We start from the raw sequence: 66,975 nt of genomic DNA on the forward strand, positions 1-66,975 counted from the left end.
GTGGGCACCTAAAATGACTGCATTTCCTTCCCTCAATGCCTGTACACAACACTTTTTCTTAAGAAATTACAACCTACCACTTTCTTTTCCTTAACTATCAAGTCATTTGCTACTTTCGTACTTGAGACAAATGCACATGCCCCTCCCAGTTAGCTGGAATTTATGTAAATCTCTTCTTCTGAAATCACATTCTTCTTTCATTGTATGACAGTAATAATCTTTCTGAATCACAGCCCAAACTAACAACTTCAATTTGCCCATCCTGTTCAAGCTCTTCTTTCTCTTCCTAAACTTCTTCCAAATCTTGCATCTTTCCTAATGTCTCATTTCTGTACTTTCTCTGCTATGCAATGAGTCACAATACCACCCCAAGCCAACTTGCCACTTCAGCAGAAAAGCTAAGAAACAGATTACAGATCTCCAAAAAATTAACATCTACAGAGCTCCCCAGCAAATTAATTTTTTTCTACAGAAAAATCACTGAACCTTGAAGTGATCCCCCGCACTGCAAACATCACTGCGCTGTTCCACACCACACCGCACTTTACCCAAGCATGTATTACGTGGAAAATAATTGAGCTGAATCATCTCTGAGAGACAGACAGTTTTAAGATGTTAGGAATAAATTCTTTCCCCAGAGGTGGTGAGGCGCTGGCACAGCTGCCCAGAGAAGCTGTGGTGCCCCATCCCTGGAGGCACTCAAGGCAAAGTTGGATAGGGCCCTGGGCAGCTGAGCTGGTGGGGGGGCAGCACTGCCCATGGCAGGGGTTAGAGCTTAATAATCCTTAAGGCCCCTTCCAACCCAAACCATTCTATCATTATTAAAAAAAGATAGTAAAATGACCACACTGTCCCTTTATATTTGTTAGGTGACAAATGAAAGGTACAATGGTAAGCACCATACCCATTAATTCTGCCACTTTAGCCCTGAATCCACAATGCATTTAAAAATACACACACAAGCAGTAATAGCGTACCTTTATTTCAACACGTGCACTGCACTGGTGCAGTAGATACAAAGCCAGAAGTCTGTTCTTTGCACAAATTATCATCAAGTTTTTAAGTATCTAAGTCACATTTCTAGGTGGAAGCAGCATTTTGTGCAAAGAATAATTCAGAAAGCCCTAATACTAACTGTATGTTGGGAAATGTTTGCATACATAATGCAGCAATGATAGCTATTCCTAACTGGCCTTAAACATGGAAAACCAAACAGCTGTTGCAGTTTGCTTTAGAAAATTCTAACAAAAAGCAGTTTATTTTCCTTCTCTTAAAGAACAACACAAACAAACAAAAAAAAAAAACCCAACCCTATACTACAGCAACAAATAAATAAGAACTGACAGTGTATATATACTTGCTCAGAATCAATTCAGCAACTTAAAAATAAAAGGTAATATTCAGTGTTCGCCGAATTGCTTCACACTACATCTATCACTTTAAAAATCCTACATTAGAAAGTTAAAAAAAAAAAATCCCCCAAATTTCTTTGCTGTTATCAGTTGAAAGCACTGCTGACTCTTACCTATGAACACCTAATTCAAGTCCCCTGGTCGTGACAAGGAATTACAGAACACCCCTGCACACACAGCAGTTCTGTGTTCAGGAAACATCTCTGCTAGCCTTGATACAGCAAGCATACTAAGTCATCTTCCAGTTCGCAAGTGTCTTTGCTAAAAGAAAAAAACAAAAACAAAAACAACAACCCAGCCCTACTTGTTGTGACTGACTTCTAGATCTACCAAGCTCACCCTGGAAAACATGCTGTAAGCCCTGTCTTAGTGTGCTTAATACCACCTACATCACTAAGGATCACTGGGAATATTCATGTGTGTCATGTTAAGGGTACATGTGACTGCTTATAAGACATCTGCATTTGTTTGTATCTGCACAATAAACTGACTGTGGTCCTGTATCATAAATGAAGAGTTACTACTAGGTCATAGGCACTAACAGGGGACGGCTAAAATAGAGCTAAAACATTCAGCACTTTTCTCTCCTCCTGTTCCAAAGGAGGATCCACTCTCTTTGGGGGTCCTTTGGGATACACAGGTTGTAGGCCAGCTGTGACCCACATTTATCTAAGAATCAGCATCATCTAGAATTGCTTGAAACAATAAGACTAGTAGAGCACTTCTCCTTGGCTCTCCAAGCTGAAAGCAGTGTAACAGTACAACTGTACATATGAAATAAAGGGCAAATTTTTACCAGCTTTTCCAGTATTCCTCTGAAATTCCACATGGATCACCCCAATTTCATCAATTCAGTTTATGCATATGGAATGCAGCAAAACTCTTCCTTATTTATGGTTTATAAGTACAGATCCTAAGAGTGTATTTTTTTTTTTTTTCCATGAACAGTATCATTTTGGTTATGCGGGGGGGAGGGAAAATCAACTCCCTCCAACAAAAATAAGAAAATATGAATACTAGGTGTTGAAGGAAAACATAATTATGTGTTTTGAGATAGTGTATTTTATATTCTGTCTTGGCAATGTACAGAATGTTTATGTCCTTCCTATCTCCTCTGATGTGGAATCTTTTAAACATTGAAAGCAAACTTTTAGTACATAAGAACATTCTTATAAAAATATAACTTTTATGACAACATGATAAACAATTTAAGAAAAATGTTTTCTCTTTCAGAACAAAACTACAATGCAACCAGATTTTTAAATTGCAAGTGAATAATTCAGCAAGAGCCCCACACAGTGTGGTCAGGCTAGAGAAATACAAGCTGGACTTACCCTACTGAAGTATATCTATTTGCTCCAAAACTTTTAAGAAATACTGGTGCACATGAATCTAGACCACACCCCCATTTCTTTTTTGTTAAGTGAGCTTTCCTTCTTCAAGAAGCTGGTGTTTCCCATAAGGCTGAGGAACGTACGATCACAAGAACCTTAATACACTTAATTTCTTGCACTGTAGTGAGATATCAGCCTTAATTTTCATGCTGACAGTGTACTTCTATAAACTACTTTCACATCCATATCAAAATCTAAATAATCAGTAGGGCAGCAGCTAAAGATGTCCATGAGGTGAAAGGTCAAGGACTCTTCTCCTGCAGAAGAGATGACAGCAATATGATGAATGAATGAAACTACAGGAAATAAAGTTTAAAATCAGCTTTCTAGCTTTATTCCCTTTCCAATGAAGAATGTGGGGGTATTCTTTCAGGAGGTCCCATTCCACTCTCCCACCCCTTTTTCTTTTTTTTTTGTTATGCCTGTCTTCTCTAAGCAGAAACACTGCAGTATCAAATTTGAACTACCAAAAAAAAGCCCTCCGTCATCAAAAGCACTACAGATTAAAAAAATAATCTGGTCGAAAATAAACAAAAAAAAAAAAGCAAGCTCCATGGACCACCCTCAGGGATGAAATGCTCAGGATGTCTTTTTTTAATCAATAAGTTTGTGAAGATCTACAAAAACTAAAGAGGATCACATTCTAAAGGTTCAGTGCATTCAGCAGCTACACAGTTTTGCTGCTTACTCATCTTTAAGTTGACTTTCAAAAATAACACCCTAGCTCATCAAAATATACATTTTTCATTTGCTTTTAAATTAAAATAACAATTAAAAAAAAAAAAAAAAACATTTAAAAGAATTCACAATCAATAGCATGACTAAGTTTCAGGATCATCTACAGCATATAATTTAAAGGTTCCAGATGCCAATATGCACCATGTGGCAGGCCTATATGCTTCATGTAGCATGTACATTTAGAATAATCTTGATGTTCAGACTTCAGTTTGTTTCTTCCAAATAGTGTAGAACACCCACCTGGAGAAAATAAGCAGTCAAGGAAAAAAAAAAAAAACAACAACAAAATGATATAGTATAAAGTTAAAATGAAAGTAGCTCTTTTCACTTATCTTTCAATTCTGAAAACTCACAGTTCACAGAAAACTGACAGGGTAGATAACTCTGAAAGTGAAATCTCTCTGGATTCTCTTTTTTTTTTTTTTTTTTTTTTTTGCTCAGCAGTTCATACCCCAGTCCCCCTGAAAGTGAAATCCTCTGCAAACCATTTTCTAATCCTTGCTGCAGATTTTCAGGCTGTGCACTATGCACTGCAACTGCTGAACAAACTACAGAAGTACATCAGGAAGTGCAACTAAAACTTCAGATCTCTGATCACCAAATTGGGATCCCTATCACTCACCTTGATAGCTAAGTAAGAAGCTCCAATAAGAAGGTAACATCCAACTAACTAATTTGTGAATTCCTATCGCAGACATGACCAGACAATTAATAATGAAGTGCTCAGGAGCTGAACACTAAGTGTCCAAATATCTTACTGGGCAAACATTTAACTGCCTACTGCATCTTGAATGCCCCAACTAGGGCTCTGCTGAATGCTCATTTGAATAGATACATCTAGATTTTGCCTAGGCTTTTCTCTATAAGCTTCTGTGATGTTGGCCTCATACTTTTCAAAAAGCAGAACTTTCCATCACCTAGACTGAGCTTTGTAGCAACTACCATCTGTGTCAGTAATCTCTGCTGCTCCTTTGGTGGTAGAAGGACCCAGCTTCAACACAGACATTCAGTAGGTATGCTCAAGCCATGATTCTCTGAAGATGCTCCTGTCAACAAGGAAAACTGATGCTCAGGAACCTTCTTGCCATGCTAAGAACATGAGAAATCAGAGTTACGTAATTCTACCAGCTTCCAAATGAGCAGATGAAAGCATGAGACATGGACATCGCCCTTTTTTAAAACTACAGCAACAGCAGCCGAGTTAAGTCACAGATTTCTGGAATTTAAAACATAACCAAAGTAAACTCATATGAAGACATATGTTCTCCTGTTCACACAGCGAGGTCACACGCTCTCCAGATGGGAGCCTGCATGTTCATTACAGGGTCATGGTAGAGACCTCATGGACACAAACGCTTTCCTTGAAACAGAACCTGTTTTTATGTCAATAGCTACTTCATTTTCAGATGGGCCGCACAGCAACACTGGTAAGTACCAGAATTTCAAGCAGCAATTACACACAACTATTCTGGAAGTAGACAAAGAAAATGCAACTGTAAAATGTGATAAACTTGCTTAGCATTTTGGCTGCATTCAGGTACTCATACAGCTAATTTTCTGTCAGATTACAAAAATAAGCATTTGTATTAAGTCAGAAGATTCATTCAATTGCTCAACAGGTTTCATGAATCTAAATGAACATCATATGGTTATTTTCTGAAGAAAGATACAAAATCTGTATTTTTTAATTACTGTCACAAGTGTAATGTAAATTTCTACATCTCAGTTATCTGTGAAAAAGCACGTAAATATAATCTGGACAAATGCCACCTTCTGCATGGAAATTTAAGTTTCAAGAAAGGTGATAAACGTACAGACAAAAGGATACCAAAGGTCCAAAATCAAATCAAAAGTCAGAATTGAAAATATTTATAATACATATCTTACTTTGGGCTAATCTGAAGTCATCAAGATAACTATTTTAGTATTCTTGTACCTATAATGCTATAAAATCAGGTTCTTAATTTAGTCAGAAAAAGTAAACTAAAAAAAAAAACACCTTAAAGAAAAAGAGAAGCACCTTTCATACTTACATACTTTAGGTATGACATTCTACACTGTATAAATAATACATCTGACAATACTTGAAAACATGAAGAAGAACATAGCCTGATATTGAAAGATGCTGATCATTTCACTACCTGTGAATTTATAGCACATTAGAAAATAATTCCTACAATTATATTCAAAATAAAATCGCAGGTTTTTTTCATAGTGAATGAATTATATTCATATTTTTGAAGGTAGAAATGCCTTTTTGCATTCAAGTTCATTACCTCCAAGCCATCTAGGCTTGCTTGATTAATACACATTCTCTACACTTCCTCAGTCTTAAAGGATACAATTCCATGTAGGAGGGAACGCACACAATTTCTTTTGAAAACTCCACAGGACAGTAAAGCCTACTAAGTTGTTCTTCATACAGAGTCAAGGCATCGGTCAGATTGATACAGTTTCCCTGAAGAAAAAAAGAAAAAAGCCCTGGTTATAATCAAGCAAAGAAGCAAAACCGCAGATGAGTATATATACACTAATGAAAGGCTTCCATATACTTTAAAACCAGACAGAAGCAATTCTTAACATTTAATATTTACAAGGCAAATATTGAACAGCTTGCCTTCATTCTGCCTACAGCAAAAACAATTTGTGTATTTTCAAGAAAGAATAAGTACGGGGGAATTATCTATCTTCTCATTAACAGAAGTAACTATTACAGTACAGCTTCCAGTTAGAACAGATCACCGTGTGTTATTTATCTGTAACATTTACTCAATAACCATTTGCTTTATGATTGCTTGAACGTATCAGTAAACAGCATTACAATATCCAGATTTTCTCTATTATTTAACATTGCCTAGGTCTTCAAACATTAAAATGCGGTATATAAAACCCCATAATCTGTTCATTTTAAATCAATTCTTCCATAAAACAATACGATAAAACAAATCACACAAGTTCCATAGCTGTAGGCCAATCTTAAACTGTTGTGCATTCTCCTGAAAAAGTAGTGATTCTTCTGATTTCTGTTTTTCTTGGTTCTATGTATTACCTAAGGATAATAATATATAATAACATATATAATTACACATGTATATGATGTCTTTGTCTTCTCAATTCAGTGAAGTGCTAGCTTTTTTCTTAACAAAACCACCACCTATGAAAAGTTAACATATTAACTGACAAAGTGAGCTGGGCATCAATAACAAAAAGACCAAAGTCTACACTGACCACTTAGCCTAAGACAATGTTCTCCATGTACCAATAAAAAGTCTAGCAAGAAAATGTTTAACTCTGTCGTCCTCGTACTCGCACACATTGCTTTCTATTTTTATTTTAAAAAGAAGTAACAACAAAAACATGCACACAAAAATCCATGTAATAGTTGGCATACTGTACTAAAATGACATTTTGCATTTGTCATTTGGCTACGAACTCTCCCCTGATGAGGCACTTACTACAAGTTTCAAACTGAAACAAAGCACGTATCTAAATCATTTGACTGGCTAAATGAACCTCCAGGAGGATCTAAATCATTCAGCAAGAAAGTCAACAATAAGATTTCACTGTAGGATTTTCTCTTCAGTTACAACACTTCAGCTGTGAATTTCTGCTATCCTCCTTCCTCCTCCTACCTTCATTCTTTTCTACACTTTCTAATTTTCCTTGTTCTAGGACTGAAGTTCGGCTCATACAGGAGGTATTTCTTCCTTCTCTTTAGAGGATCAAAGCACATTTTCCACCTGGCTCTGCACATCTATTCTTCTGGGCTTCTACCTCCTTTGCTGAATCTGCTACTTCAGTCACTCGGGCCCACTGAAAAGTAACAGAACTACCACCTGCCCCCAAAAACAGTGCAGTTACTTGCCTCTTTTTCTTCTACACAAATGAGTGGACATGATACTTTAACCAGTGACTTTAGAGGTACATAGCAAACAAGTTATTTGAACAATAATTTAAAAAGAAGTTATATATAGTCAGCACAGTCTACAGATGACTCAGTGTCTCAGGTATGAGGTGCTGAATACAGACCTGTCCAATGTGAACCTACTACTGCTGCAGCACAGCACAGAGATGAAAATCTCCAATTCTGGTCAAGGGGAAGAAAACGTCAGCCTGCTGACAGCTTATTCGTGGCCTTCTCCCTCCAACCTCCTCATAAGGAATGTGCAGCTTAACAGCAGGCTCCTAATACGTAGTCTAACTGTGCCGCATGCTGCAGACATACAGCCGCACAAACCATGAAATCTACCCATATGTGAACACTTATATCGGTCAGAATGAGACATCTTCAGGAGACATGTATCCCCACCCTTCCCAAATGGTTGGGTTTACCAGCTTACGGTATGAATGCCTGTTACCTAGTTACAAAGTCTTTCTCCTTCAGATTTCTGATCAGTCAAAACAGAAGCACTAAGTAGGATTTCTTCAGGAGTATTTGCAGTGTAAAAAAACCCTCAGCTTTGCATACATTTTATCACTTCTAGTGGAAGAAGTAGTCCTATTACTACAGAAGACACAAAAAGACAAAAAAAACCAAACAAACTTGCATGTCATGTTAGCGCATACATAGTTCCTAGTAATCTAGCATACGAGCCACAGTACCACAAAATGATGAGAGAAGACCCATGGCACAGAAGACTACTGTTTATCTCAGGTCATAATACTAATTTCAATGACAGAAATACGTAGCTTGCTCTCAAAATAACGCCTCCTCTAAATATTTCCATGGAAACTATGTCATATACAAAGAGCACAAGAAAGCTACTTGATAGAGCAAATTCTCAGTCACAAAACATTTTTTTCCAAACAATCACCACCATTAGCTATGCATTTTCACCAGCAATGAACAGCCTGCATGCTCATAACAATCTGTACCAGTCAAGTTGATCCAGTCACCACTGCTGAAACATACCACTTGCTGCCTCACTGTGCTTACATACACTGGTTGGATGTATCAGAAAATAATACTACAACACCTAGACAAATGCTCAGCAAGCATCAATGAATGTCAGTAGGTGCCATTTTTTCTGCATGAAGGAATTCAATTCCATACAGTGCTTCATATGCACTTCCACGTGAAACGCCATTTTGTCAGACTGCCTCTTCACTGCCATTTGTTACATGGAAACAAAATTTGATGGAATATTGATGGGAAGGTTCATCCTCTTCTGCCATACCACCACCATCTGCCTCTGTCATTCTGAGCCAACATAATAAAACAGGAGGCATTTTTCCAGAGAAACCCTTGTACATGCATTAGAAAGAAAATGATCTTATAAAAAAAAAAGAAAAAGAAAATTACTATTACCAACAGCTGCTTATTTCCAAAGGACCCTTCTTCTTCATGACTGGACAGTCCAAAAGGCTTCCAGCAAAAGTACTCTGTACAAGAGTTCTGCTTTTGATTTCTTTTTCTTGTGAAGTTCAGAGCATGTACAGAACAAGAAGGCCCAAGGCAACAGATTCTGCCCGTAGCATAGCACAACTGCTCTGAACAACTTCTGGTAATGTTTGCACATTTTTTTCCATTATAGAACAAGATATCTTGCCCCCTCCTGCCCTCAGATAACACAAGTAACTTGTATCTGACTGAGAGAATGCAGATAGTTCAACTAAGAAGGAACTAGATTTAATTAAATACTACAGGTCTCTCTTAGGCATATCAAATTCAATACTTCTAATTCAAAATGAAGGACAAGTTCCATTAGAACTCCAGGAACAAAGGGCTCATTCTGAATACCCGCTTTACCTGCACTTCTCATTTGTAAGTCCCTCTGCTAAAATGTTGCAAAACGTAACTCCCAGAGATCAGTTTTTATTCAACAAATTTCACTGTTTAACTTGTTTCGTAGAGCTCCCAGATGCTTAAAAATAGCCTTAAAATAATTAAGTGCACGCAAAAGCAACTGAAAGCTAATTCTCACGCAGTGAGGAACTCATATGAGTTCAATGAATAGATGTACAGATGCTCTTACAAATAGGGCAGAGGCTGAAACAACCTGAGCTCTTATGAAAACCAATATGCCTACAGCGCATCTCCCATCAACATCATTTTTTACATATAACATCAGGCAATAAACAGAAACAAAGCTTTAATGCAAAGTTAAGATATGAGTACTAACTCAGCACAACTGCACAAAGCACAACAGACTACTGTAGCACTTGTTTAGTAACCTATTATTATCTAGGGCACTGCAGCAGTTACTTGGCTCAGCCATACTTTACCAAGCATATAATTTTGTTTCAACATCAGACTGAATGCAAAAGAAAGAAGCCACATACCTAAAAAACAACCTGTGTGTGTAATTTGAGTCATAAATAGAAAATACTGCTAGGTAATTTACAAAGTATGCCAGTACTATGGAGGAAGTTTAATAGGATACACAACGAGATCTAAAGTTCTTATAGACAGTTTCCCAGCCTGCTGTTTCAGTATTTATACTTCCTCCCTTTTTCATCAACTGAAATCATTGCAAACAGCATGACAAACAAATTACTGGAACAATGAAATGTGGCAATACACAATTTTACTTTTCAAATCCATGGCTTTGCAGTCTACACACTGAGATCTTACTTAATGGCTATATACTTCAACCTCACCTTCAGGACACACGCAGCAGGTTTTATAGCACCATAGAATTATGATTTTTTTGGTAATTATTCCGCTTCACTCAAGAAACAGTTGAACATTAAGTCGACAAAACTTGTATGGACTCATATCACTAATAAGAAAAGGTATTAAAAAAAAATCACTATTATTCACACCTTTCTTTAACATATGAATAGCTGTATTGACTAAGACTACTGTGCTAATAATAATCCCAACTGCACTTAGATGGTCTGGCATCATTAAAATATGATGAAGGGAACTATGCCCAGAATACAATACAGGGATCAGATAACATGTAGTCTTCCACATAATGAAAATAGTTAAATGGTAGAGCAACACACTTGGTCTTCTAAATAGCCACTAATTACTCAGCTAGTACTGACCAGAGTGTTTAATAAAGTTTAAAATTATGACTTAACATTTTTTATAAAGGAAATAGCAAAAGCAGCCATTTTCCCCTCATGTGGTTAATCGTCAGTATCTCACAAAAATCTCACCACATTCCTCTCCCTGAAGCCCTGATTCCATTCCAAACAATTTGACAACCAAGAAATGGAGGAATGCTAGTTTTTCACCCTTAACAAGCATCCCTTTGACACAGAAGGCAGTTTAAAACTTAGCGATTACCCAATCTCGTTACCTTGCTTATGACTGACAATTCCTGAATGGCTTCACTCTTTTTGCATTCAGAGCCTGCTTGGACACATCTTGACAGCCCATGCCCATCTCCAAACACCAATTATTCTTAGCATTCTGAAGACAAATTCTGTAGAAGAATCATAGAATATGCTGAGTTTGAAGGGACCCACACGGATCACTGAGTCCAGCTCTTAAAATTGCCCACCTGTTTTGCTGGCTTTTTTTATGCCATTTTTTCCACACATTCCTGTGTTGAGCCTGGAACTGCACTCAATGACCCCATGGGTCCCTTCTGTCTCAGGACAAAAGTCTATGATTCTTGTGCACGATGCAAGTGACATCCCATGAGATGTGACAGGCAAAGAATGTCAGTTTCTAGGCTTTTACAAAGTATTGCACAATGATTTAAATAACAAATACAGCGCTGGGCAGACGATAAAAAAACAACCCCCTAAAATAAAGTAGCAAAAAAATATGAAAACTGTTTAAATTAGCACTGGTATTTCCAGTCAACTTTACCTCACCTATAAAGCAGATGAGTTCATCAACTAGTTTGGCTAAATTTAAGTCACTATGCTTCCTCTGACTTCAGAGAGTAAACTAATGGTTTGGAAGGATATGGAATACCTGCCCATTTCCTACATATCATTTTTACACAACTTACTCTAAATGTCATTGCTTCTGGATATCTTGTCTGTCACAATATACTAGAGAAGTTTAATTTCTGCTTTTAACAGTTTTCTATTTTATTTTGTAATAACAAAAGGAGAAGTTGAACGCAGCCTGGGTTTCCTTCCTTCCTCACTTCAGAGTGACTAACAAGCAAGGAGATACACAGAGCATCAAAGTCATCACACAGCATCAACCAAGGTCCGAGTCTTCAATGACATGGACAGCTTTTGAGAAACTAACAGAGGCAAATCCAACTGCAGGCATCTCCAATGTCCAAATGATCAATTAATTTAAAGCTAAACTCTTAGTAACTCAAGGAAACGCCTTCTCCTGAAAAACTTCCAAACAGCCTAGAAATCACAAAGATGCACAGACATTGTTCTAGCCTCCTTCTAGACAAGGAGAACACTGGTCCTTCTTTGGAAGCGATAATTAGAAAGCCCACACAATGGCCAAAAAAAGGATTTCAACTTTGGAGCAACATCATGATGGTCTGGACACTTAGAGGGTATGGCCACATTGTATGAGTAGGCGGCCAGGATGGGATGGCCTCGTGAATGGCCATGTGTGTGGGAGAAATCTGATCCTCACACTGGTAGTTACTGCTGTTTACTGGAATGAAACCTGTGTGAGTGGTCTGAAAAAGTCTCCATCTCGCCTGGGTTAGGCTAGGAACTAGTACATTCCTGCAGGGAGGTATTTTTAAAGGTTCCACTTCTTCAACAGGCTGAAAATTACAGCCTGCTCAACCTCAAAGGATTAAATCAGCAGAGCAAAAGCTTAGCGTTGAAAAAGGCATTTCCATGCCCCCTCCATGAGAAGAGAAAGAGAATTGGAAAAAAAATAGGATTTGTGAGCTGAGATTAAAAAAATATATATTTACTAAGACAGAAAAGGAAAAACAGAAACAAAACATGCAATGATAAAAATACTGGGTCCAAAACGAAAGCCTCCTGTTTTATTTTGGCCCATGATGACAGAAGCAGATGTTGGTGGTATGGTAGTAGAGGTTGAACCTTCCCACCAATATTCCATTACATTTCGTTGCAATGCAACAGATGACAGCAAATGGACAGTCAGACAAAATGATGTCTGACATGGAAGCATGGATGAAGCAAAGGGGCATCACCAAATCCTCCATGCAGAAAAAATGGCACCTACTGACTTCACAGACATTTGCTTATGGAGACCAAACAGTAGATATGAGCACAGTGAGGTGGTGAGTGGTGTGTCTCAACAGTGGCAACAGCAAAGTGAAAGATAAGCCACGTTCTAGACAGCCATGGACAGCTGTCACACTATTAAATGAAAAGCATCTCAATCAGTCCATCTGCATAAATCAGTGGATTATGATCGGGGAAAGTCAGCTTCAGTGTGTTATAAATTGATGTGGCAACATTAGAATATCATAAAGCTTACTCCATGTGGGTCCAGCAAATGCTCACATAGGAACACAAAGAACATCATATACAATTTTATCAGGACCTACTCAACTAATACAAGGCTAAAGGTGATAGTCTACTGCAGCACAATAATGCCTGACTCCATACCTGCTTGAAAACGGTGGAGTGCACTGCCAGTCTTGGCTGGACTGTCCCACCACATCCACCATATAGTCTGGATTTAACACTTTCTGATTTCCATCTGTCCAGGCCAATAAAAGATGGGACTGCATGGGGAACATTTTCCTAGCAACAGTGCCATCGTAGCAGTTGTGGAACAGTGGGTCACTCCCACTGGTACAGATTTTAACACAGATTTGTACGTGAGGTTTGTAGACTCTTGTTAATTGCTAGTGAAAATACACAGCTAATGGTAGTGACTGCTGAAAACTGGTGTTTTGTAGCTGAGAATTTGCTTTATCAAATAGTGTTATCGCACTCTTTGTACTGCTGTTGCTTCCATGTAAATAAGAGGCATTACTTATGGAGCAACCTACATACACATCTGCAGTGCAATCACTCGTCAACCTCTGACCAACACACAGCAAGGCAATGTCTCACCACCTGCCAACCAATACCCAGCAACCCCTAAGCAGTGGCCTTCCCTCAGACAACTCCCTGTAGCTTCATAGTCCTCCAGTGCCAAATTCAGGCCAGCTGCCCTGGCTCCTCTCTGCCCTCTGCTGCCTTCTCATGAAGGCTGTGGCTCTTCCCCACTGAGTGGCCCAGCCTGGCCCAAGGTACACTCCCATCACTCAGCAACAACCAAACATCCAGACTCTATTAACACGGTCTCAGCTGAAACCAGGACATGGGATTACGCTTGTATGCAGACACAAGGATGTGAAACCTGAAGGTAAAGGTCCTTGAAACTCACTTCTCTTCATACACTGGAAACCCAGGTCCTATGAAGGTTGCAAGACTCTCAAGATAAATGATGTGGTTAAAAATATCAAGGACATGAATTGCAAGGTTACTATTTGTGCAAATAAGTTTTTGCTCTTAACAATTATTAAGATTGGTGGATATATAGAGCAATTGCAGAGGCTTTTTTTTTTTTTTCAACATACTTAAGTACAGACTTACAGCAACAGAGAATGAGATCCATAAATTGTCCTTTCTATCTCACCAGAGCTGAAACAACCAAAAACGTCATTCCTTCATCCTAAAATTGGGCACATCTGTTCTTGCATCCCCTAGGAATACAAATAGTCTGAAAAGCCTTTCACCGACAGGCTCTCTAATGTTAATGAATGTTAATGCACAATGTTAGTTGTCAGTCTCCACCTTGTGGCGAAAAGATCATCTGCATAAGCATTTGGAGATAGCTTTGAGGATCACAGTGGTACCCCAAGGGAACAATCATGGTATGTGTTAGAACAGCACACGAAAGAAAGCTACAATTAAAGATTTTCAGTAACGTGTGCATATTATACTTCTACGTTTCACTGCCAATAGTAAAAAAGCAACATCTCAACTTCCTCAACTCTCCCATTTCTCCTCCTTACAGTTGTTAAGATCAACTTTTGCCAGTTTAAAAAAGCGAAATCTCACATAATCCTGAAGCTAATAGAGCATCTCTCAGAATGTTTAGTGTCAGGGTCAGTGCTCCATTGTTAATGCAGTTAGATTTACTCAACTTTTGTTGATGGTGGTAATGCATATAACCTAAAAGTACAGTACCTGCATTAAGACCTGCGAGGTTTAGTTAAAAAAAAAAAAAAAAAAAAAAACAAATTGGCCTGCCAAATTTTTATGGAATCAATTCTGCAGAAGCAGACAAACTCTCAGCCAGCTACAGCAATGGCTCCATCCATTTTGTCATCCACAGATGAAAAGGAGCCATCACATCACTTACACAATGTAATTATGTAAAAAACATATTTCTATGCACTGAAACTTTGGGTTTTAAGTTAATCAAAAATACAATATGTAACTAGGTGGATACTAGGACTTTATCCTAGTTAATGCACATGAAATTATCAAACATCTAAAAAATTCTCAAAGTTCAGAGCTACATCACAGTGCTGCATACAAGACACTTAATTCTCAGTTACACTGCAAACAGTATGCAGAACTCTACATGGAAGTATAACTGAATGGGAACAGGAGGTTGTGCCTATTTTCTTTTAGTACTGCACTGACTGCCAGCATTAGCTGCATTGTTTCCATGTTTCCAAACTACTAGCAATTGCTTTCATTTCCAGAACATCCCTAGCTTTTTCAAAGACTGTTTTTCACCAGTGTTTTTGGACTCTACAGCACTGCAGTGAGACAAAACCCGACTCTGCTTGCTGATGGTGCTCCTAAGCAATACCTGCAGTAGTTTGCTCCTTCTGATAGCACAATACACTTTTCTGTTAGAAGACAAGTTTCAAATGCCAGTACAACACAATGCCAACACAGAGAAAGCAACTACAGCTACTGGCCTGTAGCCAACAGGGTGACACTTCTGCAGCATCTTCCCTCTGATGCATTCCTTCATCATAGTGAGGCTCAGGCTATAGCAATTAAATGGAAATTCCCCCAGTCAGTTGTCTTGAGATTATTTGTCTATATTTTAGAGAACAAAAAAAGCACCTCAAGAAAGTTGGTATGAAAGAGGCCAGGGGGAACAACACACAAAGTATTGCTTTTTTTGTTTAAAAAAAAAAAAACAAAATTTCCTTCAGCAGGTAAAATACAGCCTATTACCTAAGATTTGCATCTTAGAAGTTGACAGCTGGAACAAAAGTAACTTAAATAGACAACATTATTACACAGAGCTAAAATACTCTGTCATTTAACAATCAATATATATCAGAGCATTCAAAATCTTGCACGTCCTCAGTGTGTGACTAAGATCAGTTACTCAAGGCAGCAGTAGTTCACATCTGAATTTCAGTCCATAGTCTACCTGTCAAGCTGAACCAGGGCTGCACCAGCCCCAACATGCACTGATTGCAGCTTGATGTACAACCACTTCTCCATGCACACTGGCTGCAGCATGGCCATCAAACCAGCTTTATGCTTGTCTTCTTCCCAGAGTCCTTCCAGAAAATCTGACAGATTGCACAGACATTTACATATCCACTATTAAAGTCCACTAGACTCATTGTGTATGTTAACAGGTAGGAAAATTGCAACATGGATGCTTGCTCTGTCCAAAAGACATAGCCTCCCTTTCAATACCAAAACCTGTAAGGAATATTTCCACTGTTAACAAAATAAAAAGCCAGAAAGATTTAGTGCAGTGTGACTGCGTTAGTTGTATCCTGCATTTCAACCACAGGATAATGTATTTATCTTGTTCATACAACTGCTGCATTTCAAAGAAAAGCAGCACATTAAGGTTGTTACAAAAAAAAAAAAAAAGTCATTCTGTGAATCTTGCATTTCTTTAAAAGCTTGTCCAATTTAAGAGCAAATTCATTCCTTTGTGCACCTCAGAAAGCTAGTTCTGATGGGAATAGTGTTCAAATGCATAATTTTAGCAGAGTTATTACGGAGTTCAGTGAAGTACTTCAAAATGCTGTACTTCGATGCTACACACATTAGAAAACTAGTTGAAGTATGGGCACAGCACAAAATACAACTTCAGAGACACTTCACTCATCTGTCTGCTCACTCTCATCAGGTTTTTTCTTGTTACAATTGCATAGAGCTTTGTGGTATTCTAAGTTTGGAATAAAGAAGTATCTTCAGATGAAAGCTTTAACACAGTTGCATTATACCTAAAGTAGCCATACTGCAGCAAGCATATCAATTTTTAATTATTTTTAAATGGAATTGGATTAGAAACTTGATACAAGAACAAAGTCTTATATGAACTGTATAAGGCATTTCATAAAATGTCAAGCATTATAACAAATAGATTAAAATGTATAAAATCTTTTTTCCACAAAGCAAAACCAGTAATTTCCATTAGGAATTGATAAAAAAAAACAAACAAAAAGAATATTTACTTCCAACTGACTAATTTTCTTGTCACATTGTACCAATGTCAAATTCTTACATCTTTATGGATAACACAAATTTTCATGCCTTACACTGTATTACTGAAGACATTAGCTTAGAAACCATGTCCATCTTTGTAAAGTACACCCGTTCTGCTTTTCCAAGAACTGCTTGCAGCTGAACTATTTTGCAGTATGCCTTCCTGATTATTGAAATTATGTTTTTAAGTTCAAAGGCACAAACAATTTCAGCTGAAAATGGAAAAAGACAAGTCACTTTGGAAAGCCCAAATTTCATGCAAAAATCCAAACAAAGTACTATAAGGAAAGAAAACAGCCTGCTACTATATTTTGTTAGTTTTGCTGGGTTGTTTTTGTTTGTTTGTCTTTGTTTGTGAAAAAGATGTATCTGAAAAATATAGATTACAATACTTATAACAGTAGTACTTCTTTACATCTAGATACCATACCTGTGTGAAATACTTTCCATCTTGCTTCAGGACTTTCATTGAGAGGTCAAGAATCAATCGCAGAAATTCCCACGTAGAATCTACAGAGTATGATCAATGAACAAATATCATTGGCATTATATAGACATGACCTACAGCATGCCTACCATCTAGAAAGCAGCTATCTTTCAGCTTGAAAGAAAACAACAGAGAAACAAACAAGAAAAATAAATCAAACTGTCATGGTTTTGTGATTTTTGGCTTTCGGTATTCCACATCATAACATCATGTGGGGCACTGGGACTTTAACTGTCAACGCTCAAGTCCTGGGTACCTGCCCAGAAGAAGAGAAGAACTACATTCCCCAGGGGACCTCGCGGTCAGAGAGAGGAGATTTAACTCCTGGCAAGGCCACCTGATGGGCTCTTTTTCGCCTGCCCTTCTTCGTGGGCGCTGCTCCCGTCTCCCTGCTGCTCAACTGGACTGCACATCTCACCTGAGCATTGTGGTGAGGCCTGTCCACCTTTCAGACATTCTCTCTCTCATTATATTTGATTTATTAGCTTCAATTCTGATTATATTGTATTACAGTGTGTTACCTTGCATTCCGATAATGTATTTAGTAAATTAGTTTGTTTCTTCTCAGATCATTGCCACTGTTTTCAATCATTTTGGGATCCCCTGTTTCCTTTTTTCCAGAGGCGCGGATCTGCAGATCCCTCTGCCCCACTCATCACGGAACCGGGCCGAACCAGCCCGTAAACCAGCCACATTCTTGGTGGGACCGTTGACACAAAGCCTCTATAAAACCCTCACACAATAGCAACAAAGAAGTGAATATCTCTAGTTTTCTTTACTGTAATATTCTGTATGTTTTCTTTTGTTTGTTTTTAATGTTTTCATTACTTTGGGTAGGGAGAGGATGTGTGTCAGCATGGGTGCGAGTGCATACAATACTGGAATGTGAACTCACTGAACACTTTTCTCAGGAGTTACTTGAGCTTACATTATTCTGGAGAATGAGCACAGTTTTCAAAGAAGTTCAATGCACCTACTGTTATCTAATGCTTAAGAGAAATTTGAAAGATATGCTATCATTTTCTGCGCTTCAATAAAGCTCCCACTAAAAGAAAGGTAAGAATCAAAGCGTTTTTTATTCAAATTGCCAATTGTTATGCAGTAGGGACTGAGATTGAGAAGTTACACAGAAGTGGAGGAAAATAAATTAGAAGATTAACCTTCTTCTGGAGATGTGGAGATTGGAACAGCTGTCAGATCATTAATTACATAATCAAACATCCTTCCTTCTTTGGCATACCTCTTCAGTACAGGAATACAGTCTTCAATTAGAACCTAAAAGGATGAAATACTGTAATTAATCTTCAAAATACCCTAGAACTGACCTGGAAAATGGAACAAACATGGATTCACAGGAACTAAGCAAGGAATGAAGTGCAAAATTAAAAATGGATTTAACTTCGAGTTATATTTTCATATTTTTATGTCATTATAAAGCAGGAATAATAAGAAGTGCAAGGCACCACAAGACTCAATTTCCTAGCTCGGACTTCTAGGTAGCCTCTGTTCTGTCAAATGGTAACACTTGCAGTCTCCTAACACAGTAGTAAAATAAGGTATTTGTATGAAGGGCCACTGACTCATGTAAAGTAGCATGCAACTTCTCAGTTAATTTTTAATGTGCATTTTTTTAACACACACCTTCAAACCAGTATTTATGAGAACGTTAAGGAGCAGGAATGAAAACAAAACAAGATATCAGATCATATCAGTAAAAAGATGTCCGATGCGACACAGAAGACTGCATGCCTTTAAACACTAAGAGTGCAGTGGTAAGATTTTCTCTGAAATTTTTTTTTTTTTAAAAAGTGCAGTTTTTTTTAACAGATATTCTCAATAGTGAAGAACGACCTGACTTAAACACACATTTCTTTTCAGATCTTCATAACAATTTAGGGAATTGTATTTAACACTGCATCCCAATAACTATTTCCTCTTCATTTATAAGTTGTGGCAATAGGCAACTCTCATATTTCACATTCCTTCTGGGTATACGTAGTTATTTTTAAAATAATTCAAAAGTGAAGAATTAAAATAATGCACACTTTCAATACAAGTTCCACTGGCAGCTATTAGCATTTAGGAATTTCATAAGAAAAAGGAAAAAAAATTCTTCCCAAAATTAAGAAAGATCAGAAGGCTCTTCTACCAAACTTTCCCGCAGCAATCTCCCAGCCTCAATGTCACATTTGAAATGTTACTCTCAACAAAAGCAAAATAAAAAATACCTGATAGCACTCTCCTTTCAGATTGTCTAAGACATCTCCGCATGTTTTACGCATGTACTTTTTACACCCGTCGATCACCATTTGGTCAATGTTTGAAGACAGTTAAGGCATTCAGCACCCCAGAAATAATACAGGTTATGAGAATTTCATTTTCTTCAAGAAAAAAATTGTCAAAAAGGTGAAATTCACAAAGGAATAATAAGGTGTAGTTATGCATCACAATAGCCAAGCTTACATCTTTGACCCCAAATTCAGACAGAGGGTCAAAAAGATCTTATTTTTGTTTTCAACCACTGTTTATGGCACATTAGGTTACCATTAATGTTAAAGCTCCAGGCTCACAAGAAAGAAATTTCAATTCAGACTATCTCCTCATGCAAATTAGAGTCTGGTAATTGTACTTAACGCTAAAACATGCAGACTGCACAACACTGAAATGACCAGTCTTTTGTCAAAGGATATCTCTACCATAGTAACCATCTTTGGCTTCAGTTTGACTATCTCATACAGAATACCCCCATCACCACCTCCAAGGATCAGCACTTCTTTGCCAGTGTAGTCTTCCTTTCCGCTGCCCATTATGGCTCGAGTATATGCCAAGTCACTTTCTGCCAGATCTGAATGGAAGGAAGAGAAAGAGTTGGACAGAAACATCTTTAGTTCTTTTGATTAATCCCCAGGAGATACAATACAGATCAATGTAAGAGTAGCGATAGAAAGAACCTAGCTGAGACACATCAGGTAGAAGCAGACTGGTGATTTACCAGAGCTAATGAAATCCTCCTCTGAATTTCATACAGGACTTCTGCATTCCTCAAAGCAAACTCAACAGTGGCTGCATCAACATTACCAAGTACTGTATGCCAAGACAAGCACATCTGCAGCGCAAAAGAGGCAGTACTTAGGACTTGACGTCCACACTTGACACACTTCAATGGGTTTTTACCTCAAATTAATGTAGCAAAAGACAATCAGGAGACTTTTGGAAGCACTCTCAGAACCCCAACTAAAAAGATCAACCTAGATGCACCCTGCAGATCCCTGCACAGAAGAATAAGCATGACCATTAATATCCGGTACCTTCAAAACAGGCAATAACTTTCCTGGCTCTAATATCAGATCTAAGTTACAAGAGCAAACCAATGATGTGCTGCTATACCAAGCACATTCTAATACTGTGCCTGCCAATCAGCACTTAGTTTATAATGGCACAATAACAGAATTACAGACCATTGTTTTAAAATTCTGTGGAAAGTAAATAAGTAATGGCATACTTCTCTTTCTATGTGGCATGCTGTGACAACATTCAAAGAAAACCTCATTTCCATATGAAAAATCAAAATGAAAATTTCTGGCCAGAAGTGTGGAATACTTAATTTGGCAATTCAAATACAACTCTAACAGAATTAAAGAATACTCAGCTGATGAATTCAGTATTAACAACACTCACAGCTGCCATCTGCACAGAATTCTTTAAGTCCCCTTGACAGATGGTGATAGCTACATTGAATGGTTAGAGGTATTTCTGGTGATTTCAAAAGCTATATTCAAAAGTCTTAATTACTCAGCCTCAAATTAGCTATCCTAACCCTAGACAGGAACATCCCTCATTTACTTCAGTCAGTGCATTTAAATATAAATACAAAGGGACTTCACAAAGCATATTCCTTGATATGTCTAGTCTTCATTGCAAACAGCATCCTTATGTGGCTCAAAAGAACAGTAACCCATCTTCTCTCAGATTCACTTTCAAAAACACAGAGAACAACAGGCAGAGGTAGTCCATAGATAGAACCTCTCATAAAAGCTGGGTCACTCTTCCTACTAACTTGAAGTTCAACTTAGCATTCTGGAGAAGAAAGAGGCAAAATAAGTTCAACAACACAGCAGCTAAATGGGATACAGCTGTTCTGGCTGATCTCACTGAGGAAATAATTTCAGCATCACAAAAAATAGGGCAGCAGATTACCACCCCCCACACACCACCTTTTCTTCCTCTGGATACTCCCTGATAATTCCAATCTTCTGTTTTGAAGATTGATAAAGTACTTTGTTTTACTGTCCAAGAGAAGCCCTCAAGAGGTTGCTATCACAACAAACAGTAAAAGATATAATGAACAAAGTGATTCAATGAGCTGTGGTAGAGAACGCTAACTTCACTTCTCCTGTGGTATTTTCCACAGCAAGAAAAACACTTTTGAAAGAGCATATACCTTGCTCATACTCCAGCTTTCACATCTGGTCACCCTTTCTGATTTAAATATTTTATATATAGGAACAGATGTGTACGTACACACATACATATACATGACTTAGCTTCCTGTATCAGAACCACAACCTTCAGTAACCCATCAAAACTGACACAGTGAGAGAAAACACTTCCTACAATTTCACCCAGATGATCCTCCACTGAGACAATACTTACTGACATCCCCACTGAGAATAAGAATATTCCCAAACTGTTTCGAATGCAGAATTTTAATGTTCTGAAAAGGTGAATCTTCATCATAAACAACTTCATCTATGTCGTACTCTACCAAGCGCCCATCGGCTGTGGGCCAGTATCTATCGATGACACCTCCTCTCAAAATGGCTGGCAATCTAGAAAGAGAGAAGAGAGAAAAAGATCACCAAACCTGTGAGAATGATTTTGTCTATTTCCTTTTAACAATCACTGGCTTCTGCATAATACATATAATATATAAATAGCATTTACAAGAGTAAACAAGAAAATTTGCAAGATTTAATGCTGAAGGCATTTAACAAACCCATGAGCTGTATGTTAAATACATAAAATTTACTAAGGTACCAGTGATGTAGCAGTGACCGCTCTTCATGTACAACTAAGTTCTACAAAGTGCACGAATACACCTCTAAGAGAAAAGACTTATGTAACACCGCCTCTGCAAAAGAATCAGTTTATGACCAGAAATTGCCACAATACAAAAATCAGAATGTGAACAAAAAAACAAACAAGAACAACAAAATCAAAAATGACAAAACCTCTTCCCATCTTTAGCTCAGCTAAGAATGCAATTTCTTTGAGATTAGTGAGTCTCACCCTTCTAAAGTTGTACTGAGACATTTTAAACATATACGGAAACACAAAAGCGAGCTATGACAGCGCTTTAAGCCGAGCCAGGTCTGCAATGTTTAAGCACAATTCTTGATATCCACATATGTGACATCTCAGCTGCCAGCTTGTTTTATTTTTAAAATACATTTCAAAGCCACCTAGACAAACAGGTTGCTTTGTGCTTAATCTTTTCTTTCTTTTCCTTTTTCTTTTAAGTCCAACACAAGTACGGTTGAAATCAGTGTTAGACCTGAAAAGACAAAATGTATTTGAAATGGTAGTAAATAATTAAAATGATTGAATTCCATTTCATGCAAATTGCGCAGGCACAGAGTTCATCAAGTTTCCGTACACTCTAGATAACTAAGTCTTTTTCAGGAGAAGGTGCAGGAGAAAAATCAGACAGACAAGCTTCTTGCAAATTCACTAGGGATTCTCAGCAAACTGTACAAAGTATTTCTGCTCTCAGTAAACCACGCGATGGCAGCACATGTTGAAAAAGCAAGAGCATCTATTCACAAGATCAAGGAAAAAGGTAGAAAGAACAATTTCCAGCAGCACTAGTTTTGTTAGGGATCATGTATGATTCAGAAGGATGCAAAACAAATTTTTAAAAGTTGAGGAGCATGTTACAAGATCCAATCCAGAACCACTGTCCAAAGAAATTCATCTTCCTATACTCAGGAAACAAAACTAATCTAGATCACTTCAGATAGACTTTTTCCTGACCTATGTTAAACAAGTTCACATAATAGGGATTCTACAGACACCCAGAATAGTATGTCAATATTAAAAAGTGTTCTACAAAAGACAGTATTTCCACTGCTTGCTGCCCATTCTCAAACCCAGCTCCATCAGATAAATCTGGATAATCCTGCTCTGGTTGCTGGGACCAAGCCACAAGAGACAGTGGTGGGAAAGGATGCCCACCTTGGCTCTGGCTTATGCTTTTGCCTGAGCTAAGCTACAGCTGTGCCTGCCCACATCTTTTGCCACTCCTGACACCCAGCCTGGAAGTATAAGGCCCTGTCTGGCACTATCAGCAACCCACTCCAGCCCTGCTTGCCCCATCAGGAGCCGTGGGACTGGACCTTGTAGGTAAAGTTCATGCTCTGGACTGGCCTGCTGCCACCCTTGGCTCCCTAGTTCTTCCACAGCAGAACGCTCTTGCCTTCTGTTTGCATTTTCCTCCCACCAATTCATGCAAATGTTGCAGAAAACAATAAAAGAAGTAATTCTTGCCCAAGTAACAACACTGAAGGTCAAGCTTCACATGAGAAAAATCAGTGTCTGTAATTGTGCTATGAAACAGTTTCAAAATATTCGGGGAAAAACATACACAAGAATTCATACTCCAGACTACTTATTCACAGCAGCATAGCAAAGCATAATTTATTGTCTTTAGCAACCCAGACAAATGTGGAAGTCTATATATATGAACTTACCGCTTTACCCTTTTCAGATTGCCATGAAAAAATTCTTTCATTCTTTCTTCTACTTTGTTTAGAAGCTGAAAAAACAGCAAACAAAAGAGGTGGAAATTATAGAAGGGATCACTTGATGTATAACATCTTTTAAATTAGACTAGTTAGAAGGCAATAATAAGAAGCATCAGTAGTGAAAGACTTGCAACATAACATTAGAAGTCCATGAATAATTATCTGCCCTGGCTACATTAGTAGCAAGCAAACACATACTGCTAACAGCTGTCACTGCATTTAACTGTCTGGGTTAATGGCCACAACACCCAACTTAAAGAGGGAGCAGAAGAATCCTGGAAAGTTTTAGTCCCCCCCAAAATCCCAACTCTGAATTTCACATCAGAGAAGCAGCAACTATTCTTCTTCCTGGGAAAGAAAAGTTTTAGAACAAAGGTTCTCCATCTCCCATATCAGAGAAGAAAATGATACTCTAGTACACCGTGTGGTGGGTTGAACATCCCTTCTCTCTCTGCCCTGTGTATAGGAAGGCTAAAACAAGGCTGCAACATTTTTGAAACTTGTATAGCAAAGAATGTGAAGCCCACTACATCCATGCAAGTATGTGTGCATTTGTACACAAATGTGATTACAACAGCCACTACTACTCCACATCTGTGAGCACTAAGATAGAATGAACACAGTTATTTAAAAATATTTTACCAAGTTATGCTTTAATAGATGTGAAGAAAAGAAGGGGTTCCCCATGCAGTTTGCTAAGCATAAGAAAAGCATCCCTACTACCTGATCAGTTTCCTCTCTTCCTTTTGTATGATCATTGTAGCTCTGCAGGTCCACCAACACTAATCCATGAGGGTGAATTCTCAAATTGGCAAAACTACAAAATAAAGAAAGACAGTGATGACGGCTTTGTTAATAAAAATGAGAGGAAAGAAAGCCTGAAATTCATAGGTAAATTCAGAATGGCCAGTTCCTTTTTTTTTTTTTTTTTTTTTTTTTTTTTTTTTTGCTTTTTCCAGGAGCCTGTCAGTTGCTGATAGTTCCAGATCCATTATTCCTCAAGAAGTCACTCAGCAGTAAATGGAAAGCTGCAATGGCATGCCAAACACTGCATAACTAATAAAACCAGCAGGCAGCAAGTTAATGAAGATGTTTAAGCCAGAGCCACCATTTTACTTGGGGAAGTACACTGTCTACTCTCAGCTGTTCAGCCCTCAGTAAGGCCTGCTTGGATAGGTGGGGCTTTCTTTATAATGAAATCAAGCCTGAAGAACACAATGAGATGTTTCTTCTCCTCCTACTTCTTACTTTTTGCCTTTTTCTTTTTTCTAAATGTATGGTAATTTCTCAAAGAGACAATGTTCAGATTCAAGCTGTATAAAAATTTACACATTGGAAAAAATAAACATTTACACACAATGAACTAGAAATTGCAGCAGCAAAACCTCGGTGATGAATGCAAATGCAAGAGTATGCTGTACACATTATTACAGCAACCAAGAACAAGGCTTCATAAGAGCAGGGAGAACAAATGGAGGAGGACTTTCAGCTTGTAACAAACAGAAGATAAGCACTATGGAGAAGGACACACAAACAACACACACACACACAAAAAAAAAAAAAAAAAAAAAGAGAGAGAAGCAAATGCTACACCCTTCCTGTACTGGGGAGGGAAGAAGACAAAAAGAATGGAATGGCTACTACAAGGAAATCATGTGCCACACACTTCTTAGAAAAAATGACCCTGAGAAGCATCTGATTTTCCTCAAGACTTCATGAATAGGTCTTGCCTAAAGAAAGATGTTTTTATACAGCACATCTGCCCAATTATCTGCACCTTTGCACCAAATTAATGATCTTCCCTACATTTCACCGATTGTCCACTAGATGTCTTCCCTACAAGTATTTTAAATTAGAGACTAGAAAACGCATACACTACAATGATCACTAAACTAAATCAGTGAAAAGCCATTAAGTATGTACTCTCCTGACACAGTCACCAGGAAATTATGCCTGCATAAATGATCCCAGTTGGTCCTGATGAAAGGATGTACAGAAAGTAACCACGGAATAACACATCATCTTGTTCTTCATGTTTTTTTTTTTTTTCTACAGTTTGACAAAACTGCATCTAATTGAAAGTGTGGATTTAAGAAAGGAGTGTCACGTTCCTCTGTGTAGAAAAAATGGCACCCATTGACATTCATCAACACTTGCTGAACACTGATGGAGATAAAACAGTGGATGCGAGCACAGTGAGGTGGTGGGTGGTGTGAGCAGAGTGAGGTAGTGATACTGCAAAGCCACCATTCACTGTGTCCAACAGTGAATTATTCTCACTAGGACAACAGAGTACTGACACCTCACGGGGACGCCTCTTCCAAGTTAGATGACAGATTGGAGTAGTGCAGTGGGCCAGTAATTCACATACTGAGGGTCCAGCTGGTAATACCTGCTCTCAAACAGAAAACATATGTTAAACTGAAAAAACTTTCAAAGAAATTGCTGAGAAGGACATCAGGGTTCCAGCTGATGAAAAACTTAACATGATTAGCAGAGTGCACTTTCAGCCCAGAAGGCCAATGATATGTTGGGCTCCATCAGGCAAGGGGTGAGCAGTAGGACAAAGGAGGTGATTGTCTCTCACTATTCTGCCCATCTGAAGCCTCTGCTGGACTACTGCATCCATGTCTGGAGCCCCCAGTGTAGGAAAGATGTGGAGCTTTTGGAGAGGGTCCAGAGGAGGGTCACCAAGATGATCCAAGGGCTATAGCAAGACCGAGACTGAACTCACAGACTAAGGTGAAACAAGGATATAGCAAAGGGTACTTTGCTTCTGCTTTCCTTCACTTGTCTAATGACCACATGTGAACAAAGGTTTTCAGCAGCAGCTCTTATGATAACAGTAGAGGACAGGGTGTTATGGAACAACAATAATACAGTTTCAGTATCATATCTCTGAAATTACAGCAAAGATTACTTTACAATCTGACAAAATAGCTCCAAAAATTAAGGTTTTATCACAAGAATCCTCTTTCCTTCCTGTCTTACAGAAAAAAAAAAAAATCCTAGTTTTCAAAGCTTGCTAGCACTTCCATAAAATGAACGAGGAAAAAACTCAAAAATAAGGATCCTCTCCTTTCCATTAGGGCACAAAACATACGAAATGCAGCCCTTGTTATAACAAGGTCCTAGCATCCCACCTGCACATATCTTGTACAGCAGTACCCAGGCTTTTTGTCCTTGCAAGGAAATGGGTTATGATCACAGAAATACTTTTATTGAGCCTTCCAAATACTGCCTCTTGTCTGAGTTTTATTTTTCAGAACAGGGAACATCAGATGTTAAGAAATAATTGTTTGAAACCAGAAAAGGTTTTGGATGAACAACTGAACTTAAAAAGAACCAGCAGGAGAGATCAACATATCCTAAACCAATATGTTTACCCTGCCTCAGTGACGTGATTGAAGAATAAGAAATACTGCAATCCTGCATATTCAACCTTATTTTTTTTTTCCCTACAGATAAAAACTGGATAGACAGACAGCAGCCCTCTTCACTCCATCAAAGCTTTAATCTGCTGAATGACTAACCTTGAGCCTGGACATAATAGTAAAGTATATGAAGAATACCTTCCCAAAGAAATTGCCACCTGTCAAATTACCCATGAGGGGAGGAACAAGAACTTACTTATAATAGAAAATCCCAAAATATATCATCAACAGCAAAAATACTATCAAGACAACAACACACAGGAGAACACTTTTTTAAAATACTACTTATCTTAACTACAAATTACTTTAGAAACATTAATGAATTAAGCAACCACCGTCTTTTTCACTGCATGATTGTTTCTGTTCTCTTTCTTTCTTTTTTAAACAAAGGAAGGAAATTAAAACAATGAAAACTATCATAGTTCTGAAGTGTTGCCGATTCCTAGCAGTTGCTTCCAACTGTTCTTCAGTCCATTTTCACACCCTAGGTAACTGAATAAAAAGCAACATTCTCATCTGGCACAGAGTTGAGAAATGCCCATCTTGCTCCTTTAAACGGTGCTGACTGCCACAGTAGTTAGCTAAACAATATGGTCAGGAAAAAGCATAGAAATACCTAACCCTCCCTTCTCAGTGTTAACATATTCATCACAATCGTCTCAGTGACAAACAAAGCTTCAACTGGTTAAATCTTGCACTGTTGTGACAATGAACTCAAATACCCCGAGGATTACCTTTCTCCAAAAAAGAACTCAGAACAGAGAAGCTTAAGATGGATGCATGAATAGGGGAAAGTCACCGCCTTTGTAAAAGAGAGTCTTGTAGAAACACTGGCTCAGAATTACAGGTTTTGTGGGCTTTTAAAAGAGCTTTCAGGTGCAAAGGGACAAAAAGAGGGATCAGGGAAGTATTTGAGTAGATGATGTGGGTAAGGAAGACTAAAGGACAAGAAACACTACAGCTGTGAGTACTATTCTGAGTGTGTGTACAAGTAGTGATGATATCAAAATACAGTATTGGCTCTTCAATGATCTTCTTACCCTGGTTTTATTTTATTATTATTTTTACATCTTAAGAAGTAACGGGCCAACGGGCCATATGAAGTACCATATATACTCAGCAAGATAAAGACTTCACATTCATATCTTGAAAAAAACTTTCTAGTCTAAACCAGAGTGACACGTCAGTGAAAGACACTTAAATGAAATCAAGCTAATTACAGGGCTCCCAAAAATATGCAGTTTCTACAAGCAGTGCAAAAATACACCTCAGGAAAACAAAACTGCTGAGATCCCAAAACCTCCCAGAACTGTAGCTGGCACATTACTATTTCCCAGTGCAGCATTTCCTTAAAGTGCTGGCCAAGAACAGAAAAACATTCACATCACTGTAAACACTGACCTGACTGGTTAAAGAGAACGATTTCCTGAACAACTCCAGAGTGTGAATGGGTATTTCACTCACCGTTTCATCTGACAAACCGATTAGTAAAATGCTTTCAAATGAGCTTCCCTCAATTAGTTTATTTTGAGGTTTGTTATGCCCTGCCCTCTGGCTAAGAGTAACTCACAATGCCTACGGACCAGGTAGGACTGACTCTGGCTTGCTAAACTTCAACGAAGGAGGTTCTGTTGCTTCAGTGATGCCAATAGGAAAGCAAGGCATAATCCTCAAATAAGCTCTAATTCATTTAACAGTAGTAGCCCTTCATGGAGCTGTTCACACAGTATTTTGTCAGAGACAAAGTTTTGCCAACAGCAGTGCCTGCATCTCAACAATCTGTAACAGGGCATGGTGCATGCTATCAGCACAGGTTTTGAACTGTAGGCATTCCTGAACAAAATAGTACTATCCAATATCAAACATACACTTTTGTTGGGGTTAATACCCAGCTTACATTGGTTGCACATTTGACTTGCTCAGTCATCTATGGATGATTAGAAAATTCATGTGCATGCACACCCTCGCATCACTTCCTCACAGTATGGTCATGCATCTTTCATGCTTGAGCAAGCTAGTCAGCTCCCTGCCACTTGCCAGGGAAATTTTGTACCCTGCATCCTTACAGGAAGTCATATGCAAAAACCGCAGCTTCAGTCACATTATCTGCCCTTCATCAGTTTTTATTCTGCTTTTCCACTATATACTACTTAATTTCAAGAAGGCCCTCACTTTGAAGGGAAAGAAGTCTGCATTCCCATGCTACTTTCACACTAATTGTATCAGACAGCATTTTTCTATTTTAGTTCATTTTGAGTAGCATTAAAAACTTGCAATATTTTGAAGTGTTCAAAATGCAGACAAAATTGCTAGCATTAAAATAAAGCCCATGTGGTTGCCATCAAATCCTTTGCATGTATAACCATTTCATTTTGCCATTCATGAATTATTTGCTTCGGCTCTGCTGTTTTTTTTTTTTTTTTTTTTTTTTTTTTTTTTTTTTTTTTTTTGACCTGTCCAGCCTCCTGTTGTTTACAACAGGTTTGTTTCAGCTAACTGAAAGTATATCACAGTACGTTAATGGAAAACATGCTGTTTAAGGCTGTCTCAGATGAAGTATATACAACTTCTGTGAGGGATCTAAAATACCACAACTCAAGGAAAACAAAATGCTGAGGACCCTGGACTTACAGAAACTTCTGCTGTACTCAAGTCAGTGTTTATTCAGTGTGGTTGGCAAAGCACAGAAAAATGTATTTCACTCACACTACTAAAGACAATGAGTTGAATAGCCGAAGACAGTAATTTCAGACTGCAGTTATAAGAAAGCAATAACCATTATTTATTGATTTATAAATAGAATTGCACTAAGAATCACTTGAAATGTGAACAGTCTCTTCTTAATATTTAACTCTTCCATCGTGGCATTCTTCCTTCTTTCATTTTACTGTACTTATGCTGACCTCCTGAACTGCTCCTCTTAGAAGAGCAGCATCCGTGCCATATTAGAATTTTCATTTGAGCATTTATTTAATAATTACAGGGTTGAGCAGCTTCACTTGCCAGTGTAACTCTGAGCTGACAACATTTGTATGCAGTTTAGCATTAACATCGCTACAGTGGTTTACATACAGATCAAGATCAAAAACATTGACAGTTAACCACATTTCTGTTACGGAATAGGGAGAAGGGACAAATGCTACATTTACTGCTAAAACCAATATGCTGAATTAAGTGGTAGAGCAAGTCGGCCCATGCAAATCAAGAATGACAAAAAGTAATGCTGTAGGAGAAAAACTTCTTACGTCTTACTTAAGGATGCTCTAAATATCAAGACGTTCAGGTCCCCATTTGTCTTCCAAAACATCAGTGTTCTCTGGTATTTCTCATAGTGAGTTGAAAAGATTAATGCTGCTAGTCAAAGAGATACCTGTTGTGTTACACTACTGAACAGAACCAATAATCAACTAGTTGCATTCAGCCTGGAAGGCTCAAGGAGATGAACTCTTCTGAGAATAGGTAGGCCCCATCCATGCTTACACTTAACTCCACTTCTCCTCTCCTTTTGAGTGAGGTTTCTCCTCCATCTCACTAACTGCCTCCTCAAAGCATCCAAAGCACCAGAGGCACTACAAGTCACTGGGGAAGAATTTTGTTATCATAAGGCTGACTGCATGTACTGCATACCCTGGAGCAAGGCATGAGGGAGAAGTAAGGCTACTTGATACAACAACATGACAGCAAAAGCAGCTCAAACCACAAAGCTTCAGTGATGCTGTCTTTTGGGAGTAGTCTCTGAAATAAAGAACCCTGCCAGCTCTTTCACAGACAAACTATTGGTCTAACCCAAGAGAATAAATTCAGGCACATGCAGCTCATGGACATGGATGTCTGAGACACTGCACTACCACCCAACTCTGTTACTTAACACAGTAAACAATACCAAGATATTGTTTTGATATTTGATATTTGATTTTGATATTTGTTATTGAAAAACTAAGATACAGCATAACAGACCACTTTTTCCCCTGCTGGAAGGCCACTAGGCCCAGCACCCTATCCTTCATCTTATCACAGCAGTAGGAATACTGACAACTATCCTCCAGTGCAAAAATATTAGAAGATGTGTTTGGCAGCACAATTAAAAGCTGAATGACTGAACATGTACTGCTGCTGGCTGCACAGCTATCCATAGAGTGCTGAACAGGCTGGACATGTGGGCTTATAAAAATCTCAAAAATTCAACATGGAGAAGTGTAAAGTCCTGACCTGAGTAGGAATAACCTCAGACACCAGCACATACTGGGAGACACCCAAGTGCTCCTCAGAAAAGGACTTAGGAAGCATAATGGACAACCAATTTGAGTACACCCTTGCAGTCAGAAAGGGTAACAGTATCCTTGTCTGCAGTAGGGAAATCACCACCAGCAGTTCAAGAGCTTCAGTTCAAGTCCAAACTTCTCCCAATATTCCACTGTGACTGGTGAGGCAACACCTGCAGTGCAGGATCCAGCTCTTGGGCTCCTCAGTAGAAGACAATTACTGGAAAGAGCTTGACAGAGGGAACAAAGATGAAGAAATTGGAGTCTCTCTCCCACGAGAAGAAGTTGAGGGAGTTGGGACTGTTAATTCCAACAAAGAAAAGGCTTAGGGAGATCTCAATATCTATAAACACCTGAAGGGAGGGTGCAGTGAAGATGAAGCCCTGACCTTTACAGCAGTGCTCAGTGCCAGGAGAGGAGGCAACAGGCACAAACTGGACTACAGGAGGTTCCCTCTGAACACTAGGGAGCACTTCTGTGTTGTACAGGCACCACAGAGCACTGGCACAGGCTGCCGTGGAGTCTCCTGCTTGGAGATCAGCAGAAGCCACCTGGATGTGGTCCTGTGTACCCTGCACAAGCAGACAATGGACTAGTTCAACTGCTCTCATAACCATGTTAGAAGGTGGCACAATGTTCTCCACAGTATTCTGCATTGTTTTAGAGTAATTTCACACACAAAATGGGTGAAAGAAGTCTCCTCTACCTGCACCCTGTAACATCTAATAAAGGAAGAAAAATATTTCTAAGTGTAGACAGATGGGAAATAAAAAGGAAAATCCACTCACCTGCCATTTTTTTTGATGTAGGTTGCCAAATAGCCATGATCTTCCCAGTTATGAACTGTTTCTGTCATTCCCTGCTCTTGAAAAACGGGCTGTAGAGCTTTAAGAACGGCATTACAATCAGCTGCAAGGTAGAACAGACATGGAAATAATCATTGAGAATTTTCCAGTTAAATCAGGTTTTTTTGTTGTTGTTGTTTTGTTTCTTTTCTTTGTATTGACACTGGAAAGTTTTTGCTGGCAACACGGTACACAGCTACTCCCTTGAGCTCTGCCTGAGCAACTGCTTTCAAGTTCATAGTTGATCTCACAAAGACAGAGGAAAAACAGCACAAAACTACTATCATGCATTTCTCAATCCATACAGATATTTTCTAGTTCATGGAGATTCCACCAAAGTTTTTTTTTTTTTTTTTTTTTTTTTTTTAAAATCAGTCTTTATCCCTGCACAAAAAAAGTCTTAATCTACAATTCCCAGAATGAGTGGTTTTCCTATGTCTATTATTACTGGTCAACTCCTGTATGCTAAGGCAATCCAAGTCTTATTCATGTAATTAGTTTTATTACTTAAAAAGCCCAACAACAACCACAACAACCTCCACAACCCACAATCCCACAAATAAACAGCAGCACTGAGAAGAAGCCTGGTAGTTAACTTAGCCTGGCTTAAGGCAATAAAAGTAGATAGAGCAAGCTGTCCTACCTAAATAGTGATCATTTTCTCTTCCACTCCTTGAACCAACAGAAGCAAAGCAGAAAGATATTTTCAATGCACTACACAACTGACTCTCAGCACACAGTAATGTTAAATTAATGCTAATACAAATTAAAATAGAAGCAAAGATGCATTTGCTTCCACCTTGACATGTGTCAAAACATACAATTTCCTTCCTGAAGAGTGATTGATAAGATTTCTGAACGCATGTTATTCTGGGAACAGTAGGATGAGTATGACAAATTACAGAATTTACTTGATATTCAATGCCTGCTAAATTAAAGTATTTGAGATATGTCCTTTAAAGTGTATTTAGCTTACATCAGTGACTTAGAAGAGTTATAGAATGAAAAAAAAATCATGAAAAACATAATTCCACAACTCACACCAGCCTTCCACTTAGTAACTGGTTGACAGAATTGGTATTGTGAGGTGTTCTCACAGGAATGGTCAGGCTACTCTGACAGATTTGTCTCATCTAGCATAAGCAAGCAACCAAACAAACTGAAGTCAGATTACTGCAACCTACGCATCTGTTATCCATGAAGACTACACTGTTAATTCCATTTTTCATTGGACAGACAGAAACAGAGGCAAAAGCACCTTTAATTTTCCATTTGCATTCCATCCCACAAGCAGATTAAGAACCCAGGGAGAAATGTCATTTTCTCCAACACCTAGGGCAATACAGACTTATATGCACAATCTTCAAGACGCTATGAAAATAAATCCACTTGGAAGTAACTGAGGACTTTTTCACAAGCAAGCCAATGCTTTACACATATAAGTATTTCTTCAGTTAGAAGATGCTGATGTTAGAAGTAATGAGTTTGGTGCATGCATAAGATTTTTTTTTTTTTTTTAAATTTTTTTTTTTTTTTTTTTTTTTGGAAGTGCATAGGAATACTTGCTATAACTACTATTTAAGCACTCCATTCAAACAGATTTCCCAAAAACAAGCTGAGATCCACCAGCTGTTTGGAGTTGACTACAGAAGTTAATCAACGATCTGATAAAGCTACACCTATCAGAACTGAAACCAAGCTAGTGAGACTGTCACACCAGTAACTGTGTCAGTGAGAAGCCACAGACAGCTGCAGTGAGGGGAGTATAATCATTTTGCTTTATATGTGCAAAAGACTCAGCCATTATAGCCATACAAAATGCAAATATCACAAAGATCTAAAATAACTGAGAAATAACTGGCTTAGCTACTTGCAGACTGTTTATAACTCATTGCTTCTAGCCCTGACATTGTCCCACCCAGCCCCAATTAAAGAACTATTCTAAGACAGTTTGGTTTTATTCACAGCCCTCAACTGCATACACGCAGGCTGCTCAAAAAAACTAGCGCTTCCTATTTATTTCTATGAAAACTACAGATTCAAAGAGCACAACAGCACTGTTCAACAGATGGAATTCTCAGCTACAAAACACTTTTTTTCAACCTAGCCACCACCTTTTGCTATGCATTTTTGCCAGTGATGAACAAGAGCCTCCATGCTATGCTCGTAACAACCTGCAGCCACAGAGGTGACCTACTGTCCCACCTCATTGTGCTCACCTTCACTGATTGATCTCCATAAACATTCAGCAAGCATCGGTGAGTATCAATGGGTGCCATTTTTTTTCTGCACAGAGAAATTCAAAGACACACCTTTGCCTCCATTACACTTCTGTGAGACACCAATGTGTCAGATTGCTCCTCTGCTGCCTCACAGCCACAAAATGTAATGGGATACTGATGGGAAGGTTCAGTGCTTACAAGCCACAAACATTTGCTTCTGACATCACGGGCCAACGCCACACAATGAGAGGAATTACTTTTGGATACCTTGGAAACAAGTGTCACCTCCAAAAACCAACCAGCAATAGCTTCCAGCATGTTCCTGATATGCATGCATGTTTCAAGCAAATGAAGAAAACTATACCAAATAAATTGCACAAAGTTTGTCTCATCTAGCATAAGCAAGCAACCAGACAAACTGTAGTCAGATTACTGCAACCTATGCATCTGTTATCCATGAAGACTACACTGTTAATTCCATTTTTCATCAGACAGACAGAAACAGAGGCAAAAAGCACCTTTAACTTTCCATCTGCATTAAGTTTAGAGCAAGCCAATTCCCAATACCTTGCCAAGAACACTTACGAGAAGCAAGAAGGCCCTGCTTCTTACTGCTCATATTGCCTGACCTTTAATTTATATTCTGAGATATTTACCTCTTGTCTTTAATGTCTCACACATTAACTCCCCATTAATTGTTAATTCTAATTAACATAAAACAAGTATCATTAGAGAGCAACGAATAATTTAACTACTAGCACAACTGTAACCCTCTGTCAGTCAGTAAGCAGACCCATTGATGATTTGTATCCTCACTGAGGGAACATCTACAAGGTCTGCTATCATTATGAAGCTTTTTCTTCCCTACCCCACTGTGAAATGCACATGATTTGTACCATTACATTTTTGTACTTACTATTCAGCATCAGTCAGGTAAAAATCACAAGAACACAACAAGCAAAGTGTCTGTTAAATAACTGTGGTTCCAGCAATAATAGATGAGACAGTCAAGCCAACATATTTTAGAACATAACCACAAAAGAAACAATCATAATTAGAGTTCCTAAATTGATCCTAGTTTTTGCAGCTTTGCATTGGGAAGGAGATGTTTCTCTCCCCTTGATCTCTTTTTTTTTTTTTTCCTCCTTGTTCACCATTTGTTTTGCTTTCTGTACTCCTTTATCATTTACAAAATCCATGTTCTTTAATGTTGTTCTGGTATGACACAGACAGTAACTTCAATATCACGCCATACCCTTCCAGGTCAGCAAATTAGCATGAAACCTCACATAGAACTAGTATGTAACTGACTCCTACACCACTTCACTTCTGCAACTCCTGCAAGACACTTAATACGCTGAAAAAGAGATCCTCTAGAAGAACTTGTGTTCAAACCCCATTCATCTTTCAGCAACCCCAAGGATTCCTGTTGGACATGCTTTGGCAGAGACCACAAAATAAGTCATCACATTTTTCTGCTCTATGAAGATTCTAATCCCTCACAAGCTGCTCATCATTCTACAGCAGATTTCTTTGCTAAGCAGCCAGGCATAACTTCTTCCTATTATGCGATTAACTTCATGAAGTTAAAACATGCTCTTTCATCAGGTCTCCTTTTGGTTGTACCACACAAGGTTTGCCTCGGAGGGCTCATTAATTAATCCACCAAAGTTGGGAGACTCCTTTTAAGGCATCAGCGGTTGTTTGAAGGCATCACAAAGCTTCAGGAATCTCAAGATCTCTCTCCCACTTGCCACCACCTCACTCCAAACTGAGATATGCTCTAACAAGTGTTAAATGAAAAAAGGACAATGGTGATAAAACCACTAGGAAGAGACTAAATTAACATCTCAATGCCGATTCCAAGTAGGTTGCCTTTTTTGCAAATGTGCGTACTACTCAGCAACAAAGGAGGCAAATTCAGGTTACCAAGTATGAAATACTGTTTTAAATAGTTGATATTTGCCAGAAGGAATGAAAAGACCCAGTATTTCAACTCTACAGAACAGAAACAAGAATACTGCATAGAAGATCTGGGAGATGCATAGTTCTCAGAAGAGTTAGTGACCAGTCAGTTAAAGCCAGATGGTTTTGGCAACACAACACACTTCAAGAGATTTTGGAACAATCACAGACATTCCTCTGGAGTTGTATCAGACAGGAATTAACAGTCATCTGCAAACATGAGGGCAGCTCAAAGGCCCCACAAACTGTAAGCATCCAGGCTGTCCCTCATGTGTAATGCCAGCCAGTTTCAAGCAGATACTCTAACACCAATCTCTGTGATCTGCTATAGGACCAGACTAGTTAAAAAAAAATATTATGTTTTAAGATCTCCTCATACCAGAGGACTTGAAGTCTTCACAAGTTATGGGAACAGATTATATCTTGTTTAAGAATATTCACCTCATAATCCTGATTTTGAACCCTTTCCTGTAGGGAACAACATAACATCAGTGAAACAATAAATCATGTTAAAGCACTCTCACATGCTTCTGTATTTTTCCCTTGGTAGCTAAACTCTCAACAGAGAGGTGAAAAGAAATCAAATGAAATGAAATGCAATGCCTTAATTAAGAGTGCACTGAGAGTTAGCATACTATTAGCATATGCTGCATGTTCTACATAAGACAGCAGCCTCAATGGTTGGCACCTTGCTACTGTTCAGAGCCATGCAAACTCATCATTTGATATATTACATCATCGCACTGTGCAAGCCTGAAGTCCACATGTGGGCACTCTACCTGAAAATTCCAGCTCTATAAAAAATTTCACTGGCCAAGCCAATGAACAGAAGCAAGGTAGGAGAATGACGAGTACAGCACTGAGAGAAGCGTGCAGCTTTTAGCCTGGTCAGGTCCCAACATCAGCTGAAGAGGACAGCAGCAGCAAACCAGCCAAGTGCACCTCAGAGGAGCAAGGCCACCACCACTCACTGGAAGCCCAGGCACCAGGTTTAGAAGTTCTTCTCATTCCCATACAGGATCCAAGGCATTTTTTTCAATGCCAATTGTACCTCAGTTATGTTCCTTCATTCAAAGTTGAGTACAGAACTCAAAGAATTAAAGGGTAACTACAGCAAACAAAATACTCAGGTTCTAAAATCCAGAACTCACAAGGAACTTTAGGTTCCAGTGCTTGTATTTCAAAAGGCCATGGATTTGCTTTAGACCAAAACACAGAAATAAAACTTGTCAGTGACAACCCTTCCCTTATTTCTCATCCTAGCCTCACACTACCAGGGCTCCTCCACCCTCAGCATGAGAATACAGAGCAGTATGTTACTTGCAGACAGCTAGTTATTAGTCACCATCCTTTGGTAGGGTATTTTTTCTTTAAATGTTTCACACTAATGAAACACACTATCCAGCGAAAGCTTTAGCTAGAGCTCAAATTAACAGCAGTTGCCTAAAGTATTCCTTTATGTCCTCATTCTTGAGATTAAAAACACTTTAACAGATACAAATGAAAAGCAATGTGCTTTACCAACAAGCATGTCTGGGAGTCCCCTGTCAGGAACACCTTCACAGGAAAAATCCTTTGTTTCACATTTGCCAGCTTTGTGAGAGCAGAGCACACCAGGTAGCAGAAAGCTAGATTACAATCACCCTTTTCAATTAATTTGCACCTGTGGGAATCAACCACACCATAAGAATTTATACACAGAAGTCAACAAAGTCATGCACAGCACTGGATAAGGTTTTAAAAAGGCAATTAGATGTAAGCAGTCATCTGCTATTCACACTTCTACAAAAGAAAGATCAGTTTCAGCTTTCTCTATGCACTTGTTTGATTTCATTATTCTGCAGTACAGTAGGTTAAGAATAGAAGGTGGCTTTTTCCTAGCGAATTTTCATGGATCCTGTGCCCCACAACACAACCCCGAGTGCTTCATGCTACAAATAGTGACTACAGGCAAGTCAAGCTATACTGTGCTACAAAGCAATGCATGAACTTGCCAGTACCTCAGTAAGGACCACAGTTGATATAAAATCACGTGCATCCAAGTGTCCCTTTGGGAATTGTTCATGAAGTCTATCAGAAATAAAGAGAAGCTCTTAAAGTACTGAAGGCTCCTAGCAAAATTCGCCCCTTACCCTTCCTCACAAGATATCATTCCATCAGTTCAGATTGCCAAGAGAAATACACGCAAACCCCTTCCATGAGATTCTAAATCTCCCTGTGAGATACCAGAAGCTTTTAATGCCATTTGTTGATTTTTCCTGGATCACATTTTTCTCCCTCTTTACTTAGCTGAACATATTCCTCCTGCAATACTCAACTCTCCTTTCTGCTAGATTTCTGTAGAAGTTAAAAGCAAGCTCTCTCTTCCTTTGCCACATACAATCCACAGTCACTTGACACCTTTTCCCTAAAGCATCCTATTGATTAGGGGCTCAACTCTAGATGTTCTCCTCCTGTTGACGAATGCCAACCTAGGACTGCAGTGCCAAACAGAGCACTCCTATTTTTCCTCATTTCTATGTTCTTGCCTGTTCCATTACATTAGCAGTGTCATCTCATGCTCCAGATACATATTTTAAGAGGCAATGCAAAAAGGAGCAAGCAGGAAGGGTGAATTAGTACCTATCTAGTGATGTAACCACAAACCCTTGGGGCAAGACTGTATGTCACTTGAGGTCTGACTTTTCCACCAAAAACCAAACCCACAGTTGTGCATGCACCCCCCCATGGCACAGCCAGTCCAGCTAGTTACCTGAGAACTGAATAAAAGAATCTCAATTAAATGAATCCAAAGCTCTTGGATGTGGAATAACTTAATTCAATTACACTGAAGAGTAGCAGTAATTCCAGAGAACTCTCACATCCACATTACAGCATCTTAATGCTATTCAAGTAAGTCTATGCAGCCTTTTAGCTTGTAACAAAGTCAGATTTAATGTATCCTTACATTCTTCTGTCAGCAGCTGCTTATGGAGCAACTGTTTGTACAAAACTACTTGCCAGTGACCTACCTAGCTATAAACAAATCTGAGACAGTCAAAGGTCAGAACTCCACTAGAAGCTCTTGCCAGTGCCATAGTGACACGAGAGGGAGACGAGGGAAGCGTTCTACATACACACTATCAGTTCTTCTGTAATAATCTGATCACAGCAATGACAGAACACTTTAATGCAAAGCTAGTCACTAAAACAGTATGCTAACCGAATTCATTTTTGTGTTTGAATAAGCAAGCACCTGGATACATGAGGTTACTAGCTGTATAGGCAAATCTCTTCAAGCACAAAGAGTCAGTTGCTGCAAGATGCATACTGAAACAACCAAAATAAAATACTCGCTATCAACTTAGAGCTGGCTCACACTTGATGACTAATTTAAAATTAGCTGTAGACAGGAGCACTTTTATTTATTTATTTATTTTAAACTGGGCTGCATATTAACTCCTACTGAGTCAACCCACAGGAGTACTTCCCCAGGTGACATAACTGTGACATTCAGAAGATCAGAGCCTCACTGAAGGCATTCTGCTTTTTAGAGGCACTCAGTGGTAAGGAAGGATAACTCCTATCAACCAGCTGAGGATGCAGAGATCTCAGTCAGGGATTGCTACAAGTACAGCCACACACTTGAGTAGAGGCTGTCTTACTAAACCATGGAGAACCACTGAAAGAAGGCTTAAAACATATCACTTACATGAAGCAATTGAGCCTTGCACCTATCCCTACCCACTCACTTACATGATGTAAATCTGACAAAGTTGGAAGTAACACCATGTACACACATCTTCCTCTCTAGGAGAAGGTAATCATCCTCCACAAAAGCATCCCAGAAAATGCACACCCATGCAAAAAGAAAAGCACTCAAGCACAGCAGACACTGGTCTATAGCAGAACTTATTTATTATGGTCATCGTAAATAAAATAGAAGGTAAAAGTAACGCTTTGCTATAATGATGGCTGAGTACAGCAGAGCCAGCAAAGTCAAGGTTAAAATATTTGTAGCATGTCTGAATCTGAAACAACCTGAGGGGGAAAGAAGGAAGACAAAGAATAACCACTTTCCAGAACCTCCCTTGATCATCTTTGCATAAGCATTTGATTATCATCTCCAATGACAGAAAGGAGTTATTCAGCAAGTCAGGCATTGCAAACAAACCTTTCCTGGCTTATTCACTACACCAGCTCAGGATTCCCACTTGCAGATTCACCAACATCTAAAAACTCACCACTGATGATACCTAACTACAATGCACTAAAGAAGTTTAAAGAGAATGCACCAGAAAACACACAGATGGCTTTCCCCTTGTTATATATCAGCAAAGCTGCCAGTAGCCTTCATTGCTGGGTACATTTTAAGGGGAATGTTTTCAACTAGCTACTGACTACCGTTTTTCAGCTAAGCAACGTGAGGCCTATAAGAGCAGTCCACTAGAAAGAAAGTAAATCTTAAGACACCAAATTCCCATAGCCCAGACAACCCTGAACCAAAAGTTACTTCAGCACTGCTCCTATAGAAACAGGCAAAAGCAGGAAAGAACTGCTAGGTCACTACATCTTTCGCAGACACACAGAGATAACATGCAGATTTAAATAACGTTACCAAACTCTCTTTCCAATTCACTTTGATATTGATAATTTCTTCCTGTATTTTCTCAAATTACAGACTTCAAAAGTTGTTTTGCTAAACCCGGAATCTAATTACAGCTAAGTGATGGTAAACAACTTCTTAATTGCAGATTCTCTGGAATGCTAAGCAACAGTTCATCAGAGGCCCTGCTGCTCTGTGGTGGCCATGGAAGAAATGTTTACAGGCCTTAAAAGCAGTATCTGACATTAGGAAAGTCACACTGCTCTTTTAATTATTAAACTAGCAAAAAAGCTTATGAAATAAAATCTTATCTTCCCTCTCATTACTTCATTTTGTAAGATTATGTTTTTTCCATTTTGTAGAAATTCACTGTTGTTCAATAGAAGAAACAATTATGCATAAGACATGAAATAGATTGTTTAGCCTCAGAGCCTAGACTCTTCCAAGACTTGCTTCTTGGTCAAACTGAATTCCGCATGAGAAGGCTGTTTTCCGTTAAACTTCCTATAACTCTGTATCCCAATAGATCTGGTCCTGGGGCATTTGCAAACCATTTTTCATACCTTAAGTCTGAGCACAGAGCCATACTTCAGTATATACATGCTCTAAGACTTCCTTCATCTGACACAAAGCTCAAACCTTAATATCCACATGGGTGGTTTCAACAGGCTCCACTAGCTACATTTGTCTTTTCCAGTATCATGTAAACTAAAGTCCATCAACTGGTAAACAAAGTCTGTTTGCATTTTAAACAATATCATCACTTGTTGAAACATCTGTAGCCCTTCCATCTAAAAAAAATAAGCAAAAGAAAAAAAAAAGTGTACTTCATAATGGGAATTCTTCACGCTCAATCTCTCCAGCTTATTATCAATCACCTGGAACCCGACCATTTTCCAGAAATACGTGAAGCAAGGTGATAGTAACTACTTGTCTTAAGTATCTTCCTATTCCAAGAATGAGAATTACAAGAAGGGAAAAAACTTCACAGCATGGCTGCTATGCATAATGCATTTGTTATTTAAAAGGCACAGACACTTACCTCAAATAGAAATATTCACGTCAAAAGCAGCCCTCATTTCCTGCTTGAATTTGTTCCATGGCCTCAAACCAAGCCCTCAGGAGAACATCTCTCATGCTGTATCTTTCACCTTCACATGGGAGAGATGCTTCGTGCCCCAACAAGCAGCCATTAAATTCTTTACATCACGTGGGAGATTCAGATAACTATTTTCAGAATTACTCTCAGAGAGCGTTTTACTCTTCAGCACTGGAAACCAACAAAAGCAGGGAATGGGTTTACAGCAACCATGCTGCTAAAAATAGGAAGCTTCCATTCTTATGAAAAGGCCTCCTGATAGAGCAGCCTCACACTGCTAGGCAGGGCAGGCCTGTCCCTGGCTCCAGCCTGTAAGAACAAGAGGCTGCAGGCCTGCGGGGCACTGCTTGGAGCAGCACAACACACACAGGCTCATTCCTGACCTGGAGCTGTAAGCTGGCTGCAAATACACCTTTAACCAAGGTCAATAATGTAGTTGCAAGCCCCAGAAGGCATTTACTCGGGTCTTGTTTAACCTTGATCTGTGTGATCTTCATTCACACATGCACCATCAGCTAGGAGTCAGCAAGTTCTGATAACATAACATAGACCAACAAAGTAAAGAGATAAGCGTATCACTTGCATGTTATCACATCAGTCAAATGTTTTGGCACTTCAGACAACCCTGTTCTTGCCAGAACCGGTCAAGATGAGCTACAGAGCCAAGAGATGCTGCTTCCCCCACAGTATGCTCAAACATTTCCTTCTAGCTAACTGCAGCCAGTCCCGGATCATAGAAGCAGGCACCTGCCTCATTAATGAAACAGAGCCCTAGCATCCCTAGTATATCAAACAACATCAACATTAGAAATGATATTAAAGTAACTATACATAGCCAAGCACTCACAAAAGATTCGCTGATGAGATTTTCACATATAAGCTTAGAAACTGTAAGCAAACATTTAGCATTAGTTTAACCCTTCCTTCTTCATACACAAGGCTCTGAAGCACCGTGGAAAAAAAAGAACAACAACAACAACTCTGCAAGAGTTTCCAAATTACCATCTCTTCCTGATTTCTTCTATTTCAATACATCTTTGTGGGATCAGCCATGAATAAGCACTGGAATTGTTTGGTTCAGCAGGCAACCAACCAGCAGCTATATCAAGGTATCTTCCTATAGCAGACACCACACAATTCAGCACAGGCAGAGGAGCTTGCTACTCCTTTTTGAAGGGGGGTTGGGGGGGAAGGGGGTCTTGCTTCCCCAAAATACACTTTCTTTTTTTAATAAATTCAAGTCAGTCTTCAGTGATTCTATGATTCTACATCCCAGCTGTAAATATATTGTGAGGACATTTTAAATCTTTATACCCCTAAGCATATACTGAAGCATCACCTGAAAGCATTTCTTAATTGTTAAGAAGCACATCACAAGTCCGTAAGTTGTAGCACAGCCAGTAGTTAACAGCACCTTCTTACATTTTAAGGGATGCTTCAGCCAGGTCAAGTTCACTTATTTCATGTAACTTGTAAAGCAGTTAGTGCCCTCACCACATCCTGTTTAAAAAAATCCCTCAGAACTAAAACACATACACAACTCCTCTTTTTGTTTGTGCTTTATCTGCACGTGGTACAATTCCCCAGCAAAACACAGATCAAAGAACACAGAGAAATTTCGTAAGTCAAATCCAATACACACAGCACCAGTTAAGGTATGTGGAAAAAGAAAACATAAGCAAAGAACTTACTTTTCAGTATATTGGCCACATCTATTAACATTTCAGACATGAAATGCTGCAGCTGTTATTTTTATGTGTCCTCCTATTGCTGACAGATTTCTCACATTTTTCCCCCCACATGCAATTACAGAATTGAGCTGGAAAAAAGCCACTGCCAGAGAGCCTAAAAAAGGAAGCTCAGCCTACAAGAGGTCATACTCTCCTCTTTCCATCTCCATGAAAACACTTGTTCTGTTTTCCTCCACATGCACACACATTCACTTCCCCTTTTCCTTAGAAACCCAAGTTCTGCCTTACCTGCACTACAGCCCTGGAATTCCCAGAGTGAATTCACGCAACAGTTTTATAAGAACTTTTTTCATTAAATGCATGAGCTCAAATAATCTCTGCTTTCCCCCTCACACCAGCACACACCTATGTCCCGCACTGAATTTTACCAGCACATCTGTGCAGCTGCAAACTGTGCAGTTCCCCCAACAACCCTAAACAGTAACACATTTCAACTTATTTTTCCAATGAGCTTTTACCTTGTCAAAGCAACTTTCTGAAGGGATAGCCAAGAACAAGTCTGAATGGAGTCTCAAATCTGAAATTCCTTGCTTCTGATGAACTAACCAATCAATGGGATAGGAATGCTAACAGCCCAAAAGTCAGAAGCATGACTAAGGCCTCCACCACCCTAATTATAAAAGGAAAACGAACCGCTCCTTTTTCACAAACAAGGGTTTCATTAAAACACTACTCATAATTATATTTTAGGGTTAGGAACACCACACTGCCTGCCTGCAGAAGTCGTCCACTTATCAGCTCAAGGAGCCGCAGGTAGGCAAGATACTTCTGCTCTACAGTTGCTACTTTAAACACCTCTTGAGGAGACCACCTCAAAGCCAGGTTGCCTTACTCAAAAGTTCAGACCTGCTTCTATCAAACAGCCTATTAAAATCTCATGAAGATTCGTTATTAGAAATATTTTTATTAAGACAGAATAAAAGAGGCCCTTTTCTTCTGACTCTTTTACTAGTTCTGTACTACATTAACAGACATTTGTAGTTTTCTTTCAACTTTACAGGAAATTGGCATGCTTAAGTTCATGTGACCCAAGCAACCTCATTCCCAAGGCAGTGCTCTTTCTTCTCCTGCACTTCCCCCACTCCCATCTGAAACCAACAAGAGAAATACCACGTTCTCCTTTTTAAACTTCCCTACCACCATGTTTTCATTCTGGTTTCACTCAATATCCCCAACAACTATCAATCTTACACTTAAAAAAAAAAAAAAAAAAGTGCCTACTACACAAATTATTCACTCAAGATACAGCATTCATTCTTCAGAACAAAAGCATATGTTCAGTATGAGCTACTGCCCAATACCTGGAGAGACTAAGCCACCCAAGGAAGATTTTGTAAAGGGTTTTAGCATACAACAACAACAAAAAAAAAAGCCAGCAGAGATCACCATCAGAACCTATACCATTCTGCAGCTACTAACTGAGTAAGTGAACAGGGACACTACAGCTAGATGAGGACGCTGGTCCATGTCTCTCCTGTACTGAGGATTCCACATTTGGAAACATTCCTCCAGCTGAGGCATCAGCAGAGAGTTAAGAGGCAGGATTACCTCCCTCACCCTGCTGGCCACACTTCCTTTGATGCAGCCCAGGATACTGCTGGTTTCTGGGTGCAAGGGCACATTGCTAGTTCGTGTCCAGCAGGACCACCAGGTCCTTCTTGGCATGGCTGTGTAAGCATTCACATATCAAAATCCTACTTAAAATCCATACAGTGCCACGTACTGTAGATCCTCTCATTGACATCCAACCATACACTCCCTCCTTTATTCCCTCAGGGCCCTCAAAAGACTGAGGATTAAAACAAGTCACACTGAAAAGCATATTCAAATGGCTTCAATCATCATATATATAACAACTCCAACACACACTGAAGAAATAGACACCATGACCACATACACTCACTGCAAAATTCATTATAATATAATACAAACTTAATACTGAAGAATACTTACTCTCATAGCCCAAAATCTTTGTGTTTCTGCAAGCTATAAAATCAAAAGCTGTAAGATCCACTAAAAGTAATCTGTCAAACTGAGGACAGGTAACATTTCAAGGTGTAAAGCGCGTGCGCTTACCAAGAAGGTCAGACTCTGCAATAGTTCAGCTGAAATGTAATGATAACATATAAGCCTCAGAGGAGCAAGAAAAAAAATGGATGAGTGAGTTTCCTAAATAATAACAGAACACTTCCAAGTTTTATTGTCCATGTAACTTACACAGAAAAAAAGTAATCAGTTGGTGATTTATGATTGGGCTTTAAAGTTTAACTCCTTCAACACCACCAAGTTCACCTTCGTCACTTTTTCTTTATGGACAATTCTTTATGCTCTGGGCCACAAGCAATAGATGAGAGGAAAATGTCACATGAGCACAGGACAATAAGCTTCAGAGCAGTTATGGGTGAAGCTCTTCACTTCTCACTTAAGGTGTCTACCATGCTTAAACAAGCACAAGAGAGGGAAAAAAAGATTCTCCCCTCCTTTGGACCATACAGCAGTTCTTCTGCAGTTGGTCCATCCTCCACTCCCATTCAGGCACATTTAGGAACATTTGGATGCTGTGGAGAGGAATATGGTTGAGTGAGAACTATTGATGATAGGTGGATGGTTCGACTTGATGATCTTGTGGGTCTTTTACAACTTTGGTCGTTTCTGTGATCCATCTTAACTGGAGAGAGATGCAAACATTGTCTTCAAAGATAAATGGAAATGAAGGAGAAAGCATTGTCTGTTTTCAGATAAGTTTAAGAAGACACTGTGATAGTGGTTTTAACTAATATTGCAGCTTCCATACCACAGAGCAGGGAAATTTACCTCTAGCTTATTTTCCACACAGCTAGTCCTGCTCCTCCCCCCACCACTCCTGACTGTTACGCAGATGCCAGCACTGATACTATGCATTGAAGTTCAGGAAACCATAAAGGCAAAGAGGTCATTGAGTCAAGGGCAGGAGAAAAAGGGAGCAGGAGGGTCCACAAAAGCAGGTTTTAGAGCTACTTAGTTTCTTGGTTTTGTCAAAATCAAGCAAGGGCAAGATGCAAGGACAACAGCAGGACTATATACTGTATCTTTTTCGGTGTCAGGTCACTATCAGTGCTGAAACCACACTATAAAACCTCACTATGAAACAGACTGAAAGACTTCTGCCACGAAATACATCAGAGCATTCTAAAACAAACTGCTCCGACAACAACGCCATTAGAATCTCATCCCTTCCCTGCTCTTGGCTCTCAGTATCTCACCGAAGCACAAATGCTGCAAAGCCCTGGGGATGAAAGGAAATCTCCCTCCTCCCCCAAGATACTGATACATCCCTCGTGTAGATGCGGATAACTGCCCTTGTTCCCGCCTCCCTGCGGGAGTTACGAGCAAGGGCCACGCGCAGTGCGGCAGGCCCGGCTCGGCACCCGGTGCTCGGTCACCCATCTCAGCTCTCCCCCACATTTTACCCATTTTGGCCATAGAGAAACGTGGTGGCTCCCCTCCGTTTGTCGGCTCGAACGTGCCCTCTACAGATAGCTCCGGAGCAGGGCTTCGTAAAACCCGAGAGCTCACCTCAAGCCGCGTTTTATTATCAATTCCTTCACCCTACGGCTTCGCAGCGGCTCCAGAGGGGCCCGCTTCGCCCCGCCACCTCCGCCTCCCTCCAGCGGGCCCTACGCGCAGCGAGCAGGCGGCGCGAGGGCACCTGCACCGCACGCGGCCCTACCGCAGGCCCGCTGGGGCAGGAGGAGGCCGCGCTGAGCCCACTGCGAGATAAGGCCGCAGAGTGCTTGCACGGGGCCGAGCGCCAAGGAGGGGACCCGACCCCCAGGGGTGAAGGGCGGGGGGACTCGGGGAGAGGCCTCGCCGCGCCGTTACCTGTGGCGCCGAGCATGAAGTCCAGGGTGCTGTGCCGCGCTGCTGCCATAGTGAGGTAGAGCCTTGTGCCATGCCTGGAGAAGGCGGCGGCGGCGCGCAGAGTGCGGCGGGCAGCCTATATGTGCGCGGGGCTGCGGCGGCGCCGCGGGGGTGGGAGCGAGCCGGGCCGGGCGGGGCTGTAATGGCGGCGGGGCGGGGCCGCGATGGCGGAGCGGCGGTTGGCGACCCCTCGGCTCAGGGACGGGGCGGGGGGTTGGTCGAGGGGGAGGGTGGCGTGGGGGCGGCGAGATGGCGGCCGCCGCTGGGGAGCCGGGGGTGGGGAGGAGGGAAGAGAAGAAAAAGGCGGGAGATGGCGGCGGAGGGTGCTCCCTCAGGCGGCTCCCGCCCGCACCGTGCGTCTAAAATAAAGAAAAACAACCCGTTTCTTTTAAGATTCAGTCCCCCGTAACGAAATTCCTGGACGGTCTCCTAGCGCCGGGGCCACGGAGCAGCCTCCAGCAGCAAGGGCAGCCCCAGCGTTGGGGCCACCGATCTGCTCCTCACCCCTGCCCTCACCGAACAGAGAGGTTGCTACCTTCCCATAGCTTCGCTAGCGCTGGAGAATCTCACAAACCTTTTATTTAAAGTCTTTAACGAAGGATAACTAGAATTGCTTGCGGAAACCACAAATGATAGGAGCCATATGTAATTACAAACCCAGCAACGTCCCACCCAGAAGCGGTTAGTAATAGGATCAATGATTAATGTTGTCAGGCACTGCGAATGTTACAGCTTTGGATTCCTTTCTTGCAGAAATCTGCAAAAACGAGATCTAAATGTGAACAGTACGACAGTATCAGTGATTTCCTGGCATTCTGCAGCTTAAAGAATAAAGGTTTTACAAGAAATAAAAAGGATTTACAAGAAATCACTTTTACATAAGCTAATGTATCACAGTAATTATTTCTATAAGTTGCGGTAACATTTTTTTTTGTTGCAAGCTTTCATTGCCTGCGTTTTAAGCTCTGCAATTCCACAGATCTGGAGTAAAGCAAAAACGTTCCCTGGAGAAATGTATCAAAAAAGCCAGAGATGTCTGCAGGTTTGCAGCAAATTCATTTTTGTCAGCTGGTGTTGATTTGACTCTGCCAATCCATGAGAGACCTGTTAAGAAAAACTAGTTAGCCAAAGTATGGGGTTGTGCAAATTCCTGTTAAACGTATTTGATCCAGTCCTGCATGCTAGACAGCGGACTGCACCAGTCCTGATTCCCCAAATGCAAGGAACTGGGCGTGCAAGTTGCTGTTTCACCTAGAGTTTTGCTTTTTCTTAGTGCTGTGCCCTCAGAGAGAAAATAAATAAATAAATAACCAAATAAATAAGTAAATAAATAAATAAATAAATGAAAATTCATTGCTTCCTTGCCACTATCAGTTGTCTCTCTACTTTTTTTTTTTTTTTTTTTCGGGTATAAAGCTGCCACAGGACAGCCCAGAAAATTCCCGTTTTTTATGATCTCTGATGTCTCTCACCTTTGCAACAGTAGCAGTCATTTCAGTTATTACATACAGGAGCTTACTGTCTTAGACTTCAGTGCAACAAGGAAATAACCAATGCCTTTTGTTTAGCTGAAGCAATTACATTATCTTTCCATTGAGGAATAGTCAGAAGAAAGTAATGGTGATGTTGTCACCTAAATACACCTTCAAGTATTTGTTCATACGTGCCAGGAGCCTAGCTCAATTATGCCCTTATATACACATGAACAACTTCACCAATTTACAGGGGAAAAAGTAGAGCAGATCTTTTCCTGGCATTAATTTTGCTACTTAAGGCCGACCATTCTAGACTAGTACTGGAAGATGGGTGGAGCATTATCTTTTTAATTAAACTTGCTATGGAAAGAAAGAAACAGAACAATCATCTTACCCTATTCTTTTTTATATGCTTGGGAATTTTATGGATCATCACTGGACTTCATCTGAAGAGCTGGAAAGGCTAAATTAATTATTTCAGAGAACAATATCAAATCTTTCTTAGATTTCAATATAAAGGACAATAATTAGATATAAATGGTTTTCACAGCTGCTCATTAAGTTAGGTGGAGATGGGAAAGCTGGCGAAACAGCGTGAACAAATTCAAAAAAGGAATATGGATGGGAAAATAAAAGGTTCACAGTGGAAATGTTGATATAGCTGCAGGAAAGTATCCAACAAGAGGAAGAAATCTGCAGTATTGACCTGTAGGAGTGAAAGCAGACAGTAAATTATGTGTAGTCTTACAGAGCAGAAACATCAGAAAGCCCACAGATGCCTTCAAGTGATGGATCCCATCACCGAGGGAGAAACTAACAGATTTTTCTCTTCCGTTCCTTTGGCATTGACTACTCTTTGCCTACTACTTAACTAGGTCATGCCTGGGATATTTTGGGGAATCTTCCTATTAGAAAATTACACGCAAGGGAAATTTAAAGAAGAGCAATTAAAATAATTAAAGAGATTGAGGGATTGATTTACGAGGCATGATCAAAAGAGCTTGAATATTAAAACATGTTTCACCAATACTGTGGATTTCAGATGACATCATAGTGTTAAGATTAGCACAGGCTATATGAAAAGAGTTTATTCAGTATAGGATTACATGCATATTTTGAAGCCAGTAGAGATTGCTAAAGTGGATGCAACAGGTAAAAAAAAAACAAAAAACACATTTGTGCACCAGTGTTTGCCCAGTTATGGAATGCTTTATTCTGAATCGCAGTGACAGAGACCCTACTCTCTATGGGGAGATTTGACAGATTAGATAAGATGCACAGGCTGAAGGGAACAATCTCACAGAGGGTGGTGACACAGTGGAACAGGTTGCCCAAGGAGGTTGTGGATGCCCCATCCCTGGAGGCATTCAAGGCCAGGCTGGATGTGGCTCTGGGCAGCCTGGTCTGGTAGTTGGTGACCCTGCACATAGCAGGGGGTTGAAGCTGGATGATCATTGTGGTCCTTTCAACCCAGGTCATTCTATGATTCTATGATTCTATGTAAAAGTCAGGATAAAGGCCTCTAATTGTATGCAACAACTTGCACTAGAGGCCCATTTTAGCCTGCATCCCCTGTTTTTCCATACACACCCATAGCCAGCTGAAATACCAAACACAACAGTATTTTCAATCACGATCTCACAGTTCATCTTCTCTGACTGCATCCATTTATGTTAACTGATCTGTAAATATTTCACCTACAGGTGCCACAGCCTGAAATTCGCCTCAGGAATTAAAGTTGAAAACAACATATTCCTCACAGACAGCAAAGAAATATCTTACAGGAATACCTTTATCCTTGTGTTATTTTAGATAACTAAAAGATAGAGACAGAAGATTAGTTAGCACTCTGTTAGGATCACCCGTATACCTCACAGCTTTGTCACCTTTGAATAAGGTGGTCATCTTGTAATGCTAAATGAAGCCTTGAAGTCAAACCTGCGTGTTTAACAGGTGTGCATACACACAAAATCTTTCACAGCTGATTCTTTATATAATTAATTAATAATTTCTCCTAAACAGAGGCATTTGTACAGTACAATTAAGTAAACAGCACAACGTGGTAACTGCCTATGCTGAAGTTAGAAGATAGTAACAAAATGGGAAAAGCAGGTGTTAGAAACAAAAGAGGCTTAGAGTTTGATGCAAACACCTGGAAATTGTTTCATCACCTTCAGTGTTTATGTATCATATTGGGTCAGTTTTTACCCTAGAATGTTAACAACGACAAAAACACACTGAGAAACAAACCAACAAAAAATTCTACCCCCAAAGCTCTACTTCTTTAGTATTTGCTTGTAATCGATAGAGTTTGTAATTGATAGAGGTTGTAGTATATTTGTAGGAGAGGGAAGGTAGTATCTAGACAGATACATCCTTTCAGAAAGGTGTAATAAGGAAAAAAGAGCATTGTAAGCTTCTGACTTAGAAGAAAATAACCTGAGATAAGGATGTGGTACTATAATTTTGACCAATGATGAAGTTCACATCTTAGCAAAATAGCATATCTTATAAAGACACATTGATGACTAAGAAAACTAGAACGTAGTAGTCTAATGAATTTACTTCTTTAATTCCTACTTCTGCTTCTGTGTCTGAGCACGTTACTGTTTACTAAAACAAAATTTATCTCCCTTTTCTTGGATGCTCACAATCAAATACATAGACTTCCTTGGGCACTGCTCTAATCTTTAAAGGAAAAAAGAGGCAGGAAACTGTCTCAAATTAAATGCTAGCTACTGCAGAGTCTACATCTTATTGGAAACCATAAAAAAAATCTAACTTGAAAAACAAGTGTGTTGAGTTAAGCAAGGCAACAGATTCAAACCGATTACAGGGATGAGTGAAGATTTAATTTTTTTTTTTTTTAAGGTCTGCAAACAAGGACCCTAGAGAGTCAAATTATATCACAGGATGTAAGGCACCTCACAGAACAGGAGAACAATTTCAGGAAGTTTTAGGAAACTCAGATAAGAGATAATTGCTTAAGTAAATGCTACTATAAATTATAGCAGCTATTATACTCTGGTTTTTGAAAGCCTTCTCCTGGATAAAGGCCAGAGTGCCTTTATGATGGGATTTCCTTTGATCCAAACAGGTAAGCAGTCTTCTAGAGAAACTGTTCCCCTGTTTACTGTGAAAGGGAGATGGCCCAAAAAATCTTGATTGTCCTGTACACCTCCTCCTTCTGGAACACACTGCTTTTGGTTGAGTTTCAAGCCTGACATACTCATAGATTCTTTTGATAACACCGAGAAACACCCATGGAAACCACTGAGAGACCATTCCTTACCTTCACCTCTTCACCAATATCCTTGCTGATGTGTCCTACCTTAGTCCAGGGTCCTGCCTCTGACCCACACATCCTGGTTTTGTGGTTTTGGTGGGTTTTTTTCTTAACTTCCAAAATGTGAAGTCCTGACACTGCTCCTTTCCGTGTTTTTCTACAGATATTTGACCATGGAACAAAATTCCCTCAAATCCCAACTAGTATCTCCTCCCTCCCCAAACCAAATGCAGAAAAAGATTAGATAAACATTGATTTGTGAATCCCAGCACGGTTTTGTCCTTGAACCCATCACGTGGCAAGCAAAAATGGGGCTAAGCTTTTCCTTAACATCTTGATCATCTCTTAAACTACTATATGCTGTAAGCAGTGCTTTTTGTTATTTGAAAATAGCCTCTGAGAGAAACCTTTTTACAACTTCCATCAGATGATATCCACCACTCCCTCTGAGTCCACAGTCATCATCTGATCCCATGGTCTGCTCATCATCATCAAGTGATCCCAATCCCACATCATTTGATCGTTATCTGGAACAGCAAAAAAAGGGCTTTCTTGGCTTGTCTACTTTCTTTCTCCTGCCTGTCACATAGTTCAGACACAGCTCTTCAGATATCAGGAGGGCTTGCCAGTGCTAATCTTCCTTTATGACATAAATCATAACATTTAATAGCTGCACCAGCTAGTTAAAATATCTTAACCTCTCCCAGTTGGTGACTTGCATACACAGCTACAGGACAGGACCTGTGGTCCACAGGCAAAAAGAACATAACAGAAAATATATATGTATTCCTTGTATGTAAAGCATAGCCCTGGTAAGCCCACAGGAGCTCAGATAACCAGTGCTACGGGTGGCTCAGGGTTCTGTGGCTGCAGCTTCAGGATAGCCCTCTCAAAGTTTTTATCGATGATAAATAATTTTTCTACAGTTCTTTCTGTTCTGTTCTTCTGTTCCAGTTTGTATTTCCTAATGATTACAAAACGAGTAATGCTGTTTTCCCAACCCAGCCAAGTCACATCTTGTCTACCATCTATGATTTTATCATTTCCCATGTTATGCAGGTGATTTCAGTGACAGACTAGCCCCTGGACAGCAAAGAACCCCTCTGAGTAGGCAGATTTGCTATCTTTCATCACTGACACAGTATCCAGTAGACAGCAGCCTCCATTATTTTGATTTAGATCAGCAGTTACAGCTGAAATAAAGTAAAAGTGAAATCAGATCAATGAAATCTTAAAAAAATAAGAAGAAAAAAAAAGAAGGAAAATAAAGGTCAGAGAGAGCAAGTTTTTTGACAGCTTTTATTCCATTGAAAACTATGTAAATAAGGGGCAAACATGCACAGGTTGGTAATTTGTAACCCAAGCTTTGCATAATATGAAGGAAATACTATTCTTTATGATCAAAATGTTTACAAGGAAGGAAGTCCTGCATGGAGAAGAATGGATGACAAATTGGTGAAAATAGAAATTATTAGTTCATTGACAGTTAGCATAAAAAGGTGGTAGAATGCATGAAAAAAATAGTGTAAAAAAACAGACAGTGGAAAAGATGTTTCACCTGCAGCAGAGACCAGTAACACTTAGTTTACTTTATATATGTGTTGTGAAATACCGTTTCTTATAAAGATGTTCTCTTTTCTGAGTGATGATGCCTCAACATACAGTCTGAGAAGTCCTGGTAAAAAATAACGTGATGGCTTTTTTTTTTTTTTTTTTTTTTTTTTTAATCTTATGTGTGTTATGTTCTGGACTCCTTGTTTTAAAGGCTGTTGCCATCAAGGCCAAAGACAGATTTACTGCTGACTTTAAAGGAGACAGAATTTTAGTCTTTGCCTGCTGTCCTACAGGCAGGGCTAGATTTAGTTCTGTTACTTGGCCATTTGACACTCTAGGCAGAAGTATATGTAACTCCATTTAAAACAAAAAAAATCCAAAATGCTCGAGTACATGTTGATAAATCATACTGACTGCACTTACATCACACACACGCTGTAGCTCTGTGAGGGATGTTAGTGTATGTTCACTTGATGAAGTTTCCGTTGTTAGCAGAAGCTTTACCATCTTGCCTCTTACATTTCTGGTTGCAAGTGCAAAGCTAATTCCAAGTAAAAAGATGGTCTCTTCCTTAAAAGGATCTCCAGAATAAACAAAGCTGCCAGTCTAAAAGGCTGAAGTGGTGGTGTAGAAAGGCTGTTCCGCACTGGGCTCTCCTGTGAGCCCAGTCAATTAGCTCATCATTGCAGAGATTTTCGGATGTCTACAGTGCAGATACCTATATTGGACCTGGTTGTCTCAGTGGCCTTACCATTCAACAGAGCCATTTTTAAGATGCAATTCATCTCACCCAACTGAGGATGCCTAAAACAGATCAAATTGTTCTTTGTTTCTCTCCACTGACTCTGAACAGTTCAGGTGAATGCCTGTCTGGTATTCCACATCCTGACAGTGCTCTGCACAGATTGATTTCCTTCTACTCAGAGCTGCTCTTAATATGAAGTCAGCATTGCCGTGTGAGAGGCTACAGCAATGACTTTTCTCCTTAGCAGAAAGTTTTGCACAAACTTCTTCATTCATTTTATAAGAAACAGCTTATGCTTAGGAAAAAGAGATGACTTTTCCAAGGGAAAAACAATACGGCAAGATAATACTGATCCACTCAGCAGGCTGTGATCTGTCTGTTGGCTGCTAGACCACATTTGAGTTTATGAAAGGCAACACAGAAAGAAGTTGGAAGGACTCTGTGGTTATTCACAGGCAGGTCCTCTAAGATGTTGCCAGGTAGCATCTAATTATAAATGGGTTTTTAAATGCAATGTAATTAAATCAAAAGATAGAGTCAGCAATATGATCGAAAGTGAATGATCTGTATCTCATCTAAATAGTTTCACAATCGGAGTTACAATGAATAGACCAGGTTTGGAGAAACAGAAATGTACTTAATCTTCCAAAATGTACATTACACGATACTAAACCTAATGACACTAAAAGAATAATGTAGAAGGTCTTTTTTAGTCTGATATCAAAACTTCAACAGAACCCCATAAAGCAATATTTTCCACTAACCACAGGAAAATGACTTTTGGAATTAACATAAAAATATTCAACCTAAAGCAGCCTGTTGCCTTCAACAGCAGAAAGCTTACATGGCCTCGCAACCTGAAAGCTGCCAAATAACATGTATTTGATTGTGGAGTTTGGACCCCATCGTTGCTAGCTCAGACATCTAATAAAAAGTCTCAGTTGACAATTTCAAAGAATGATTCTGTCTTCTGATTAGAGAAGTAGGCTGAGTCAGGAGATCAATGCTTAATTTTTAAACTGCTACAGATTATTCTACCTTGGCTAAGTTAGAGTCTGTCTGAAATGTGGTAGAAACTACTTTCTTCCTTTATCAGTTTGTAAACCCGTGAGGACACAAACTGTTTCAGCTGTGAATTTTTAAAAATACTAATTCAACAGCCAACTACAAGTTTCACTTGGGATGATTGTATTTGATAGTCCCCCTGAATTTTCCTTAATGCTTCTTTATTACTTGCTTTACATTATCTGAACCATTCCTCAGACTTTCTTTGTTCTATTCTCCTGTCAGCCACTATCTTAAAAAACCCCCTTTTTTTTTTTTTTTTTTTTTTTCTTTAGCTCTTCATTACTCTGATGGTTGATTTTGAACTGACAGAGCTTCTGATGAATACAGAATGGTATGTGTAGCTGTTGTTAAGGATTAACAAGTTTGCTTTGAGGTTTTTACTGCAACGCTTATATAATGAATACTGTGCCAGTGATGGAAAACAAGAAATCAGAAAATTAACCAGATTGGAATACTTACCATATGCAGAGTTTGCATGCAACATATTTCATCTGTTTTTTTCTCCATGATCAGATGATCTCCTTAGAATTTCTGGTGTGGAAACATCTTAATTTGACAATGGGTTGCCTTTATGCCCTAAAGCATGTGGTGGGTACCAGAAATAAGTGAGTGGTGTGGCTCCTGTGCTTTCCCTGTTTTGTTGGAATTGTTACTGTGCCGGGTTTCAGTTGTAAGACAAAAAGAATGTTCTTGGTTCACACCTGTGGGGTATTAGAAACTGTGGTTCCTTTTGTCTTCTGTTGGAAGCAGCAATACGGTGGCATTGTTTGCACTCAGATGAATTCAAGCAGCAAGCTGCTCTGTTCTGCATACTCACTTTTTCCTTACTTTGTTTTCTGTTTTTCCCAGTTTTCAGAAACTGTGTTTGTCATGGTCTACAATACTGAGTCCCACTGTGCTCAGATTGGTGTCTCGCCAAGTCCACACTATGCCAGAAGACACTGATTCAAAAAGACATCCAAGAAGGCTGAAATGAAACTTCTGAATTATATTTCCTCCTCAATTCCTTTTTTAAAGCGTATGCTTTTGTGTTTCTCTTCATCACATACTCAGATTAGCATAGCCCCATGCAACAATAAACAGTCTTGAATTGCCAGCCTTTAACTTTTACTATTTGCTTAGGAAGTGTTTGAGAGCAAATCTGAAAAAGCATTATTTCATTTTTTGACCAAATGTACGATGAATAACAGATTTTGCAATAAAACTAGTTTAGGAAAAGACAAGATGCATTCTCTTTGTAATAGCCATGCTTGACTATGTCAAGCAAAGCCATAACTCTGGCCAATGTATTATACAGGCTCATTGTAACAAAATTGTGCAGTTGCCTGACTCCATTCTTTCAGAAATCTTTTCCACAGATTTCAGCACTCTCTGACATCATTATGCCATGTCACTGAGAGCTGCTGACAGGAGGAGCCTGGGGCTTTCCTGGCTGATGTTCCCAATTGTTGATGTGCTATGGGCAGCTGAGTGTCGCCAGACCTCCCCTGGCCCAGCCGTGCTGGACAGCAGCAGCAGATCAGTGCAATGCCTTCCTGCATTTTGCCCAGCATTGGCTGCATTAAAAAAACCTGGGCCTAAGTGGGAAGAGCTTTTCTTCTCATAACGAAACTGGGAATGATTGGGTCAGAACACCTTGTGTCTGTATGATCTGCAGAAGCATTCTCTGCAGCAGCGTGTGGCAGTGGTGTTGAAACAAGCCTGTAGAAGCACACTGGGAGAAGATGCAGTAGGGTTGCAGCAGGAACCAAGGTGGCAGGAGGAAATACTGGCAGGAAGCTTACTCCTTAAGACTGATTTTAAGTGTCTTGCACCTCCAAAAATGCAGTGTGGTGAACCCTCCTACTCCAGGGTTCCTCCTGCCAGTTATGAGACCACACGATTACAGTTTTGCAGGGTTAACTTATGGGACTATTTCACTTGTTAAATTTCTTGACAACTCTATTACTAAGCATATCGGACTGTTTAAATTACTGACCTCTTGGCAACAAAGTGGCTTTACTACAGAATGAGTTTTATCCTTCTTTCTCATTCATGGATAATGCCACACTAACATTACATTTAAAAAAGTTTATATGTGTTTTCATCAAAACAAAAGTGGTACTTTTTGATGACAAAGGGACCCTCATTTTCTCCTTGTAGGCAATATTTCTAGTCAATTTATACCTTGTCAGTAGCATTAGCTTTAGGCATACTTCTAGTAGTGAACCTCCTTTCTGCCTTTGTAATACTTAATGGAGCCTGACTTTACAGGACTGGTTTCTGGAAATAAATGTTGTTGCTTGCATTGTTTGCAGACTCTTTCTATTCATACAAAATACTTCAAATATGGCATATTTCATTGCTTGGATTACATGCAGCTTGTTTTAATGGTGACCCCGACACCATTTACTTCTGTAGAGTGAAACTGCTCCATACTCCATTTACAAGTTATTTAGGAGTTAAATGGCTTGTAAATGCTCCTGTCCATAAAAGAAAGAGCTCCCTCTTCAAAAGATAATATAGAGATGTGCACATTTATTTGCAAACCAGTGTCTGGACTGTTTTATCTGTCCTAAAAACCAGCTGATTCAATGAAATCTTCTCTCTTCAGCTGGCTTGCAGTCAAGCCTGCAGTCAAGCCCACAGTCACGTTCCCTGTGTGCCTTGAATGTTTAATCAGTAAACACTGCAGGGAAATATTTAACTGCAAACACAAATCTATCATCATGAGCATGCCATAAACACACAGGGAAATTCCTATTTAATTTTCTAAAATTGCTTGCTTACAGGACTAAGTATGTGGGATTAAACTGACTTTAAAAAATGTAAACTGAGAAGCAGTAAGATGCAGAGATTCTGTTTTGGCCCCTTGCTGCTCTTGTGGGGTTTGCAAAGATGCTATCATGCAGCATTTCAGTTGTGGCAGGAATGAACTGGAAATGGCTTGAGAAGAGGTGGTGGGTAGGGAAAAGGTTGCCATAAAACCTGAGGTCGCATTTCAAACTGCTTGAAATAGCATCTGCTAGAAACAAGTCACACAACTGTGGTGCAAATCGAAGCTAGGAAGACAGGGAGGTAAAAAGACAAAACAAGATGAGGTGCCACTGCATGGAGGAAAAGCGATGGAAATCTGTCTGACCTTTCTTTAACCCTTATCAAGCCTCAGTAATCTTTCCCATTTCTGCTCTGAACATTTTGTGTTCTCAGGTCCATTCTCACTTCTTTCTTTTGCATGATCATCATTTAATATCTTTGCTCACTGGAGATCTTCTTTAATGCTCTGTCAGTTATTTTCCCTCTGCCAGCCTGTCTTTTCATTTGCCATCCTTCTGTCTATATCTCTGATACCTAATTCACCCTAATATTTTCATTCGTCTTAACATCTTGAACTGCTATTTAGAAATCAATGGAACTTTCTTGGTCTATCATTCAAACTCTGCAGTCATTTGCTAGACTTTTCTGTTTGTCTTCAGATCTTTCTGCTTTCCATCTTCTTTTCCCAGGCCATAATTCATGCAGTTTGATGCCAGCCATTTACATCCTCTCCTGCTGCTAGTTCTTTTTCACTCCAATGATTTCTGATTTCTCTGCTGTTTGCAACCTCCTTTTCTTGCTTGCCTGTTCTCTTGCTGACTTCTTGTCAGAATCAGTTTTTGAAATGCTTACTGCTATTTGGCTTTGGGCTGTGTGACAGAGATCATGCTTAAGGGTGAATGTCTCTATTCTGGAAGCCAATCTTTCCAGTGCACACCACTCTCAAACCATCCTCATTTCAGTACCTGGAGGCCATATTCTCCAAACTGAGTTACAGTCTCACAGTGGAAGAGAGAATTTCCTCCTAGAGAATTTACAGTTCAAATAAAGGCAATAAGAGGCTTTGGCAAAATATTAAAAAATCTTTATATGGTGCATATTCACTGCAAAAAAAACCCAACCTCTTTCCTTTTAAAGCAAACTGCTTTTCACCAAGGATCCGTGTTTTGCCGTAACTTCCCTAATGCCCTTGAGGGAGATAAAGCATTAAGCAAGGTATTGTATGAAGGCATAAATACTGGTATATATAAGCAGCTTATAAACTCGAGCCAGAAGTGCAGCTGTTCAAATAGATGCCACAGCTGGCCAACTGAATGCAATTAGGCCTTGACTTGTAGTTCTATGAACAGTCCTTCTTAGTCATCCCCTCACTGTCACATTTTTTAAAAAGATATAAAGAACAGAAAGGTTGACAAATATTATTCCTAAAATCAGGAATAAAACACACAGATGCTTTCCTCCTTCTTTCTTTCCTCCCAGACTGTGTAGAAATAGGTTGTTGAGAAATTCTTACTTTTTCATCTAAAAAATGAATTTTTACTGACTAAAGAAGGCAGATACAAGTAACTCTGTGAAGTGGTTCAGGATTTGTTAGTGAGATGATGAAATCAAGATGGAGACATTGCTGGCAAAGGCAGAAGGCAGAAAGTTGTAAATTCAGTGTTACACTTGCAGTGAATGTGGCAGTGGTAACCTGCTCTAGCAGGGATGTTGGCTTTTCAATCCTCAGCTATGATTTTTATAGAAAGATGGAGAAAAGGGTCTTTTGTGGCAGGACAAGGGGAAACGGTTTCAAGCTAAAAGAGGGGAGATTTAGACTGGATGTAAAAAAGAGGTTTTTTAGAATGGTTGTGGTGAGGCATTGGCACTGGTTGCCCAGAGAGGTAATGGATGCCCTATCCCTGGAGACTCTCAAGGTCAGGCTGAGTGGTGCTCTGAGCACTTTGATGCAGCTGTAGGAGTCCCTGTTCATTGCAGGGGAGTTGGACCAGGCGGTCCAATTTTAAGGGTCTCTTCTAACTTGAACAATTCTATGGTTTCATTTTTCAGTGGTTTTAATGATACATGCATATGTAAGAAGTGCAATTTTATTACTAGACTACAGTACTTGGGCTGTGTCTAATAGTACACTGGGAGGGAAGCACTTATGTGTGAGTACACATCAGATGACATCTCTTTACTGGCTATAGAGGGAGGAGATGGTTATCCAGATGACTAAAGTGAGTGACTCTGGCCAGGTGTGAGTAAGTCCCTGAATTCCTCTTCTCTGAGCACCACATCCAGAAGACCTAGAGCCCTGAAAACTTGTTAAAGTCCAAAGCAGGGAAAACTGTGATTCAATTTGACTGCCATGTCCTCATGCTTCAAGACATTGTAACTTTTACAAGATGTGCTTTGAAGAACAGACCACTGTCTTACAGCACACAGATGAGGGTCATTACAAAACTAATTAACCGTAGCAAGAGAAGCAAGAAAAAATCATTGCTTCAGTCTGTAAATTAAAGAAATTGGGAAGCAAACTATTTTTCTTCTGTGGCAGATCCCATTCTTCAGTTGGCGGGTCATATTATTCCCTTTTCACTTTAAAACTCAATATTGTTCTCCACGCAGGAACTAGATCTTTCCCACTGACCTCAGTGTAGCCAGATTGCGTATGTAGTGAGCATGGATAGATGGAGTCTTTTTTATTTTGCATTTGATAACAGCCTTACTACTCATGCGTGATTTGGCTGTATATTCATGAGAGCATCGTAGTAAGGGCTTATTACACAGGTTTGGTTTAATTCAGACCTGTGAGCCAGGTATATCAGTCTGATTGCAGTGTCAGACTTCACAGCATGACATTCCAAAATCTGGGATGCACGAGCAGAAATTTCTAGCTTTGTATGTCTGACTGCCTGGTTATTTAGGCTGCTCTTAAGAGAGATGACTTTCTTTTCAACTGGAGAACAGCAAACTTTTATCAGGACTGAGTTTGCTACAGTTTCTCCTCACATCAAGGTCTAAGTAAGGGAATTACAGTTTTTTAGATAGAGAAAAGGTATTTCATAAATACTGGAGAAAAGCAGAATGGTTACTCAAATATTAAAACATTTTTGCTCTTTAAAATAATGGTAACCATTTCCCCAAACTTTCAAAACTGACAATATCAGTCAGTTCTTCCTCTCCAACAAGTTTGCTCTCACGTGGTCTCTACCTTACTGCAGGGGAAGCATCCCATTCACACTGCTGCATGATATTAGCAGTAATGGTTGTGAATAGCATGGTTAAAAAGCAAACAACCAAGAATCACACAGAATTTACAACATTCCTGAAGACAGCTCTGTCCTATGAATTATAGCTAGGCCGCGCCTGTTGTTTTGACACTGTCATTATATGAACAGTCTGAACAGTGGGTCACTGAGTAGGTTTTGGATCACATCCAGAATGTTTTCCACCTGCTGTATCCCATTCTCACCTGTGCAGGCAGCAGATGTAACCACTCTGCATTTTGTGGAATGCTTTTGCACTGAACAGGTCAGTTAAGCCTCTGTTTCCTCTGGCAGGGACACCCAGAGCAGGTGCCCAGGACCATGATCATGTGGCTTTCAGGTATCTCCTAGAAGATGACCCCACAAGCTGTCCATCACCCTCACACTAAAGACATGCTTTCTGCTTCATCCCCAGACTTTGCAGCAGGCCGGACACGTGTAGAGGCAGGGCTGAAGAGTTCTGGAGACCCATTAGCCTCAGGGCAAGTACAATCCCAACCTGGGATTCCTTGCATAAGGCCTGGCAAGTTTCACTGTTAGGATTTCCGCCCTTCCTATTTGATGGTCACACAGGGAACATGTAGCATAGTGGCTTGCCCAGCCAGATGGCCCCACATAGCTGCTCAAGCACTTCTTTTCATTGCAAGCTCTTATTTATGGACCTGACAAAACCATTTCCTTCCCTGCAGCTACAGCCCATGTATTTCACAGCCTTCTCAGGCCACTAGCAATCATTTTTTATCTAAGCTGATAATAATTAAGACTAGCAGAAGCTAACCAAATGCTTATCAAATTAGCATCCGTGTGTACACACAGATCTGTGGCAGAAGAAAAAAGATACGTTTTGCATTTCAAAGCACGCTTTTGATCTTGAAGAAGGCAGATTTTCAAGCTACTTTCTTATGCATTTGTAATTAATAATAAAAGTTGGTGGGTTTTTTTTGTTGTTTTTTTTTTCAATCCTCATGGCCACTCATTTCCTGGATTCTTTCCATTTTTTCACCGCACCATACGTTTGGTTTCCTGATTCCCTTCTCAGTCAGCTACGTTCTCTATCAAGTTTTTCTCCCTGTTCCTGTGATGAGCTCAGTTCACCAAATCTGGACTCAGTCTGGCTGCATCCCTAATGTCTTCAGCTACAGCTATAAAAGATGTAATTTGCATTTGAATCGGTAGAGTACAGGGGAGGAACCAGAAGAATCACTTCTAGGCAAACAGAGTAATTTATCACATTTAGTATCACACTTAATATCACATTTTGAAATGATATAGATTGTTTTTTTTTAATCCAGTCCATTTACACATGCTAAAAGCAATCCCTTTTTAAGTTACTCTGCTTTCTTCAGAACTGCTTTCGGTATTTTCATATCCAGATAAGTAATGAAGAAAATGAAGAATAGCAAATAGTTATTAAAAAAAAAAAAAAGAAGTTTGTTGGTAAAAACAGTGGTAAGTACTGAGGAATGTGTGGTTTGCAATGTGTGCTTATAATCTAACTGCTGATCGTGCAGCGATGATAGAGATACAGGTGGTTCAGCCTCATTTATGCTAGTTATTCAAATAGCTGCAGGAGTGAAAATAAAGCCAAGGGGCTAAACATTGTAAAAGTGGATTAATTTTTCTGAGTAATTGCACCTGTGAGGTCAACTTGTGCAGGAGAAGGGATGAGAAAACAGGAGAAGAGTTCCAATCTCACAGTCAGGCTACTGAAAGAGTGACCAGGTGCAATCCATACACAGCAAGCAGGGCGCCAGCCCTCAGAGCTAGATAGATATCCTAAACCACCAGGGAAGTGCAGGCTTTCATCATCTCCCTGGCCTTAGTGCATGGCATGTAGCTGCCAGCAATGGAAATCCATCAGTGCTATCTGCAAGTTGGCTCTAGAAATGCTTGATATTATGCTCTCTTTGTGAGATATGCATGCTTTTTCTGATGTAAAAATACTGTAAATGAACAAACCACTTCTCCCTGCAACACTCCTTTCCTGATTTTATCCCATTCCTAACTGAATCTCCACTTCTTTGATCCTTCAAGGAAAAAAGAAGCCATGCACAGTGCTGTAGCATTCTCCCAGGGCAGCCTTGTCTCCATCTGGTCTCTTTCACCCTCTGTAGGTCTGTGCATGTCTGCTAGTCCATAGCTGGAGATAAATAGTATTTTCTTTATAAAATAAAGTATCCTTTTTCTTGCTGTACTCATTTTTTGCTGCTTCCAGGGTTAAGGTCCAGAGCAGGAGAATACATGTCTTTTTTTTAACTCCTATGAATAGCATTACTGTGCAAAATTAGAAAACCTTGGACATATTTTTATGTCAAATAAAAGTCACTCAAGCCCCATTTTCCAATTTAATTAATGAGTCAAAAAGGAAAGAAATCCAAGGAAATGATCAGTCAGGCTTTTTTCCTTGCCCACATGTAACCATCTGGCATGATACAAAATGCCCTCAGGTAGCCCTCCTAGTATCCAGCTGCTGGTCCAGGATGTCTTTGATCTCCTATAGGGCCCCATTTGCCAGCCCCATGCATAGGTCTTAGAAGAAACCAACAGAACCTAACCTAAACCAACCAAGAAACTAACAGAACCCAACCCAAACCAACAGAAGACAAATGGAGACAAGCAGGGGATGAGTATCAAAACTTGAACCTTGTTCCAAGTCAAATTACTAACCTAAGAACACCTTAGGATATCTCAGACCACACCAGATGTCTGTGTGGGTAACTGCATCAAATGCAAAAGGCTCAGAGGAATATACACTTAAAAAAAATATCAGGTAATATTTTAATAGAAATCCTCATAGAGCTGTGAAGGGACAAAGATATAGGTACTTTCCCAGTGCAATAACAAGTAAAAAGGATAATAAATGGGGAGTGGGGGGGGAGGAGGAGTTTCTCGTTTTCATTTAAATGATTCCTTTTGGGGGAAATGAAACAAGATGTGCAACCATGTGTTTCCAAGACTGTCAGAAGTGGCGGTTAGACAGTATCGAGCCACTGCTACATTTAAAAGAGACTAAAAAAAGGTAGATGCCAAAAAATAATTAGAGATACAGAGAATGAGATGCAGAATTAGTAAGAGCATTGAATACAATCTCAACAACACTGCAGCCCTGAGTGCTAGAGTAAACAACGGACCCACATCTGTTTGAGGCTAAAGAGAGAGAGAAAGGGCAAGAGTTAGCAGAAGCCTGAGTTGCTCTGCTGCTTATACTTTGTGAATATCATTTTCTTTGTCTCCCTTCTTTGAACCCGCTCCAGGACCTCAATGTCTTTCTTGCAGTGAGGGGCCCAAAACTGGACACAGAACTCAAGGTGCAGCCTCACCAGAGCTGAGTACAGGGGCACAATCACTGCCCTGTTCCTGCTGGCAACACCGTTCCTGATGCAAGCCAGGCTGCCATTGGCCTTCTTGGCCACCTGAGCACACTGCTGGCTCATGTTCAGCCGAGCATCAATCAATACCCCCAGGCCCATTTCCTCTACGCAGTCCTCCAGCCACACTGCCCCAAGCCCATAGCATTGCCTGGGGTTGTTGTGGCCAAAGTGCAGAACCACATTTGGCCTTGTTGAACCTCATCCCATTGGCTTCAGCCCAGCTATCCAACCTGTCCAGATCCCTCTGTAGGGCTTCGCTACCCCAAGGCAGATCCACACTTCCACACAACTTGGTGTCATAGGCTGGAAGGGACCTTAAAGACCATCTAGTTTCCCCCCACATTTAACATGTTTAGGAATGCTTCTGCCCACTAAAAAGAACTATATTAAGCTAGAAATGAGACACATTGATAGAGTACTCCTTTCTAAATATTATCCTCAAATTATATTAGTGATTAAGGCATCATTCCTTGTGATGCCATGAATACACCACTGACTTTATTCAAGACTACAGAACACACATAATAACATAATCAGATAACATTATCAAAATCAACTGAAAAATTACAGGACCATAGACGCTTAAATGTTGAAGAAAAAAAAATGAACTGTTAACCCAAAAATTAAAAATCATTAACCAAAAAAAAAAAAAAAAAAAAAAAAAAAAAAAAAAAAAAGTCATCTCCTTGTGCAAGAATTGAGAAAACTGCACACAAGCCTATCTAGGAAATCCTCCCAATGGGTCTGTGATTTGTGCTTTGTGCCTATTTCCCAGAGTAATCTGTTATCTGGGAACAAAGCTTTGCTTGCTGAAACAGCTTTGCTTGCATAAAGTAACTGCTTGTCCAATAAGCAACAAAGGACAATTTAGTTCTCAGTACAAATAACCTGGCTATCTATCTCTAGATGAGTTTGCTCAAGACAAAGAATGAAAAAGCTTCATCTCCAAATAAGGCTGAACACTCTGGGGATGCCATGCTAGCACAGCCCCTGACAGCATCTGGATACCTAGGGGAACTCAGCGAGAACTGGCTATGTGTGGATATATGCCCTGCTCTGCACTAGTTTGTACATACAACTTAAAGGCTGTGACACATAGCATCATCCTAATGTCATTCAAAGAGCTGAGATTTAAATTCCTTGCATAAGACTGGCCTTAACACCCAGAGAAGGGGTTCCACTTACCTCAATGAC

General features: G+C 39.6%; 1 protein-coding gene across 1 annotated transcript; it reads right to left on the reverse strand.

The window, feature by feature from the left end:
- Positions 1 to 3,112: 3,112 nt before the first annotated feature.
- SMS (spermine synthase) lies at positions 3,113 to 48,322 on the reverse strand. The gene is made up of 11 exons (XM_042810165.1): positions 48,197 to 48,322; positions 32,657 to 32,777; positions 24,896 to 24,989; positions 24,119 to 24,183; positions 22,023 to 22,198; positions 20,060 to 20,214; positions 19,598 to 19,687; positions 18,530 to 18,644; positions 17,313 to 17,392; positions 5,887 to 6,002; positions 3,113 to 3,784 (listed from the first exon to the last, which is right to left on the reverse strand). Exons 1-11 carry the CDS (start codon positions 48,243 to 48,245, stop codon positions 3,742 to 3,744), a joined length of 1,104 nt encoding a protein of 367 aa, XP_042666099.1. The 5' UTR covers positions 48,246 to 48,322; the 3' UTR covers positions 3,113 to 3,741.
- Between the last annotated feature and the right edge of the window lie 18,653 nt (positions 48,323 to 66,975).

The sequence above is a fragment of the Centrocercus urophasianus genome, unplaced genomic scaffold (genome assembly GCF_019232065.1).
Source record: "Centrocercus urophasianus isolate 14NV4802_14NV808 unplaced genomic scaffold, USGS_Curo_1.0 seq_12, whole genome shotgun sequence".
Lineage (NCBI taxonomy): Eukaryota > Metazoa > Chordata > Aves > Galliformes > Phasianidae > Centrocercus > Centrocercus urophasianus.

Excerpts from the sequence above, each read along its gene's own strand:
- SMS (XM_042810165.1), bottom strand. The coding sequence starts at position 48,245 with ATGGCAGCAGCGCGGCACAGCACCCTGGACTTCATGCTCGGCGCCACA. Across the intron at positions 24,990-32,656 it reads TACATCAAAAAAAATGGCAG|TTTTGCCAATTTGAGAATTC; the intron begins GTGAGTGGATTT and ends TTTATTTTGTAG. Across the intron at positions 3,785-5,886 it reads GTTCCCTCCTACATGGAATT|GTGGGTGTTCTACACTATTT; the intron begins GTATCCTTTAAG and ends TATTTTCTCCAG.